At 32.0% G+C, this 72,089-nt stretch overlaps 2 protein-coding genes across 4 annotated transcripts in view; one reads left to right on the top strand and one right to left on the bottom strand.

The window, feature by feature from the left end:
• Positions 1-13,556: 13,556 nt before the first annotated feature.
• On the bottom strand, positions 13,557-57,016 carry LOC111712237 (neuronal acetylcholine receptor subunit alpha-10). Of its 2 annotated transcripts, XM_023486805.1 has the most exons (20): positions 56,901-57,016; positions 54,102-54,169; positions 53,146-53,268; positions 49,424-49,533; positions 43,286-43,349; positions 39,526-39,645; positions 35,360-35,413; positions 33,838-33,938; positions 31,915-31,982; positions 30,391-30,431; positions 29,275-29,368; positions 28,102-28,199; positions 27,431-27,538; positions 25,255-25,322; positions 23,786-23,967; positions 22,738-22,805; positions 20,801-20,854; positions 15,898-15,974; positions 14,396-15,795; positions 13,557-14,048 (listed from the first exon to the last, which is right to left on the bottom strand). In XM_023486805.1, the coding sequence occupies exons 1-19, from the start codon at positions 56,941-56,943 to the stop codon at positions 15,774-15,776; spliced, it is 1,563 nt and encodes a 520-aa protein (XP_023342573.1). In that variant the 5' UTR covers positions 56,944-57,016; the 3' UTR covers positions 13,557-14,048; positions 14,396-15,773. The 2 variants fall into 2 exon arrangements, with proteins under 2 accessions (XP_023342573.1, XP_023342572.1); XM_023486804.1 differs by having other exon boundaries at positions 14,396-15,974.
• A 13,000-nt stretch (positions 57,017-70,016) lies between these two features.
• Positions 70,017-72,089, top strand: part of LOC111712239 (superoxide dismutase [Cu-Zn]) — an 8,389-nt gene continuing 6,316 nt past the window's right edge. For both annotated transcript variants that reach the window (XM_023486807.1, XM_023486806.1), the window contains exons 1-4: positions 70,017-70,071; positions 70,658-70,740; positions 70,801-70,866; positions 71,478-71,566. In XM_023486807.1, coding sequence (XP_023342575.1) covers positions 70,020-70,071; positions 70,658-70,740; positions 70,801-70,866; positions 71,478-71,566 — 290 coding nt within the window. In that variant the 5' untranslated portion in view covers positions 70,017-70,019. The remainder of the gene's footprint in view (positions 70,072-70,657; positions 70,741-70,800; positions 70,867-71,477; positions 71,567-72,089) is intronic.

The following is a 72,089-nucleotide window of genomic DNA, read 5'->3' as shown; positions in this document are numbered from 1 at the left end:
TTAGATATCAATGTTTTAGTTTCTTAAAACTGTTTGTTTTTATTTGTAGTTTCACTGACTAAGACTATGAAGAAACTCACAGAGATAAACACTTGATGAAAAACGATAGTATCTTCCATATTTATGATCAGAGCTGAAAACTCTTGTATTGGATGCCATTTATGCTTAATCCTCTCTTTTGGATTTCCCAGCTGGATTGCAGCAAATGAAAGCGCGCAAAATTTCAAATTTTCGCAGCTTCTGATTGGCTGTTCAAATTCTGTAATCAACACTCTGATTGGTTGAATTTTTTCCACTTTAAAGGCTACAAACTAAAGATTAAATTAACCTTGAGATTCACAAAAAAAGGACATCAAGCATTGATCTCGCTATCCACAATTCTAAAGTTTTCAGCTTAGACTAAGGTTTCAATGGCACCTTTGTAAATCGGGCATTTCCATCTTTGCGTTAAGAGTCGCTTGACATTATGTTTACACTCCCTTTAATCTGTTGAGAGTGGCCATGTTGTCCAATAACTGTTGAGAGTGGCCATGTTGTCCAATAACTGTTGAGAGTGGCCATGTTGTCCAATAACTGTTGTGAGTGGCCATGTTGTCCAATAACTGTCTTTTTCTATTCTTCTAATAGATATCATATCACAGCCAAACATTTCACATTTATACGAATGAAGTTTATCTTAAATTCTGCATCACTTAAACCTTTAAAAATTTTATTTTAATGATAGTTTTTAACATGGATATTGCTGAATAATGTTTTCAATAAAATTATTCACATAAATGGTATACATTCCTTTTTCTAAATTTTCTCTATCTATCTAATATCTAACTTTTTAATACTTTTCTATTCCTTTTTCTAAATTTTCTTTAAAACATTTTTTATGTTAACTTCTTTTAAACTTCAAATTTAAAAGTGTTAAGAAGTATTTTAGTTTGAAGAATAACAAAGACTGTAAGCGAAGATTGAAATTTTCAAGACTGGGTTGATTTTAAAGTGCAGCAAAACCTTTCTTTTTCTTTTATCGTACAGTGTTTATTTTCAACAATTTTTGCGCGAGTTTTTGCAACCTGTGATTTACTATTGGTGAAAGACCTAGGTTATAAAATTGTCGTTTTCTAACAGTTCTTTTTTTATTTTGATAAACCAGTTTTTAAGCAGTTCTGAAAGGTCAGTTTTAAAAATAAACAATCCCATCCCCGTCTCATTAGTTCTTATTTCATTGATAAAACTGGATAAAACCAGTTTCTTCGAAATCCACGGAAATGGGTCAATAACCTAGATGGATGCATCAGATGTACTTTCACAAGAAAACATTGAAAAGCATTTAGACAGTTTAGGACAGTCCGAGACAGCTAGACATTTTCTTCCGATTAAAATGTGACAGGGAGGGAGGGAATGTTCGTCGCCACGAGCCTCGCAGAATGATTAGCGAGCCTTAGAAATTGCAGACTGAGCCTGGCTGTCAGCTAAACCTTATACTAATCTGTGAACAATATTGGATGATTTTTGGTTTGTCAAACTAAAAATTGAAATTAAATGGAAAGCTATAATGCGCGGTTCGGAAATTTATTTTTACAGGGTTCTGCGGCTAGAGGTTTTTCGTGGGGCTCAGGGCGGCTGAACAACAACCCGCTACGTTGACAAGAAGAATATAAAGTTTAATGCAAGCCAGCAACAGGATCTATACCGCAGGTTATTCAACTTTCATTTATACTTTTCCAGTTTTCCTTATACTTGCAGGGCGGCCAAAAAGGGTTCTTTTTAACCCTTTTCATGTTTTTTTGTCCTTTCTGGGGGAGTGGGAAAAAAACATTTAAATTTCAAAACATCTAAAATTCTAAACACCTAAATTTTATTTAAAGATTAAAAAAACATCAAAACTTTTAACTTTGAAAGAAAAAAATCATTAAAATTTAAAAATCTCATTTTCCAACATTTGGCTGTTTCTTTTCTAAAATGAAATAAGTTTTTTTTCTTTTACATAAAATTTAAATATCTATACATTGAAAAAATGTTCATTTGAAAATTTTTATGTTTCTTTCCGAAAATGAAATTTAGGTGGTTTTTACCTGTAAATGAAAATTCGGTGGTTTTACCCTTAAATGAAAGTTATGTATTTTGTACTTTTAGAACCTCTTAGAAAAATGATTAGTTTCTGTTTTTTCAGATGCAAGTGAATTTTATTTTGTGCGCAATGGCAAGCCCTGTAAACTTCCGCGCTATTCCGCACAACTTCACGCAATTCAAGAACAGTTTCGCGCAATTCCGCACAGTTGCACGCAGTTCTGCGCACCGGAATTCCAATTGGAAACCTAACTTCTGTATGCATCATGTAAAAAGAAAAAAGTAATTTTCTTCCATTCCAGGGAGGGTAAAATACAGATTTTCTAGCAAACGGAATTTTAAAATAAATTTACGGAAAATTCTGTCAAAAAGAAGATTATGATTAAGAATAATAAGAAACTAGCAGAGAATAAATAAGGATGAAGAAAAACAGAAAATTTCACGTTTTTAGATGAACAAACATGCCGAACCAGAATATATTTTTTTTGGTGAATTTAAAGTCCAAAACCTTTCCGTTTTTTAGTGATTATATTTGGACAGGACAATGAATACGTTTGTTAGATTTGTCGAAAATTCTGTTAAAGTTAAATAATGCAGAGATAACCAGACAACTTTGAAATAGTAAGACGACTTTTAGACTCAAGTTATGACTTTAAATACTCCAATGAACTTTAAGCATAGCAATTTAGTCGTGTAAACTAATTACTAACATCATCAAGTATTGCCATAAAGTCGTCTTCCTTTTTCATTGTTTTCTGGTTATCAATGTAAAATATTAGTTAAAAATGAACAGTTTCTTATGGGCCTGCATATTATACATTAAACCATAAACAAACTACAACTATTTTTTTACGTTATAAAGCTGACACATTTATTAATTAAAAGCTAAATATCTCTCGAACTAGATCAGCCGATATTAGTAAGTTTATCCGACTTAAAGCGGAAAAAAATCACAATATTTTCAGTAATTTTGGCAAAGTTTGTTTAAACGTTAGTTTAAACATTGTTAAATTATAGACCCAAACTAAATTAAAGACATATTGAAAAAAAACATCTATCGCAGAGATGGGCGCGTTTTTTTCATTTCGATCGTTCTTCGTTCGTAAACAACACACTTCGATCGTTCATCGTTCGTATTTTTTAAATTGTTCGTTCTCAAAAGGTATCTAAGGAATCCCGCGTTGTGAATGACCACTTTAACCCTATCCCCGCTGGGGTACTTGAAAACCAGGATACGCTGGGGGGGGTCAATTTGACCCCCCCCTCTAAATCCCATGTTTTATGTCCAAATATGACAAATGATACATCATTAGAAAGCTCTTGTGCTCTACTTTTAGAATCTGCAAAAAAAAATTGCAAATTTGCGAAAATTGAATTTTTTATCGCAAAATCCAGTTTTATAGTAAAAATGTTTGCAAAAAAAAATTGGTCCAAAAAATGACAAATTATACATTTTTGAAAAGCCCTTGACCATGCCATTTCAAATATGCAAAAATATTTGCAAAATTTTAAATAACCTGATTTTTAATCAAGAAAAACTAAAAATGTGCAAATTTCCTTTGACAGGTTTTTTGCAAAAAATTTGCAATTTTTTTTTCGCAAAACTTGTGCAATCCGTTTCCTTATGTCATAGGCTTTCCAAAAAGCTAAATTTTATCAAAATCTGACAAGTGAAAGTGGGTCAAAACAAAGATTTAGTTTGCTACAGGCAAAAGCAGTCATTCAGGCAGTGTGCCTGAGGACTCAGGCAGTTAGTATTAAAGCCCGGTTTTAGGCCTAAAAGGAGGGCTTTGGGTATGTAAGAAAAGTCAGAAAATTTCAACAGCCTCAGACCTATACTTTTTGAGTTATGTAAAAAAAACTACAGGGGGGGGTCAAATTGACCCCCCCCCCCCAGCGGGAATAGGGTTAAATGGAAAGCGGAAGTCATTTGAAATGACAAAACAGTTCCTTTAAAAGAACTGTGTCCTAATATCCAGAGTTAGTTCTGATCTCTGCATATATCTTGAGCAAAAAAGGAACATGGAACAGGAGTTCCTTTTTCATATTTATCATTCTAATGTGCAATTTAATAGTATTCTGCAGGCTACAGCCTACAGCAGGATTTATAAGCAAAAAACTTGAATAATGCATTATTTTGTGCAAATCTAGAAAACTAAACGTAGGTATATTTCATTAAACTAAAACCATTTTTGCATTAAGTCAAAATATATTTTCTTGAATATAATATTAATATATACTTTCTTCAGTTTATTGGTTTTGATTTAAAGGAAAAAATATCTATTTATTTTGGATATTTTGAACATTAAATATTATTTTCTTGGGGACTTGCGACCCTCCTTTTGAAGAGGTGCAATTATGAATTTTGTTCTCTGTCTCTGTAGCGCAAATCCGCAATGCACTTTTATTCAAAGGTACCATTGTGAATCGGGCAAATAACTTTTAATATGGAGAAATATTTCCCATAAAATCTTTTATTCAATTTTGATGGAATTTATTACACCTAATATTTCTCGTTGTAGGCTGATTAAGTGACTTCTTCGCCCTAAAAGTAACTTTTTCACCCTGCTATTGAAATTTTAAATTTCACACCTAATTTGTCTCATTGTAGGGTGATAAAGTTACTTAATCACCCAACAACTGGGTGATTAAGTAACTTTATCGACCTGCTTTTAAATAATTTGAGTAAAACTGAATAAAACTATATATGTCATTGTAATGGATATCATGCGTGCGAAAAAGTTTTTGCTGTGATTTTTAATTTTTCTAGTTTGTTTTCGATCAAAATAAAAGTATTTTAACACCTTACTACAATCGGTGTGAAAATACTTTCATTTTGTTCTTAAACAAACTTGAAAAAATAAAAATCCCGGCAAAAACTTTTGCGCACTTAATAATACCCATTACAATGACATAAATAGATATTGGTCTCTCTACTTTAAAAGCAACATGCCACGTCTATGAGTTATCTATTCACTATAATCACTAATCACTAAATCTACCATCTTAAAGTTAGCGTTCTAGAGAAGGTTTTGGACCGCGGAAGAAGTTTGCTTGAAGTACGAGAATCTAAATACATCAGAGATTTTATGACTGAACTCAGAGGAATGAACAGAAAAAAATAGTTTATATTTAATTGTTAACTGTAATTCAGTATGTTTAAAAAAAGAGTTTTTTATGTCCAATTATTTAAAAGGTTTAAATACCCCCCCTTAAACAAGCCGTCCCCCCCCCTCCCCCTCCACCCGACTTCCGCAAAAGTTCGTTAATTAGATCGACCCCCACCCCCACTCTATACGCCCACATCTACACAGTTTGTTTTTAATCTTTGTGAAGAAACAATCTCAAGGAATAACAATTGTCTTAAAACATTTTTTTTCTTAAAGTGAATATTTACAAATTATCTCTTTTCCATCTCATAATCTGAGTTCGTTTTCCTTATGTCCATTTGACAGCCCAAATTTTTATTTTGAATAATCTTTTTTTTTTTTTATCTTCTTGTGATTTTTCACATTTTTTATTTTTTCATCGATTTTGATGGTTATTATATCGTTAGAACTGACGAGGGTCAACCAAGACAGAAATATATTTTCAATAAATGTGGAACTAACATCTACTTTTTTACTCTACAGAGGTTTGGTCCATCACCATCACCGAATCTTAACACTAAATGTTAATCAAGCTAAACGCCTGGATTTCTGCATAAATATTACTAATGATAAATCTGATATGCAATATGCCTATTATTCTACTCTCTGAACAAATTAATATGCCTGAGAACCCCGGAAAACAAAACAAATACGTACATTAGAATATATATGGGTTGTCTGTAAACAGTGCTCAATCATGTTTTTCTGTCTGTATTCTCATAATATAGTAGATACATATATGTGTGTACAATTTCCTAAATTACGATGAAAATCATTTTTTCTATTTCTACAGGATTGTCGATTTGTCAAATATATTGCAATTAAAACTTTCTAAAATAAGATAAAAGGCAGGAAAAATAAAATAAAAATGTTGGAATCAAATTGTCTGAGCAAGCATTTATTATTTATTTTGTTTGGATCAACTTTCAGCATTTTAAGATAAGTTTTTAAAGAGTCTGTTCTAAAAAACTATAATAAGAAGAATATTAAAGTTTGCAATTTTTATTCCTCTTCTTGGCTCTGAGCCCGCAATTTAAAATCTTCGGCTCAAGTTCAAATTCCTTAGACTCAGAGCTGAAAACTTTAGGATGGGATATCCTTAATCCCAATCGGTTAATTAATCTGGAGATTTATAACAAGAGGAGAACAAGCATAATTTAATCTCAAGATTAAGAAAAAGAGTGGATCAAGCCTTAATCCCGATATCCACCATTCAAAAGTTCCCAGCTCAGGTTTAAGGCTTAAACTTTGACCAAACGTGTGTCACGTGTCCGACAGGTGCCAACTATTAGGCTCTAACTTAAAAAAAATAGTCCAAAGGAGAATTAGTCTTAAGGTTGGGTCTTATTCTAATCAAATCCATAGAATCCGCCAATTAATGTTAGGGCAGAGTGGGATTCCTGTTGTGTGCAATGCCCCGTAATTTTGGGTTTTATTCTAATCAAATCCGCCAATTCCAACCATGAAAATCCGTCAAATGCAATAGTAAACCGGTTTAATGAACCCAACATTGCTGAAGATTAATGCAATTTAAATAAGAAATTTCTAGTCTTAAATAGACTCATCCTAGTCAGATGTAGGTTTTTAAGATAAATTTAATTTAAAAAACTCTGACCTTTCAGGGTTCTGCCAGGTACCTTAGGTAACAGATTCATGAAGAGAACGAATTATTTGGCGTAAAGCCTTAATAGATAATTGAGTATCATGGTTTTGCCCCTGTCTTCTTATATCAAATACTCATATAATAATTCCGTAATCCTTAATCCTTATTATATATATATTATTCAGTTAATCATTTTTGTTGGGTCAATTGAGCAATGCGCAAAAATATAAAGATACGAAAATGAAAGTTTATGGCAAGTGTTTAGTTTCTTTCACAGCAACATTTTTACAGCAAAATTGGTTCGTAACCATACCTTCTTTTCATTAACACTCAATTCTCATATTTTCACCCTAATGTAAGCGTAATTTCAAGTAAACCTCCATGCACAGATGGCAATGCCCGATTTACAACGGTACCCATGAATAAACCTTTATCTGAAAAATATTGTGAAAGATATTGCCGTTTTTCTAGCTTGTTCTGAGTTCTGATCATTCTTTTATGTTTCATGCTGTAGAAAGGCGCATATCACTTTGTAGTGAACCCACAGTTAAAATCGGACATTTCTGCATGGAGGGTCACTTGAAATTACGCTTACAGGCCCATTAAGATGTAAATATGAGAATTGAGAAATGCAGGATGTAAAATTTAGCTTGTAGAGGTACTTGTGCATATTCCTTGAAGGCTGAATACATTTAGTAACCAACCTGAGGCTAAATAGATATATTTCAAGATTCTATAAAGATTCTCCATGGTATTGCAGGATAGGTGTATAAATGATAAATATGGCATTTAGATATGTTCATGTTGCGATCCAATAGGCTTTTTAAACTCAAGTGGATTTTATGTAGGAATGAATTCTTATTTGTTTTCCATCGTAAAAACTCCTTTAGAAAAACTATTTAGAAGAACAATCATGTTTTGAATATCTGTAAAGATACTGATAAGATAAAGAAACTGAGGCTTCGCCACAAACTCTGATTTTCTAATCCCTAAAGAGGGGAGCATTGCATCTCTTCTTCAGTGAAAAATTTCTCTATAAAATGTTGCATTCCTAGATTTTCCTTTTTTACTGGCTGAAATCCCAAATTTCTCAAAAAAAATAGTTTAAGGAAAATATTTTTTATTCAATCGGCCATAAACCTTTCCTGAGGTTATTAGAGTCTCCTTAAAAATAATTGCCCTTTTGGTTTAGCCGCGCAGTATCATGACTTGTGGTTCGGTCGATTATTTTCGGTATTATGTGAGTTTTCATATAATTCGGGCTCAGTTTTATAATCATCAGACATCAGATAAAACTATTATTGGTTGCGATCAACGCCTTAAGGGACTGTTAAGGTAAAATGAAAGGGGGTATAGACCGACGCTTAAAAAATTTAGGAGTTGATCGCGACAAATATTAGTTCTTATGATTCCGACCATTAAGTGGCGGCTAAAATTTAAGCGGCTTCTGATACGCCACTCTGATTGGTTGAATTTTATATACATTTTCTACGTAAGGTAGTTGAACTGAGTATGCAGTGTTGTGGGCAAATTCTTTAGGATTCATTTGAGACATATAAAACTTTCTAAAGATCTATAAATCCTAAGTTTGAGCGCAAAAACCATACTTTTGGGTGGATACGTTTTCAGAATTTTTTTTAAATTATCAAATAACACGAAGACAAAAAATGTTAACAAAATTCTACTGTAAAATAATTAGTTGTTTAGGAACAGATTGAGTAATAAAAATTAATCTTATCATCAAAAATAAGTAATCTTATTCAACTAATTGTTTCTATTTTCTCATTATTCTAGTTTCTGATTATTCACAAAGATGTTCTGCAGATTTTCTGGAATTTTTATTGAAAAGACGACATTTGAAGAATTTGTAAATATCTGCGAATAAATTCATAGAAATAAGAAATGCAATAAAATGATGACAACGAAATAATTGATTCTAGCATTGATTATTGGCAAATTTCTTTTGAGAAGTATATTCCTAACCATTGAATTACTATTTTTACTATATTTTTTGTCGTACCCACCCAAATTCATGATTTTGAACGTCGACTTTGCGCGCGCTCAAATTCAGTAATTATACATGGTGGACACGTTTTATATGTCTGAAATGAATATATATATATATATATATATATATATATATATATATATATATATATATATATATATATGAATTGCCTGGGTGTCTGTTTGGGTGTTTGTTTGTTTGTATCCAATCGTCAAAACGGCTGAAATAGTTGTAATAGAAGCCTGTATATACTAGATATGGAAATTTGATAGATTTTAATGCCTTTCCTTTTATTTCTCTTGATATCTGCCTCCTGCTGATAAAAGTGTCTTAGGACATCAAGATTTATTTCAGGATAGGTTTATTGCACTTTCTCTGCAGGAGCTACTCAGTCTAGAGGGCAAAACTGTTGGATCTTAAACCTCTCTCTCGACGGTTAAACCATAGAAGCTGGATACCTCAATGTTACCAGCAATAGACAACTATCACTGATTTAAAGGGACTGTAAGCGTAATTTCAAGTGACCCTTCATGCAAAGATGGCAATACCCGATTCCCAATGGTACTATTAAAAGATTTGTATAACGTTGTTTTACTATCCATTTTTTGAAATAATGATTAAGTTGTCAATATAATCGCTTATAATATTTAACAATTTTAGTCTTTTGGTCTCAAACAATTATAAATTATGCGATCGCCTTTTAATTCACAATTCCCTTTATTAAACAATCGTGCGCAGCGAATGGATAAAATTTATAGAAAGAGAAAGCCTTCAGTTGGAAAAAATGGTTTTGCAAAATGTCCGTCAAAAAGTTTATATTATGTCAACCAAAATTTTAAAGTTGAAATTTAGTTTGTAAAAGTTAATTTAAGAGAAAAATGTTTTCTGCAATTTATTCTTTAACCTTACTAAGATGGCGTCCTTTGACGGGAGTTCACATTGCATATAATTCTCACTGTTCCATTTTGCCTTATATAGTCTGTATGCATACTGCACCATTTGCTCTAGCTGCTTGAAGGTGGGCCCGGTACTTCAAATAAACAGTGACTGAGAATACTTTCTCCGACCAAAGACCAAATTTAAAGAATTTGAGCCGCGGCTTAAATTTGAGACGCGGCTTAAAAAAATTGGTTCCACTTAAAATTGTACTCAATGTTTCAAGATTTAAGCCTGCACTCGATTGAAACCGGTTTTTTCGGATTTGAGACGCGGCTTAAATTCATTACATTCGGATTCAACTAAGTTAAACCATTAAAATATTAAATAAAATAAATTTTAAAATTGTTTAAACAACTGCCAATGAAACTAAATTGTATTAAAAATGCAAAGATAATGTAAGCCTTCCAATTTAAATAATCAAAAAAAAACAAAAAACTACAAAGCTTGATATATTGAATAAGGGGTTTTTCGTTCATAATATCCCAGAGGAGTTCCACGCATGCCGCTTTGAATTAAAAGACAGAGAGAGAGAATGCGCGTAACTCCTTTGGGCTTCTGCCTCAGGGTTATTGTGAATAAAAAACGCCTAAATCTTGAAAAAACGATATCTAGTATTCTATCTGTATTGTTATTAATCTATGTTCATATCTATCGAGGAAACTGAGTCTATGTAAAAAGATTGTTGACGAAATATTTAGTATTTTCTTCAAGAGTTTTGAAAAGAAAAATTGGTCCGGGTCATTACAACAAGTTTGCTGTTTTCAAGCCTAATGTATCCGCCATTTTTATCCGGAGGTTTTAGGTTTTTGTCACTAGCTTGTTCAAACAATGTTTGTTTAAAAATACAATGGATGTTAATCCCAGTTTCATTCAATGAATTAAACAATACCATCTGATTGCAAGGGACTGTACACATAATTTTCAGTGACTGTCCTATTATAAAGTGGCATGTCCGATTCACTAAAGTAACCTATATACGCTTTGCCTCTCTTTAATGGAAGGACAATCGAAAAACCATGAACAGTCCGGGTAAATTACAAAATATACGGTTACAAAATTCATAAAAATTAAAAAGATATAGTTTTAATGGTATTTTTACGTGCAAAATTCAAAAATATGCTTTAATAAAACTCTTAAAATTCATTTCAGTTTGCACCCTTCTGCATTTTTTAATTCAAGCTACAGTCTAGAATTTAACATTTTTTCATCTTAAAAGTCAAAAACAAAAAAGTGAATCTGCTTAAAAAAGACTGATAAACTATAAATTAAATCTTTTCTTACTTTAGAGCTGTTTTGTTACTTTAGAGCTGTTTTGTTACTACTTTAGAGCTGTTTTCGTTCGTTTGTTATTAAATCCTATTAAATAAGTTATCCAGAAATACAGCCTCATCAAGAAAAAAAAAAATAACATAAAAGAATTAGATTTTCTTAAATTTTTGTTTTCAGCTCAAGCTATATGTATGCAGTCAGGGGAAAATTCCTAAAAATATTAATTGTTAATAAAAATATATATTTTTACTACAAATAAAATATATATATATATATCTTTAAACAAGGTCGAGACCAGACCTCACTGAAGACTGGAGCAACTCCATGAACTCCGTGGCTGAGGATGTAAATCTGTTTTTTGATTAAATAATAAATTGATTAGAGCTATATATATATATTTAGTCTATATTTACCACTTTACCATTATTTTTTCCCGTTTACAGTGACGCCCATAAAACTGTGGAACAGGAATATGATTCTAAAATGAAAATTATGAAAATGTACCTAAAACCCATCGGTTGTGCACAGATACATTTTACTTCATAAGTTGATTTTCAACCTAATGATAAAACTATTTGCTTTTCAACAACATAAAATACACGTAATTTTGATTAAATGCCGTTTTTCGATTTCACGGTTTTACGGACTTCAGAAAAGATTTTGACTTTTTGTATGAAAGTGGCATTTCCTCCCCTGACATGATTGCATGCATGAGACATAGTCCCTGTTGTCCACTGCTCGGTAGGACACTAACTTTTTCTTCAAATAAAGCGAAATAGAATTTTATTCTTGGATCCTCGTTCTGCGGGTGGGAGGGACACACCCGAGCCACAAGGAGCCTCTCAGATTTTTCATATACGATGCCGAGCCTCCGTATTACTGAATACAATTTTATACTAAAAACTAAAACGATTTAAAAAGCGGGATCGAATTCTTTATAGAACGGATTATTAAGTGAATTTTAAGTGATTGAAGTCGAGGTGATGAAAAATGATTAGTTATTTATTTCAGAATAAGATCGTATTTTGTAAAATCATTTTCTGAAAGATTTATCTAAATCTAATGATGTAACATAACAAAAAAAAAATAACATTTTTATTGTAACATTTTTACTGTTTATAGCGGTGGCTCGGTACTAAAAAGCAAATCTGAGAGGATCATAGCGGTCGTGGTGTCCCTCCCTCGCTGAGGCTGAGTTAATATCTTTTTATCTTCATCTCTCTTTTATATTTGAGAACTCCAATTATTTTACTTGTCAAACTTAGGTTTCATGAGAATCATAATCCTTGTGTGGGCCAAACATTTAAATATAGACTAGACGCCATTTTGAAAATTTTAAGATACTGTTGACTTATCTTTTATTTGAAGATTTAGCTGATTGACTAAACACGCGTCAAAGTAAGGTAAGTTGAACGAAAGATTGAAATCTAATATATTTTCTATTTACTGAAGAGCTATGCTAATTGGTAACATCAGGATAATCTTGCTTATCTATCAAAACTAAAGGATCTACGAGCTCACAAGGTCGGACCAAAAAATAATTTTGCATGAATTTTACCTTCTCCTACACTGGCAGCAGTAGTACACTTGAATTTCCGAGCCGGGTCAACCTATGTCCCAGTTTGTACTGTATCGCCCGGACATTGGGTAAATAAAATAAAATAAATGAGATTTTTTTGTCCCCAGGACATGATTGGGTTGTTACGATCAAATCTCGGAATTTTTTCTATTGCGAAAGTTTGGTGTTGTCTGGTTTTATATTGATCTACCAGGGGTTGTAATCTAGCAGCACATTCATCCATCCACGCTTCGTTCATATTGAGAAGATTCCAGCGGGCTAAGAATCTTTGACATTGGGTAAATAAAGCACACTCAATAGGACTAGCCGGTGCAACAAGGTTGACGCGGTCAGACTTTAGGTTAAAGGAATTGAGTCATTGCCATAAACTCTGATTTTCAAAATCCCTTTATCTCTACAACCCAATGTTGTAGACCCTAGATATTTCAAACTATGAATTCTGATGGATCAAATAATCATAGTTTGAAATATCAAAGGTTTACGCCATCTGGTTTTCGAAAATTGGGATTTGTGGCAAAGACTCATTTCCTTTACTTTAACTGAAGGGTCAGAGGTGCGTGCCTACTGTCTAGTTCACAGTGAAAGGTGCATTTTAAACCTAATTGAGAGACGACTTTAAAGTGGATATAGCTATAAAACCGTGCAACTATAATGTATTTTTCCCCGCCTGGAATGAAGTGATAAATATATATATTTATTTATTTATTTAGTCCAGTATATACAATATACACTTTACAATAAAGTGTCCACAATAAAACAATAAACAATTTTCTACAAGATTTATAAATAATTAGTTGAATTTTTATTCTACTAAGAGATAAATATTTTAATATTTTTAGCATTAATTAATCAAAATTTTCTAAAATTGCAAATATCTATGCACTACATTTGTACAATCAAAATATATAACAGATCAAAAAGTTTTATTTTATTTTTTTACAATATTTCTACGATACACCTCCAAGACGGATACATAAATAAATAAGTCTTCTGGTTTTGTTTACAACTAAGACTTTTTAATCAAAAACTTTTTCAAATTTTTTTATTTAATTTTATTTTTTATTGCCACACTCTTGGGAACAAATGTGAATTATTCCAAAATTCCAAAATCAATTTGAAGCGTTGTTTTTTAATCTCCTTAAGTAAGCAATCAAGCAATTAAAAGTTGTTTTTTGATTTTTAACATAAATTTCCTCTTAATTCACTGGGCTGGATTTATCACATTTGTCTAAGCTTTTTTCAGATTTTTTTTTGTCGACATTTTTTACCTCGAATAATTTTTTAGTTTGATTGTGAATATTATTACTTTTACAACATCGATTCATACATTTATACTAAGAAGACTAATTTATTTTACAATATTTACATATATATTTATATATATATAACCATAAACTACAATGTTTTCAATGGAAACTCGAATTCAGTATTTATAGAATCCTGAAAATTAAAGTTAAAGTTAGAACTGGCATAATTGTATTCAAATTAATTTAAAAGTATTTTTTCTTCTTGAGATATTAGATGATTAAAGTTTCTTTCAAGTTCAACGTAATTTGAAGTGACACCAGATTTTAAAATTGCATTTATGTCCGGTGCACAACAAATCCTTTGGGTATTTGTTTTCTATATACAATATACATGACATTTGTTTTGCAATTTCAGTTTAAATATTGTTCAAAATTGATCAAACTGTTCAAATTCTGCTAGATCAAATTGTTAAAATTAAAAATATATTTCTTAACTTTTCCTTTAATGTAAAATATATTTTTTAAATTTCCTAATTCTACCTGATCAGTTAGAGGGAGAAACAGAGAGCACCCGAACCAATTAAAAAAAAAATGTCGAATGATGTAAGAAAGGAAAAGGGCTAGATGAAAAGATGGAAAAAAGGAAGAGAGAGGGCCAGGTGGAAAGGATGAAGAAAGGAAGAGGGCTAGGTGGAAATCAGGAAGCAAGGAAGAGGGCTAGGTGGAAAGGATGAAGAAGAGTAGAGGGCTCGGTGGATCGGTTGAAGAAAGGAAAAAGGCTAGGTGGAAAGTATCAGGAAAAGAAGAGGTCTAGGTGGAAAGTATCAGGAAAAGAAGAGGGCGAGGTGGAACGGATGAAGAAAGGATTGGGGCTAAGTGGAAAGGATGAAGAAAGGAAGAGAACTAGGTAGAAAGGATGAAGAAAAGAAGAGTGCTAGGTGGAAAGAAAAAAGAAAGGAAGAGGGTTGGGTGGAAGGGTTGAAGAGAGGAAGAGGACAAGGTGGAAAGGATACAGAAAGGAAGAGGGCTAGGTGGAAATCATGAAGAAAGGAAGAGGGATAGGTAGAAAGGATGGAGAAAAGAAGGGGGCTAGGTGGAAAGGATGAAAAAAGGAAGAGGGCTAGGTGGAAAGGATGAAAAAAGGAAGAGGGCTAGGTGGAAAGGATGAAGAAAGAAAGAGGGCTAGGTGGAAATGATGAAGAAAGGAAGCGGGCTAAGTGGAAAGGATGAAGAAAGGAAGAGGGCTAAGTAGAAAGGATGAAGAAAGGAAGAGGGCTAAGTGGAAAGGATGAAGAAAGGATAAGTGCTAGTTGGAAAGAAGGAAGAAAGGAAGAGGGCTAGGTGGAAAGCATTAAGAAAGAAAGAAAGCTAGGTGGAAAAAAGGAAGAATGGAAGAGGGTTGGGTGGAATGGTTGAAGAAAGGAAGAGGGCTAGGTGGAAATCAGGAAGAAAGGAAGAGGGACAGGTGGAACGGTTAAAGAAAGGAAAAGGGCTAGGTGGAAAGTATAAGGAAAGGACGAGGGCTAGGTGGGACGGATGAAGAAAGGAAGGGGGATAGGTGGAAATGGTGGAATGAGATTACTTGAGATGAGGTGATGATGTAAGAATGATATTACTTGAGATGAGGGGATGATGTAAGGATGAGATTACTTGAGATGAGGGGATGATGTAAGAATGATATTACTTGAGATGAGGGGATGATGTAAGGATGAGATTACTTCAGATGAGGGGATGATGTAAGAATGATATTACTTGAGATGAGGGGATGATGCAAGGATGAGATTACTTGAGATGAGGGGATGATGCAAGGATGAGATTACTTGAGATGAGGGGATGATGTAAGGATGAGATTACTTGAGATGAGGGGATGATGTAAGGATAAGATTACTTGAGATGAGGGGATGATTTAAGAATGATATTACTTGAGATGAGGGGATGATGTAAGGATGAGATTACTTGAGATGAGGGGATGATGTAAGGATGAGATTACTTGAGATGAGGGGATGATTTAAGAATGATATTACTTGAGATGAGGGGATGATGTAAGGATGACGAGGGATGATATTGTCATGGCAAGAAAGAAAACCAAGAGTAACAATCTATCGATGACCAGAGCAACCTAAAAAAATAAAAAAATAAAAAGCTTGAGTTTCTTCGAGGAACAATATTTGTAATTTTAGCTGCCCCTTGATTAAAAAAGGACATGAATGAGTACCCAAAGGAAAACTTTACACCTGCATGAATAACAGCGTTTTTAAAACGTATCAGAAAAAGGTTTAAACATAGAGAATAGAATATATAGAGAGGAATTTACTAGAAAAAAGTGTAAAACGACCATTTTGTTGTACTGTTTCCATACTGCAGGTGTACTTCATATCTATCTATCTATCTATCTATCTATCTATCTATCTATCTATCTATCTATCTATCTATCATCTATCAAACAGAGCATTTTGTTTCGGATTTACCACCAACTCTGATTTTCTAATCTCAATATCTATGCTACCCAAAGTTGTATTGTAGACCTTACATAGTTCAAACATGAATTTTATTGGATAAAATAATCTAAGTTTAAAATATCAAAGGTTGCACAGATATAGGGATTAGAAAATTAGAGTTTGTGGCAAAGACTGAATTCATTTGCTGTTATACACCAAGAATATCTAAATACAGACAAACAGGGGTTCCCTGGAGAGCCAAGTCCAGGGGCGTCAGGAGGAGAAGGGGGGGGGGGCTTTGGGGCTGAGCCCCTTACATGGATTAGCGACAGCTAAGGTAAAAGTAGGAATGACCCCCTGTGGAAAGTAGAAATGACAGGACCCCCCTCCCTGGACAAAACCCTTTGTACCCCCCTGGTCTAGTACTTGATTTCCCCTGGTAAATAATGAATCTAAGAACAGCATGTGATCAAGTACAATCTGTACAATGTACATTTAATATTCAATACAGACATACAGACTAAAGAATATACAGTATGCGATTGCGTAATAATGATGGAAACTAATTATTATTTACTGTTGAAAGGCTAAAACAAAATCTGAATCAGTTTGCTTAGAAAATTAGCGATTTAATTCCGGAGAGGCATTTGCCATTTTATGTTGTGCGCAAATGCCCCGTAAAATTCCAAAACAGAGAGAGGGGGATTGAATTTTGTAGATCCAGAAAAATAATATCTGTGGGATACCTGAGTAGAGACTGGCAGCTGGTGGGGTCTTAAATGTAAGACGTGTGGCCGCAGCTCTCGGCTCAGAAAGTATCATAACTTAACCTAACCCGTGGCCGCAGCGCTCGGCCCAGAAAGTGTCTTAACCTAACCTAACCCTAAATAACTACTAATTTAATTATTTTTCTGGATCTACAAAATTCAATCACCCTCTCTCTGTTTTGGAATTTTACAGGGCATTTGCGCACAACAGAAAATGGCAAATCCCTTCCGGAGTGGGTTTAAATGGTGGTTTCTTTGATAAACCTGTAAAAATGGTGTGCCATGCATTTAATTTCAGGTTGCCGAGGCTTTTAAGGTGCCCATAAATGTGTATACTACGGGAGCACGGTTTAAAAATATAAGAAATATGTCAGTAGCTCTCCTGTCGTAAATAATTGGTCTACACTGATGTTAAAACTACATATTTGTCTTGGCGGACAACGATCAGCTAACTGTGCAGTCCTGTGAGGGTAGGGTACAGCCACAGGGTGTCCAGAAAGACCACCAGAAACTTGTTCAAGGGAACTAAGCTTACAAATGATGCAATAGGACAATATTCTTTGCAAAAGAACTTTTGTGAAAAAGCAATGCCTGACCCACTGTAAGAAGTTTTTAGATCTGATAACATTTTGTGGATCAAAAATGATTTGATTAAAAAATTTCAATTATCATTAGTCCAAATATTCTCCACAAAATCGGGCGTTTAAGCATATATATATATATTGCATGGAGAGCCTATGGAACCAAAAAACTGGCCTCAGTCATGGTCCTAGCCGCAGTAGGGGCAGTTGAGGAGGGTGAAAAGAGGAGTCCCCTAAATCTATATTTTAACAGAAAAACCATAAAGAAAAGGGTTTTGGTTCCAAAAGATTTTGCACTCAAAAGTTCTTCTTTGGCCTAACACTGTATATGAGGAATATAATTTAAGTCTTTGTTCAAGATATAACTTCCCCTCTCACCATTAAATTATCTGTTTCCTTGATGACGAACAGGCAATATTTTGGTCTAGTGTAAGGTCGTATACAGAAATAAATCTAGTGGATGGCAAAATATGCGAAACTAGTCACGGGCAGCCGTAGTACATTTGAATTTCCAAGCCGGGTCAACCTTTCCAGTCCCAGCTTGTACTGTATCGCCTGGACATTGGGTAAATAAAGCAGACCCTCAACAGGACTTGCCAGTGCAACAAGGTTGACGCAGTCAGACTTAAGGTTAATTTTACTTTTACTAAAGGGTCAGGGGTGCGTGTAGCAGAAAAAACAGTAAATCAATGTTTTTAATACTCTTCACTCTTCAGTTTCAGATTTGAAAAGTGTGATAGCTCTGAGTTCTAGTTCTCTACAGGTCTAGGTAGGGGCACTGCCCCCCTTGCCCCCCCCCCCCGTATACGCCCTTGGTCTAGTGGGATTAAACCCCCTCAGTTCTCAGATCCAAACATATAAAATATAAAATTAGTGAATGCAGCGAATGCAGGAAAAGGTCAATACGATGGCTCCAAGGATAGTCCGATTAAGGACTGGATCTGTGCTTGGTGATCACTATTACTGTCTCCAAGGATAGTCTGATGAAGGACTGGATCTGTGCTTGGTTATCACTATTACTGTCTCCAAGGATGGTCCGATGAAGGACTGGATGTGTACTTGGTGATCACTATTACTGTCTCCAAGGATGGTCCAATGAAGGACTGGATCTGTGCTTATGGATCACTATTACTCTCTCCAAGGATAGTCCAATGAAGGACTGGATCAGTGCTTATGGATCACTATTACTGTCTCCAAGGATAGTCCGATTAAGGACTGGATCTGTGCTTGGTGATCACTATTACTGTCTCCAAGGATAGTCTTATGAAGGACTGGATCTGTGCTTATGGATCACTATTACTGTCTCCAAGGATAGTCCGATTAAGGACTGGATCTGTGCTTGGTGATCACTATTACTGTCTCCAAGGATAGTCCGATTAAGGACTGGATCTGTGCTTGGTGATCACTATTACTGTCTCCAAGGATAGTCTTATGAAGGACTGGATCTGTGCTTATGGATCACTATTACTGTCTCCAAGGATAGTCCGATGAAGGACTGGATCTGTGCTTGGTGATCACTATTACTGTCTCCAAGGATGGTCCAATGAAGGACTGGATCTGTGCTTGGTTATCACTATTACTGTCTCCAAGGATGGTCCGATGAAGGACTGGATGTGTACTTGGTGATCCCTATTATTCTCTCCAAGGATGGTCCAATGAAGGACTGGATCTGTGCTTGGTGATCACTATTACTGTCTCCAAGAAAGGTCCGATGAAGGACTGGATCTGTGCTTGGTGATCACTATTATTCTCTCCAAGGATGGTCCGATGAAGGACTGGATCTGTGCTTTTTGTGCCGATTTTACAGGAGTAAATGAGGTCGAAAGACGTCATATTTGATGAAATATGTTTAATCTATTCACAAACACCAAATATACGAGAAACGAAATCAGAGGTCTAGATTGGTTTTTATAAAAAAAACGTGGAAATTTTAAAAATAGTTTTCATTTTTATTACGCATACTTTGGGAAACTTACTGAAGTGCCCGGCATTGGAATAATTTTTAAAATTTTTTTGATTAAAAACAAAAAAATTTCGAATTTTTGAGATTATGGTACCCCCCGGGTACCAATGGGTTCCTTAAACAAATGTTAGCCCATTTGGTCTAGCCGTTTGGCCAGCTATAGCATGGTTAAAATATATACAAATATATATCTTCTTAAAATAAGTCTAGAACATGTTCTATTGTTTATTAAGATTGGTTATTACAAATATATATATATGAGCGAAGAGTTCTATTATATAGAAAGATAGATAGATTTACTTCTATAATGTAAAGTACCCTTTTTATAGGCTATAAGGCTATTGACTAACTCTCTTATACAAATATATATCTTCTTAAAATAAGTCTAGAACATGTTCTATTGTTTATTAAGATTGGTTATTATATATATATATATATGAGCGAAGAGTTCTATTATATAGAAAGATAGATAGATTTACTTCTATAATGTAAAGTACCCTTTTTATAGGCTATAAGGCTATTGACTAACTCTCTTATATTGTAAGTCTTGAATTGAGTCTTTGCCCCGAACTTAACTTTGCTAATCCCTATATTTTTGCAACCTGATGGTTTAACCTTTGATATTTCAAATATAACAGAATAGATAATTTGAAATATCTAAGGGCTACGACATTGGGTAGCAAAGATATAGGGATTAGAAAATCAGAGTTTGTAGCAAATTTTGATAAATGTCTATTAATAAAATATAAGACCCACTCCTCAACTGCATAAGAACCCCCCCCCCCATCCTCAAATGCAAAAGTATTCTGAAAGTTATCATAATAATTAGAATCTGATATTACAATTCCATTTCCATTTATAAAACATCTCATTGAAAATGAAAACTTAACAAATTATTGTATTTACTTCATTTCTACAGAATAAGATTAAATGGAATAATTCTTGATGAGTTGAAATTGCTAATTTACAATAAAAGAAGGGGTTAGCAAAAGTGTTTAAGGAACTGTGAGTGCAATTTCAAGTAACCTTCCATGCAGAAGATGGCTATGCCTGATTTCTATGACAGTACCCTGGAAAGCTTTGCTTGATAAAGTATGAACTAGTTGTCAATGCTTATAATTTTGGAAACTGTTTTATTTCAATTTTTTTTTTTTTTTGGGGGGGGAGGGTTGAAAATGTATACCCTGGAAAAATACCTGTTTCCATTCTAGAGCATGCTGTTCCTTCATATCTGTCTCCAGGTACCTCACCTACACATATATTTGCGTCATAAATATTATTTAGTAGAACCGTTGTCCGCTTTCTTATCAAAGAAGAAATCCACCAACAAGAATAGATGAATTCGCAAGTCAGAGACGAGAACACGGATGAATCATCCTCCTCTTCACATATAAAATCAATAAATATGCGATGTACTCATCCTTTTGTTAATAAATCAACTTCTTAAATATATACATATTACATATATTGTCGTTTGTTGATTTTTGATCGGCAACAACCGATGGTCCTCAAAGTTTACAAAACCTTAGAAATGTTAGCCTCCGGAATCTTGTACCGCTGGTAAAACAAACAAACGAAGTCATGGGAAAGAAATTATTTGAAAAAAGTCTTTGAAATAGAAAAAACCATAAAAAATCCGTTATCAATTAGAGTCCTTTAAAAAAGTAATTGGAAAGGTTATTCTTTTTCGTCAAGGAATTTTCTTCCAAATAAAAGTCCTGACTTTTTTGCCGTACACAATTCTATGACGATGACTCCTGTGAACTTTTGGTCACTTTTATTTCAAAAACTTTTTTGATTTTGACTTTAATGAAGGTTTTAGACAGAAATGTTCCTTCTATGAGAAGGTTTAAGTCTTTTTAGATTATATTTTGTCTAAATCTTTAAATCTATTCTTACTTGTAGAGAAACCACAAATTAAAATAACCAGTTTAAAAAGACATGGATAATTAATTCATATTTGTTCAGACAAAGTTTAAAAGATACTGTTGTGAATCGGACATGCCACTTTATCGATAAAAGTCAATTGAAATAAAGCTAACTGTCCCTTCAATATTCTTAGTATAACTGGTTTACGTGTAAGTTTCTTATATTATTATTTCTATTATTTCTTCTGTTAAAAGTTGTTTAATAAAATTTATATAAAGGATTTAAGTTTTCTTATGTGCTGGGATACGACTTACAACTTTAATTTTATTGAGCCTTGCTCAGTCATAACAGAAGTTTAAAGGGACATATGACGTTATTAAAATGATTAATTAATTACATGTCCGATTTACAACGGTACCCATTTAATTGACATAAAAGGGAAAAAATTGTCTTTGTTCTCTCCTGAAAAACGAGACATTTTGACAGCTAAACATGATCAAATTTTAGTTTAAAAAGAAGGATATTTTAATAATGTTTTTGCTTTCAAAAAAGGTTTATTGCTAATGTAATGTAACAAATCAAAAATAGTTGAAAATGGTTTTAAATTTTGAAGAAATTTCAGACCAGAAAACGTTCTTTCTAAATTCAAATTTTTGGGACAAATAACTTGACATTTCGATTTTAAAATATGAGACTTTATTGACAACCTTCTTTCCAACTTATTTGGTCGGTTTCCAACTTATTTGGTCGGTTTCTTTCCAACTTATTTGGTCGGTTTCTTTCCAACTTATTTGGTCGGTTTCTTTCCAACTTATTTGGTCGGTTTCTTTCCAACTTAATTGGTCGGCTTCCAACTTATTTTTTCGGTTTCTTTCCAACTTATTTGGTCAGTTTCTTTCCAACTTATTTGGTCGGTTTCCATCTTATTTGGTCGGTTTCTTTCCAACTTATTTGGTCGGTTTCTTTCTAACTTAATTGATCGGCATCCAACTTATTTTTTCGGTTTCTTTTTATATATTGTAGTTTACAGTGTTCACATGTAATACAGTAAACTACATTTCTGGTCTTACAGTTGAAAGTTCCATTAAATAAGAGTTTGCGGCAAAGACTAAATTCCTTTTCTAACTCCCATATCAGATGGTTTAAACCTTTGATATTTCAGGCTTTGACTATTGGATCTATATAGAATATGGAAAATATCAAGTTCCACACCTTCAGGTATCAAAGATATATGGATTACACAACTAGAGTCTTGTTTCTTTACCTCATTCCTATCAATAGTAGAGGACACTTTGTCGAGGACTAATTGATATCTAGGATCTGATCCATCCACTAAACACATAGTTTATCAAAAAATATAATTTTCCAAATATTTTTAATAATTTAGACTCAAGAATTCTTACGCCATGGTTTCAAGTTTTTAAAATCATTATACAGTAAGAACCAGAAAATTCTGTAATAAGAAGACGACTTCTTGAACCAATTTAAGACTTTAAATAGTCCAATGAACATGAGACAAGTGTGCAGTGTAAACAGACCCATTCAAAAATAAGTTACAAGTAAAACTATTTGGTTTGGAAACACATCAAATACACTAAAAGATTGCCATAAAGTCTTCCTATTCCACATTTTTCTGGTTCTCACTGTATTATGATGGATAACTAACGAAAAAACCATTTATTTAAAAAAATCTGTATTACATTGATAGATGTGCTTCTGGCAGAAAAACGTTGTTTTGCTTAAAACAGTTTAAAAGAATCTGAGATGTCCAATTTTTGTAACTTTGCTTTTAATTATATTAAGTTAAATTTTCCTCAAACCAAAGGTATTAACCATCAATTTGTTTTGATTAATATCTTTGGTTAGAGAAAAATGTTTGCAAGATGTAAAAAAAAGCCAACTTAAAAAATTAAAATATGGTTGACATCTTCGATTCCCGTTGAGCCTCCTAAAAGCCAACACACCTAGAATGTCTAAAAACGGACCTCAATCCTCCGAAACCCATCAGTATTCAATAAACTAGGCTTTTCAGAACACTTCTTTTCTCTTTGTAGACATTGTAAAACATTAACAAATAAAGTTCGCGGAATTTATAAAAAATCGTGGATTTTCACAATTTAACAAAAATCGAATTTTGTTAGAGGCTGATTCTTGAAATCATCCATAAAACTTTCCTGGCGTCATGTGTGGTCCCACACAAAATTCTGGCCCGATCGGTTCAGCCGTGTTTACGTTTATTGGATACAGACACCAAAACAAACAAAGTATAAAGATAAATGTGAATCGTTAATACTTTTTTCTCCCCTTTTTACCGTTTGGGTCACTGAGTAGATCACAGGTATGAAGGTTGTTAGGATGGATGTGGTTGAGAGACTGCTGACCGTTATGCTGTTGCCCAGACCCGTTGCCCGGCTGTTGTTGACTGCTGTTCATGTGGTTGGGATGGTACGGTCGACCATTAGCTGTTGCAGAAGAGAAGATGGGACTTTGGGACCTTTTTTAGAGTCAATATCAACATCAACATCAACATCAACATCAACATCAACATCAACATCAACATCAACATCAACATCAACATCAACATCAACATCAACATCAACATCAACATCGACATCAACATCAACATCAACATCGACATCAACATCAACATCAACATCAACATCAACATCTAAATCAACATCGACATCAACATCAACATCAACATCAACATCAACCTCAACATCAACATCAACATCAACATCAACATCAACATCAACATCAACAATAAAAAAAAGATTGTAAGGAATCACACTTGCAATGAATTTTATTGTTTCCCCAACACAAACTCTTACTTTAATGAAATTCTTGAAAGGAAAAGGTGAAATGGTCTTTTCATTGAGAAATGCCGCTGATAAACGATGAAAATATATGCAGATTATGACACTCTTTATAAAAATTATGACACTCAATATAAAGATTATGACACTCAATATAAAGATTATGACACTCAATATTAAATTATCACACTCAATATTAAATTATGACACTCAATATAAAGATTACGACACTCTATATAACGATTATGACACTCTATATAAAGATTATGCCACTTTATATAAAGATTATGACACTCTTTATAAAGATTATGCACTTTATATAAAGATTATGCACACTATATAAAGATTATGGCACTCTATATAAAGATAATGGCACTCTATATAAAGATTATGCACACTTTATAAAGATTATGGCACTCTATAAAGATTATGCACACTATATAAAGATGATGGCACTCTATATAAAGATAATGACACTCTATATAAAGATTATGCACTCTATATAAAGATTATGACACTCTATATAAAGATTATGCCACTCTAAACAAAGATTATGGCACACTATATAAAGATTATGGCACTTTATATAAAGATTATGGCACACTATATAAAGATTATGGCACTCTACATAAAGATTATGGCACTCTATATAAAGATTATGACACTCTTTATAAAGATTATGACACTCAATATAAAGATTACGACACTCAATATAAAGATTACGACACTCTATATAAAGATTATGACACTCTATATAAAGATTATGCACTCTATATAAAGATTATGCCACTTTATATAAAGATTATGGCACTCTATATAAAGATTATGCACTTTATATAAAGATTATGCACACTATATAAAGATTATGGCACTCTATATAAAGATCATGGCACACTATATAAAGATTATGGCACACTATATAAAGATTATGGCACTCTATATAAAGATTATGATGATATTGGTTCCTATTGAATATCCCAGGCTCTAATTTGTCATTATCTCCTCCACCCCCCTGAAAGCTTGCATTTAACTCCTAAAAAATAATAATTAATAATTTAAAATTTCATTTTAAATGAAAACTTTTTTCGACGAACAAAAGTTTGAACAATCAATTAAATTATCTATTTCTATTTAAAGGGACTTTAAGTGAAATACCATCCATGCAAAGATGGCAATACCTGAGTCACAATGGTTCCCTTTAAACTTTTTTCTGATCAATAATGTGGAAGATATTGTCGTTTTTTAGATTTAAATACAATATATTTGAATGGAGGGTAACTAAGAATCACGCTTACAGTCCCTTTAATTAAAATTATAAAACTAAACTTTTTGTGGAAAAGATTTGTACGCTAATAAACTGATGCACTGTGCGCACCTTTCAACAAAAACATTTCCTACGTTTTTGTTGAATTATAATCGAGGGAAAGAAATGCTAATTATGTTTAACTTTTTGGGATTTGGGATTTTTTTTTGTAACCTTTAATATTCATTAGTGGAAATTATTTAGTGTGATATTATGAACATTGTGTAAGAAATTATGAAGATTTAGTGTGAAATTATGAACATTTTGTGTGAAATTATGAACATTGTGTAAGAAATTATGAACATTTAGTGTGAAATTATGAACAATTTGTGTGAAGTTATGAACATTTTGTGTGAAATTATGAACATTTTGTGTGAAATTATGAACATTTTGTGTGAAATTATGAACATTTTGCGTGAAATTATGAACATTTTGTGTGAAATTATGAATAGTTTGTGTAAAAATTATGAACATGTTGTATGAAATTACGCATATTTTGTGTGAAATTACAAACATTTTGTGTGAAATTATGAACATTTTGTGTAAAATTATGAACATTTTGTGTGAAATTATTAACATTTTGTGTGAAATTATGAACAAAAAAGGATTTGAATTTGTGATTAGCATATTGTGACGGCCAATTTTTTTTTAGCTTTTCAAATAGGTTAAATGTTAGATAAGCTTAATACATATTTTAGATTATTACACCGACCATACCCAATGTGAAAAAATAGTTTACAATATATCCTTTAAAGTAGTTTTCTTCTTAACTAGGAAAATGTTTAGTAATTAATTATCCGCGCTAATGGTTTGTATTGTTCTATAAAGTTTTCTGTATATTAATTACACAAGTAATTACAATCTAAATCTTCTAAACCTTCTCCTTTCAAACTTAGAACAAAGTTTTATGTAGTTCTCCTGGAGTATAGCTCTCTTATCGCTACACTAGGATTCTTTTTAAAACAATTTCAAAGCTGAATTTTCCCCCTCTTTCCCCCAACCCCTCCTTGCCAAAAATACAGTTAATTATTCTGATAGGGATAGAAGGATACAATGATAAAGAGATACAATGGTAAAAATATCCATTTAATACTTTTCTATATATAGCTCTACAATAAGCAGAGTTAGGATACAACATTTAAAGGATACATGTATACCAGGATTAGGAATTCAATATCAAAAGGATACATGGATTCAAGAATACAAGGATACAAGGATACAAAAAAAAACAATGATAAAAGGGTAAAAGGTTACAAGGATACAAGGATACAATGATACAAGAATAAAAGAATATAAGATTTAAAGGATACCAGTATATCAGGATTAGAAATACAATATCAAATAGATACAAGGATTCAAGAATACAAGGATACAAGGATACAAAGAAACAATGATACAAGGGTACAAAGATACGAGGATACAACGATACAAGAATACAAAGAAACGATTTTACAAGGGTACAAGGATACAAGGATACAAGAATACAAAGAAACAATGTTACAAGGATATAAGGATACAAGGATACACGGATACAAGAATACAAAGAAACAATGATACAAGGGTACAAGGATATGAGCACTAAGTTTAAATATTTTACCAAATTCTTTGAGAGAATTTTTTATTATCTTCCTTCCATTGAATTCAGAATACATATTTATTATTCAATATTATATTAAAATCTAAAGTTGGGAACGCGCAGAGAATTGTAAATCTACAAAACTACAAATGAACCATTGCACAAAAATAAAAATACTTAAAACTACTAAAACTGATATTAATTTTCTAGATTTTTCTGTCACCTAGAAATCAATTATAAACGCCGCCATTACTATTTTTACCTTTCTTTTTGCCGCGTCTTTCTTTCTCTTGGCAAAATCTGAAGTTGGAAGAACGAAGACGATTCTAGCAAAGAATCCAAGGAATATAGATTTAATCTGCTCGGGAACCTAAAAATACGATTTTTAAAAACGTTTTATGTTTAGTTATTAATAAGTTCAGTCCAATATGCGTGGATTTGTGCTACATATTTAGGCTTATACAAATTGTGACAAATGTGAAGAAAACAAATTAAAAGTTAGGAAAATTATAGAAAATTTGTTTAATTGTTGGTCTTATAAATAAACATACCCTGTGTATTGCATGCGTATAATAAACCACAAACTAAGACTACAATTGGATAAAATAAGTATGGAGTTAAACTTTTTGCACCCTGAGCTTCCAGTATTAAATATTACCTATGCGCCCCTGAAACATTTGTAATAACTATACCCCTCTACCCTCCTTTTTGTGAAATATTACCTCTGCGCCCCTGAGACTCCTGTATTAAATATAAACATCTTCGTCCCTGAGACCCCTGTATCAAGGATTACCCCTGCACACCTGAGACCCCTGTATTAAGTATTACCTCTGCGCCCCTGAGAACCCTGTATTAAGCATTACCTCTGCGCCCCTGAGACCCCTGTATGAAGTATTACCTCTGCGCCCCTGAGAACCCTGTATTAAGTATTACCTCTGCGCCCCTGAGACCCCTGTAGTGTATGTTAAGGGTGACTACTGCCATAGCGCTAGCAAAGGAAACCAGGCAGATAGAAACTCCGTAATATAGAGCTAAACAAAATTATATTCACACGAAAAAAAAATTACTTGCTCCAACACAATTTTTTTTATCCTGATTTTAATTACTTATATCACGCTTGTTTTTGGATCGTTTGAGATCTTTTTTGGCTCAGCAAATGTTTACATTAAAATATAAAAAAATAAACATTTTCCCTTCTTACATGCAATTATGCCAAATTTTTAACCCGAAAGAAAACATGAACATAAAAACGAACCAACTTAATGCACAACACCAGCTAGCTGCTAATCTAAAAAGTTTTAACTTTCCATATTTTACTTCCATTTAATATATGTTAGTCGTCACTAATATTGAAGAGCATATTATTCGGATAATTTTTACCGTATTAATAAAATAAAATAACATATTTGACCTAAATGACTTCTTAAAAAAGGTGAAATCATTTGCTGCAACATGTTGTGGACTTCATGTGATCAAAGAAATTATTTTGGCTTGCCAAACTTTAAAATTTTACATTTAAATAATTAAAACTTTTAAAATTTTAAAAATCCGCAAAAAATTTGATTATTTCTGCTATTGTTAAATATTGTCCGAAGAATAGATATTGCAGTATTTACTGCATCAAATAAATAAAAAAACAAAATTTTAGAAGCTAGGAAACTGTTTTAAAACAATTTGTATTTTTTGGTGTAAATTCAAACTAAATCCTAACTTTTTTACGATCAAACTTTATAATAAACATTAAAGATATTGTTACTCGGAGATACAGTTTTAAGTTAAAAGTTGGGGTGGGGGGTGTGGGGGGTTGGATCTTATTTGGTTCGTTTTTAATCATTATAGGTTTTACGCTTTTAAGAGCCATCTCAAGAAGCGTTTTTTAAAGGTACAAATTTTTATTTGCTTTTTGCTATTACTACATTGTGCAATTTTTTTACTCTGGGAGAAGAAATAAGAAATAAAATTTTAAAAAATGGACATCGCTTATAACTCAAACTTATTGCCTTATAAGAGGAAGGGAGGCATGGAGGGGCCAGAGTAGGTTTGGGGGGGGGGGAGAGGGGGGAAGATCGGAAAAGGTTCATGAATAGGTTTAATGGATGAACTTACTTATCAGTGGAGTTTTCTCTGTTGGAGGAAGACTTTCTCTTATTGTCATCAGAAATACTGTCATTGATAGCAGAGCAGATATACCCAGGGTTACCTACAGTTTTTAATATATATAGAGTTTGATGTCACATTTTTCTCTATAATGCCGTTTAAACCTTTAAAAGCAGGCCTAATTTTCGAAAATGTGCTCGGTCTCTTTATGTAATTTTAACGTTTTATATGACGGAATAGAAAATTGAGAATTTTTTAATAAATGACGTAAAAAAAGTACGATTTTTTTTATAATCTTTAAAACAGGGACCAACTACACTTTGAGTATATTTTGAAGGTCAAAACGAAATTTAAGAGTACAATTTTTTATTGACATATTAAAAAATAACAAAAAAAATTATATATATTATATTATATTATATTATATTATGTATATTATATACATATATAAAGGGTTACCCACAAAGCTTAAAACATTTTTTCAATCCTTTTTTTTACATTTACGGTTTCCTGGAGCTGTAACCTTAAAAAATAAATAAAATAAATAATAAATAATGATTTATTGAGTAAAATCAAAAAGTGATTACCATTACCAAATAATAATAATATTACAAATAAATGATTAGTTCTGCATGGAATGGCAGATTATCTATATTTTTCTGTCATGGTATGACTGACATGATACCACTCCTGGTGGTATAGTTGGTGTTCATGTGGGTGAACTGCAACAGGGAAGAGATGACGATGGTTAGAAGATTTAATACATTTCTTTGCAAAAGAGAGGAAAAGTTTGTCCCTTCTTGACTCCAGGGTCTCCAGTTCACAGGACTCCAATCCACTTATTTATTTGAAATAATCTTTGCCCAGAATAATTTTGTAATCTTTTGCTTTTCTTTGTAAAATATAGAAGGTTCTACCACTGACTAAATCTAAAGGTACAAAACCAAATTTAACATTTAGATTGTTATATTCACAAACTTTTAACATTAAAGTCTTAACCATTTTGGGTAACCCTGTATATACAATATAAGGTTTTCAAAAATGAAATATATTTAGATTTTTTGTGGAGGCCTGGTCGCTCATTCTTTTCTTTTGATTTTTTTTTTCCAGTTTGGATCTTTTTACCTTTTCTCCAGACTCTGAAGGAACATAGAACACCAAAAGTGCTGAAAAACATATTGTTATTTTATTTTCCTTTTAATAAATAATTCATTAATTTTGGTCTTGGAATTGATATATAAGATTAATTCGGCTCTACAGTTTCAATGCCATTTAAAAAAAAGTCTCTGTTAAGAATTAATAAAAAGAGACCCCACACAACTTTAATAATAAAAAAGACCCCACACAACTTTAATAATAAAAAGAGACCCCACACAACTTTAATAATAAAAAGAGACCCCACACAACTTTAATAATAAAAAGAGACCCCACATAACTTTAATAATAAAAAGAGACCCCACACAACTTTAATAATAAAAAGAGACCCACACAACTTTAATAATAAAAAGAGACCCCACATAACTTTAATAATAAAAAGAGACCCCACACAACTTTAATAATAAAAAGAGACCCCATACAACTTTAATAATAAAAAGAGACCCCACATAACTTTAATAATAAAAAGAGACCCTACATAACTATAATAATAAAAAGAGACCCTACACAATTTTATGTACAAACCAAGTTGAAGGAATACAAACTATCTGCCCAAGTTGCATTGAAGTTTTAATTTACATTTTCCCTGAGTGGAATACAAATTACGTAAAAATACTCCTATTTCTTGTTCCCAGATAAAATAAGTTTCGTGCATTTTTGTAAATAATTTCCATAAATCAGATATTGAGAAAAAATATAATTGCTTGTCAAATTATGAAAAGAATTTAGGTAAAAACTTAATTAAGCGGAAATCTAAGAACTGTTATGTTCTATTTGGGGTTACTTTTAAATTGAAATCAAAGTAAATAATATATCCATATAAGTAACTAAGATATTAATTAAGGTAAATAATAAATTCATTAAAGTAATTAAGATATCCATTGAAGTAAATAATACATCCATTAAAGTAAATAATATATCATTTAAAGTACATAATATATCCATTAAAGTAATAATATATCCATTAAAGTAAATAATATATCCAGTAAATTAAATAATATATCATTTAACGTACATAATATATCCATTAAAGTAATAATATATCCATTAAATTAAATAATATATCATTTAAAGTTCATAATATATCCATTAAATTAAATAATATATCCATTAAAGTAAATTTAATATATCCATTAAAGTAAGAAATATATCCATTAAAGTAATATATATAAAAGTAGTCATTAATATTATTTAACCCCCAGAGTTAAAAATCAAACTAACTTATTTTTCGGGAGACATGACCTTTAACTTTTTATTATTTAAAATTCGGTGATGGTGATGGACCAAACCTCAATCAAGATTTTTTTTTTGTTAGTTCCACATTTATTGAAAATATATTTCGGTCTGGGTTGACCCTTGTCAGTTCTAACGATATAATAACCATCAAAATCGATAAAAAAATGTTTGTTAAAAATCAAAAGAAAATAAACAAACAAAAAAGATTATTCAAAATAAAATTTTTTATTTTATCTTTTTATAAATATATTTCTTTACCTATTCCATTGATGAGCACACAGGGTAGAATAAGATTAAACACGTAGAAAAGGGGTCGGCGCCGAATTCTAAATATTTTATTGATTCTATGACTTCAAGTTTAAAAACGTACTTTTAATGAAAAACTTTTCAATTTTTTAATATTTTTGGTTTATTATAAGAGACATGCCAAACAACTTTTCAATGACCATCATCTTTACAATTCCTTATACTGTTNCCATGAAAGAATGTCCAATTCACAACGGTAACAGGTTAAAGCTTAGTCTAGCTGATCAAATAATGATTCATGATTTTGTTTTTGAAAACTGAATGTGCTTAATTGTAGGTTCTCTACCAATGTGATTTGCGCACATTTCTTGCTGTACAAAGATTGTGTTTATTATTTCACAGAGTAGATATTGGTAAAGGTTCAGAGGTTCAAAATTGTACAATTTTTGAAGAATTGGGGTTGTTTATGTAAGTACTCTTAAAAGCAAGTTATTTTTCCAGTGCTTCCTTTGATTTACTTTCTTATTTTTTGCTTACATTTTAGGTGGTAAAAAATATCTATCTATCTCTCAGATCACATTATAGTTTCAGTAGAAGTAAATATTTCCATTTAATGTATAGCGCCGATGTAAGGATTTATTTCTAATTAGATAATGAGAAAGATAGAAAGATAAATGTTACCGCATTACAATTTCTATTGGTTCAGAACAACAAGCAAATGACTGAACCCCATGATTGGATCAGGCGCTAATGGACTCGGCATACAGGAGTGATCACTTAGTATTGATGGATTGTCTATGGTTTATTTTCATAATTATACAAAGCTAGAAAAGGATTGAAAGGTTATTGTTGGGAATCGTTCATGTCCCTTTAAATGGAGGGTCACGTAAAATTACAAAGACAGTCCCTTTGTTTTGACTTATTTATATTTATCAAAACCTTAATTCCCGCATCTTTAGATTTCTTTTGATTACACTGAAGTTTTACTAATTAGAACTTTATAAACTTTTTTTTTAATTGTTTAATTCAATTTAAATGTTTGCTGTGTGACGGTAGTCTTCACAGAAGTTGTTCCATTTCTTTTCATACATTCATGGTTTCCTGCAGCTGCTGTTAATTGTTTTTTGTGCTTTATCAATTACTATATTCGACAGAAAACTAAACTGAACCAGATTTTTTTCATATTGAGAGCTTTAGTTCGTCACTAGTCAAAAATAAAAAAAAATCATCTTTTCAAATTTTCTTTGCAACCTGATGTGTCTTAGACCTTTGATATTTCAGACTGTAAATTCTACCAGCTCCTTCTCAAGTAGACATGAGGTTTGAAATATCAAAAGTGCACACCAGAATCAGAATGCAAAGACAAAGGGATTAGAAAATTCGAATTTAAGGCGAGAGTAAATCAGAAACCATATTTGTAATTTCTAGTTACCCGATACCGCTATACCATTTAATCATTTATCTTTGAAACCATAGGGAAGATATCGTCCTTTTTACACCCTTGGACAGAGTTCAATTTTTAAATAAAATTATCTTATAAACCCGTAAATTACTGTGTAGAGATATCTTAATTTGAAACTATCAGTTTTTAGACGAAAACAAGAATATTTTCGTAACTTTTTCCCGGGTAAAGGTTCAAAAAGTACTATCGTGAATCGGGTAAAATTTGGTTGACATTTCATTTACGGTATAATTTACTCAATGTTGTAAAATATGGTTGCTAAGTCTCGTTCTGCTACAATGTACGGAAAATGTCGTTTTCTTAGCAAAGATAAAATCCATTATGACGTCACAGATTATAGAGGCGAGAGTGACGTCATATGCAGATTCTATCTATCTATGCTAAACAGACAACATTTTCCGTACAAATTGGAGCACATCTAGAGAAAGCAAACTTATTATATNTTTCATATGATAATCTGAACTAAAGTTTACCTAATAGTGTAGGTTATATCAGGATAGGGTTCCTCACAGCAGCTATAATGTTTCATATGATAATCTGAACTAAAGTCCTCCAGAACAAACTCACCGTTCACCTATAGGATAAAACACATTAAAGAGACTGTACAAGTAATTTATAATGGTATTTCCGGTCCGCAATAGTGGCCTTTAAACATTTGTCTGATAAAGGATTAAGAAAGGTATCCATTATTATGTAATTAAAAAATGTGAAAATTTATAAATTTGCGGAGTTATGATGCAGAAACAGTGAAGGAAATTGTCAGAATTCAACATGTTTAAAAAACGATGACATGATTTATTCTCTGTAAGATAAAGGTTTAAAGGGAACAGAATCTGACATATAAAAATATAAAATGAAAAATCTTTTGAAACTACGTCAACATGTCCCTTAAAAGAAGAATCACATCCAGGCAGAGATGTGCGCTTTCGTTTTTTTCCATTTCAATCGTGTTATTCAATTATTAAAATAAATTGATTTCGTTTGTTCTCAAAATTATCGTCCATTTTCCATCTATTTAGTTCGTTTTTTCACTGAACGGTCGTTTAGTAAAATCGTTAATTTTTTCAAAATCTGTTGGAAAATTCGTTCGTTCTGTAAAAAAACTAAAGTGTTTTCAAGTTAGTTCAACCGAACATTTAAAAATCGATAATGAACGATCAAAATGGTTCGAACTATTTTAAATCATTCATTTTTTCGATTGTTTTAAAAAATCGATAATTTTTTTCGTCCATCCTGGTTTTTGTTTACAAACATTTACTTTATTAACTCTATTTCTACTTCCAGAAAATACGCGTTGGATTCTCTTCTAGGGACCACATTACAAGGTCCATTTCTACAGGTTCATATATTTATGGGATTGGTCAATTTTTTTCTTCAGGATTCGATATGGAAAAACTTTTTTGTTGTTGAAATTTTACCTCCTATTATGAGCTATATCATGGTTAGCAGTGCTATAACGTTTTGGATTGAACATTTCTCTTTATCGAGAAGGATTGTATTTACCGAGCATTAAGGGGTCAAATATTAATTGTTATGTATAATTTAATGCATGGAACTGAGTTTTTTTGGTCACAAACTCAAAATAATCATTCCCTATATCTCTGCAACCTGATGGTGTAAACCTTTGATATTTCAAACTTTCACTATCTGATCCCACATAATTCATATTTTGAAAGTTACAAATTTCTTATTTCGGGTTGCAAAGATAAAAGGGATTACAAAACTCAATTCATTTGCGTGGGTTTACTATGTTTTTTTTTTTTTTTAACAAAGCAGTCATCTAAAATAAAATTATTTTATTACTTTCTAATTAATTCAATTATAGAAAATAATTTAAAAAAAAACAAAAACAAAAAATTTCGCGAATAAAAGTGAAAATTTTAGTTTTTCTCGCAAAATTTCGCATCAATTTGTTTCGCGGTAAATGCGAACTGCATGCATTAAGTAAACATCAATTTTATAAAAAAAAAAATATTATGTATGAATACCCGATACCTGATAATTGCTCATATCCCCGCTGGAGTTAATATTCTGATCTCGCAAATCCAACTAAAAATATATTATTTAAAGGGATTATAGACAAAATATATTATTTAAAGGGACTATAGACAAAATGTATTATATAAAGGGACTATAGACATAATATATTATTTAAAAAGACTATTGACAAAATATATTATTTAAAGGGACTATTGACAAAATATATTATTTAAAGGGACTATTGAAAAAATATATTATTTAAAGGGACTATAGACAAAATATATTATTTATAGGGACTATTGACAAAATTTCGAGTGAAATGTTCGATTCAAAATTGTCCCCTTAACATGTTGAAGAATGCAAGATATCAACTATCTACTCTTTAAAAACGGATTATTTTAAATTACGGATACGGGAATGCACATTATAATTCAATAGTCAGTAGTCACGTTACTATGATTACTCGCCACACATTATAATTCAACAGTCAGTAGTCACGTTACTATGATTACTCGCCACAAATTATAATTGCCCATTTTTAAATGGAAGGTAGATTGAAATTACAATTACAGTCCCTTGAAAAGAAACTGTAATTGTAATCTCGAGTAACTAATCAAACCATTTCAAAAGTTACATGTCCTATTTACAACAGTACCCTTAAAACATTTGCCTGGTCAAGAATTACTGATATTTTATCTCTTCTAAAGACAGCTACAACGTGTGAAAACAAATATAAACAAAGAGAATTAATGTTGTTTTAAAAAAGGTTAAAAAAAACCAGAAGTATTTGTAACAGCAACATACTTTCATAATTGCGGGAAAAGGTTTAACTGAGATTGCTTAAAAAGCAATCAGAAAAGTATGCTTGATGATTTATCTTTATAGTTTGTAGTCGATCATCTATAGTCTAGAATCTACAGTCTACAGTCTACAGTCTACAATCTACAGTCTACAGTCTACAGTCTACAGTCTACAGTCTACAGTCTACAGTCTACAGTCTACAGTCTACAGTCCACAGTCCACAGTCTGCAGTCTACAGTCTACAGTCTACAGTCTACAGTCTACAGTCTACAGTCTACAGTCTACGTCTACTAGCTACAGTCTACAGTTTATGGCATAAAAAAGAAAGCATTGATTAAATATATGACCTGTAATGTATCTCTATGCATTATACGTATACTATATATTTATTTATAGACTTGCAAAATCTAATCTTATAAATCTTTACAAACTCAAACCTGTAAAACCTTGTAAAAAAACTAGAGATCATAAGATTGATAGTGGGCCTCAAGCTATACAAACAGATTGGAGAAATGTGTACATCATTTTATCTACTGCTGAACGACTTTGGTAGATATCAAATTTTCCGAAATGTCTAAAGATGGCTTAAATGTTTTCCAATTCTAGACTGAACATTTTTTGTCATTTATTTTCTTAAATTGCGTTTAAATTCATTTCATTTTCAGATAATTGAAAAAGAACCTGCCTCTTAAATAAAATTTCTCTTGCTTACACAGTCCCAATTCTAATATGCATGCAAACTTCAATTTAGTTTTGTATATTTCTATTCTCAAAATTACTTATTCAAAATTATTCAAAATCATGCGTTTTTCATCTCTGATCTTTTCTACTTTAAAGGAATTGAGTCTTTCCCACAAACTCAAATTTTCTTATCCCTATATCTTTGCAACCTGATAGTTTAAACCTTTTGATATTTCAAACTTAGATTATTTGATCTTAAAGAACTCATAGTTTGAAATATCTAAGGTCTACTACATAGGGTTACAAATATATAGGGATCAGAAAAGACTCAATTCCTTAGCAACCATTTTTAACTTCATGTTTAATTCGCAATAAAAAGTTGGTGAAAAAAAATTCTTTAAATGTTTAATGGGACTGTCTTTGTAATTTCAAGTGGCATGCCGGATTTACCTAGGTACCCTTCAAAATTAGTCAGAGTAAACACTATGAATATTATCTTGTTTTTTATTTAAAAATTGGTCCCTTTTAAAATACATGGGTTTTATATAATGAAGGGACAAGCTGATATATGCATTAGAGAAATCAAAGACTTTTCAAGATAAGATTTATCAAAAAAGTGTGAATAGGGTATGAATCTTTCCTTGAAAGATATCGAGTCTTTGCCACAAACTCAGATTTTCTAATCCCTTTATCTTTGCAGCCCGAAGTTGTTGACCTTTAATATTTCAAACTATTAATTCTGCTCAAATAGTCTAAGTTTACACCATCAAATTGCAAAGATATAGGGATACGAATATTTGGGTTTGTAGCAAACAATCAATTTTTTTGTTGAAATTGCCTTTGAACCTAAGATTACACTTAAAGATAATTAAAAAATACTCCAGTTTACAGTTGATTAAATTGTTATTAAATCTTTTTTTTTTTTTTTTTGTGTGAAGTTCACAACTTTCTGATTAATGAAATTTTAAATCATTTAGCTGGCTTTCATAGCACCTCATCAATTTCCAAGTTTAGAAGATTTTTGAGATTACAGTTTTTAGAAATAAATCCTCGAAATCTGATGTGGTTTTAAAGGATTGTTTTTAATGGATTATATATATATATTTGATTCTGCAGAAAAGACGCTTAATGCCAAGAGTGGTCTATTTAAAAAAAAAAATTCATGTCTTCTTTGATCATTGACGAACGAGCCAAAAAAAATTTGAGGTTTACGAAATAAAGAAATGCAACGAAAAATCAAGAATTTTGGATAACATAAATTTAGAATTTTGGATAACATAAATTTAGAATAAAGCTCTTCTCTAACCTACATAAAAAATTAAATATATATGTCAGCTATAGCTGGACTGAAACCCGAGGGGTGAGAAGGCAAAACAATAATATTTTTCCACAGTAAATATTGTACTTTTGCTAATTATCTAAATAATAAAGCTGTACCGAATTGGCTGAAATTTTTTAAGGAAACCCTTGCGTAGCCTGAGGGTATCTTACGCTAAAAAAAGTTCAAAATCGATTTTTTAATCGGAATTTATTTCAAATTTTTTTTTTAAATTCTACAGGCAACGCCGGGCACTTCAGCTAGTATATAATACAAATTTTTTTCATCTTCTATTTCAATTGTGAACATTTTCTCTATCTCAATTGTGAACAACAAAGTTTGAGCCTGATCGGTTCAGCCGTTTTGACGTTTAATGGATACAAACAGACAAGCAAAGTATACATATTGAAGATCCATATATATAAATGTTAGCTATAGGCTGCCCCTACGGCTGGACCAATCTGGCTGGAATTTTTCGAAAGAAAGCCTGAGTACCCTGGGGTTAGCAATATTTTTTTTCTTCAAAAATCTACTTTTTCGTGAGGCTAAATTGCCAGTGCTTCCACTCGCGCAGGATTGCACGATGCTTAGTTTACAGTTGATCCTGACCATATATACATTTGCTTAGTTTACTGTTGATCCTGACCATATATACATTTACTTTGCTTACAGTTGACCCTGACATTATATATATTTGCTTAGTTTACAGTTGATCCTGACCATATATATATTTGCTTAGTTTACAGTTGACCCTGACCATATATACATTTGCTTAGTTTACAGTTGACCCTGACCATATATATATTTGCTTTGTTTACAGTTGATCCTGACCATGTATATATTTGTATACAACCGGGATCTGTCTGAAGGGATTCTATAGATACGCGTCATAATAGATATAGATATGGTCTGCAATCCTCTGTAGATACCAATACTTTAAATATTTGATACATCATTTACAAATTTAAATTAATTTTTTCTTTTTTGTTAACTGTGATCAAAGATTTCGTTTTCACTATTAAAAGTCTCATTATTTATGAGAAACCCTGTATATAAAATCTTAAACCTCTCAGGTTTGTAATTTACCATGATTTATATACATTACTGCCAGCTTTAAGAATACCATAAAAGGGACTGTGCACTTATTTTCAAAGAACTCATAATCTAAAGAGTAATGGTGCAATTTGAATCTTTTCTGATCAAATATTATGGACATATCATTTCTTTTTTTCTATCTAAAATTGATAATTTTCAATTGCGTTTTTCTATTTTAGTTATTTGGAGATTAGTGCAGCAATGGACAGAATTGTATACTTGTTTTAAAGGGTATTGTTGTACGAAAGATTAACTTGAAATTAAGTGTATAGTCTCTTTAACTCACCGAATATCCATCATAAGTCCACGAGGCCCATTTCATTTGACAATCCTGGATATCAAACGGGAAGTACTCAACAGATACTTCGCAGGAGGATTTAAACATACCGTGGGACAACCAAACAACCTGAAATAAAACTAATCTAAATTATAATTTTGATAAATTTTAAAATATATTTATTATATCATGGTGTATCTATATACAAACTCAAATTTTCTAATCCCTATATCTTTGTTTTATCTGACAAATTTCATGGTTTGAAATGTTTAAGGTCTACGACATCGGGCTGCAAAGATAGAAATCAGAAATCAGAGTTTGTTGCAAAGACTTGTTTGATACTACCCTATAAACGTCAAAACAAATCAAAATATTCTAAAATCTATTTATTTACCTCTTCATATTCTTATCTATTCTTATCTATCTTATTATTTTTTATCCTGAATATGCTTGTTGAGAAACAATGTTAAAAGTGACTAGAGATGAATAAAACCAATAATGATGTATCTCTATATATATATATACCTCTATTCTTGTATTAGATCAAATTAATGGAACCCTAACTATATACACAAATACAACCCAATACAATGCTTGTCTATTATATCAGATCAATGCACTTTATTTAGTACATTACATGATCCTCATCTTAGGGCGTAGGGGTCAACAAACATATAAAGAAATTGATTCTTTGCCACAAACTCAGATTTACTAATGGCCAAACGACTAATTCTGTTTGAAATATCAAATATGTAATTATATGTATCAATATACTTGAAATAAAAAGGAATTTCATTCGTTAAATATATCAAATTTTAAATGATTATTTGATTGAGAGGAGAACTGTCGTCTTCGTACATGAAGTGAAGATATTCAATTCAGAATTCAAATAAACAAACTTTTAATAAATGAAGGTAAATCGAAATGCTTCACTTTTCCCCCAATCTGTACCTAAACATCTAATAAGATTACTGCATAATTTTATTTACATTTTTTGTCGTCGTTATTTAATAAATTTAAAAAAACCAATTCTGAACACGTTCCCACCAAAATTCACGATTTTGACCGTCGACTTTGCGCTCAAAATCAGCAAATAAAGATCTTTAAAACGTTTTCTATGTCTCAAATGAATTCTAATAAAGGAATTGAGTCTTTGCCACAAACTCTGATTTTCTGATAACTATATCTTTGGAACCAAATGTTGCATACCTTAGATATTTCAAACTATGAATTCTGTTAGCTCAAATAATCTGAGTTTGAAATATCAAAGGTTTATAACATCAAGTTCTAAAGATATTGTGGTTTAAATATTTGATTTTGTTCCAAAGACTCAATTCCTTTGTCCAAAATACTGCATGTTCAGTTCAACCACCATTCATTGGCGGTCTTTCCCTTTAAAAGAAGAAATTGGCAAAATCCTGTTATGTTTGTAAGAGCAGGTTGTGAAGGTTTTATTAAATTTTTTAATCAGATATTTTTAAGATCAGATTTCTCTTTTAAAATAACTACGTGAAATAATTCAGTTTCAGATTTATGTTTTCCTAGAACAGAAAATATCAAATCATTTTTATAATTAAACTTTTGAAAAATAAGAAGGATCAGAGTTTCTCAAATAACTCAATTTATAATTTACTGTACAAAGCCGACCTAGAGGATTTTGTACATAATACAAACAGACGGGACAGTACCTGGATGAAGAGGATTTTGTACAGAATACAAACAGACGGGACAGTACCTGGATGAAGAGGATTTTGTACATAATACAAACAGACGGGACAGTACCTGGATGAACAGACGGGACAGTACCTGGTACAGAATACAAACAGACGGGACAGTACCTGGATGAATTATCCCCTATTGAGATTAATGAACATACAGAAATTGAGTAGTTGTCAAAATCTCAACTTTTTTAATCTTTACACTTTTGCAACGAACGACATTGTAGGTTGCAAAGATTAAAATATAAGAATTTGATGCAAAAACTCAATTCCTAATTGTTCAAATGTTTGTTTTGGTTTGAATAAGGCTAGTCTGGCAAGAAGATATCTCTACGCCATTTTCGAAACTTTCTAAAAAATTCCAATAATATTTTTGGCACATTTTCATGAATGTAAAACTTTTTAATTTGTTTGAAATTCTAGAATAAATATGACACATCACACTATGGATGTGCATGATCAAATCGCACCCTGGTTTGGTTTGTTCCCTCCTGTATATCGATCGTAAACATTAAGTTAAATTGTTAATATTTTGTTTTAACTGATTTTTTTTATTTTAATCCTGCTTTAGAGAGACTGTCGTCGATATTTCAAGTAACCCTCCAGTAAGAAAAGATCACAAACCTTTAAGACCGTTATCGATAAAAAAATGTGGAAGACAGATCTCAGGTTTTCTAGCTTAAAACCTGATTAGCTCTTCCAAAAAACCTTAATTGTTTCTTAAGCAAGAAAGCCACAGTAGTTTTTATGGAGAACCCGCAATTAAAATACTCAAACTTCAAAACTAAATATCTCATTTTCTAGTGTTACTCAGTCTCTTTAACAAAAATATATTCGAATTTTTAGACTTGTTTTGTAAGATAAAGAACTTTTAGTTTAAACTTGTTTTCCCTTCCTTTGAAAAGAAAAAAATGAATTTTTCCAAATGAAAAAAACCTTTTGATAAAGAATAAGAGGATTATTCTCTACTTACAAGTGTACAGTAAAAAATGAAGAACAAAGAAATCTATGTAAAAATAGGGCTACCAACACTACACAACTTTTGGGAGAAATAGCTTTCCTGAGAAAAATTATTTTCTTTGTTTTAAGTGATTGTTTATTTTAACAAGCAATTAAAAAAATATTTTCTTAAAAAAAATTTAATTATCAAAATAAACATTTTTAAAAATAATTTTGAATAGAGCAAAAGTTTTTTAAAGCTAATCTGAAATCGTCATTCAATCTTTATTTAGTTGGGTTCAGCGAAGCAAAGTAGACCCTTGTTTGCACTTCTATAGAAGTTGACGTTGCTTTGACAAATGTGAGTTATCATTATGTACAAATGTACCTCCTTTATGTACAATAAAGAGAACTGTATAATTACATAGTTGTAAATACCTAATATAGTGAATACGTCCCTTGAGTATTCTTTATATGATGGATTCCTTCCTTCTATAATATATATACTAGACTCTTGTCAGAACGAGTTAACTACTTAACTGTTAATCTTCGTTTGTAGGAGGGGGGGGGGGGGTTGCCCGGGGGCACACGCTAATGCAAATACTTGTAAAATCTTTTTACTGTGGAGCTTTGTGCTGTTGCAAGCCAATCATTTGATTATACTTTCCATGGCACCATTTTTTCTTCATCTTTAAAAAGTAATAATCTGTGATTGTTTGTTTGGATGTCCAATCATAAATCAGGGACCCCATCACCGATTTTCCTCAAATTTTGTTTGGGGAACTATAGACAATCACTGGAATGTCCTTAGCTTTATTTCCAGGTTCTAAATTAATTGGGTCAATTTTTAAAGGGAAACATTCCTAAATCCATGATTTTCGACCAAGTGCGGGTAAACGGGATGAGTAAGTATGATTAACCTGAGCAGTGCCGGGTTCCCCAGCTAGTATATTATGAAACTGTTTTTTTATTGACGCGCTTCCACAATTGTTTTAAAAGAGTATTTTTTGACCAACCAAAAATAATTTCTCGGGTGATGTGAGGTCTTTCTCAAAAGGCTCCAATCAATTCATATGTATTATAAATATGATTATTATTATTATTATTATTACCTCTCCTGTATAAGAAACGATGACATTTGTGTTGATTGTAGCTGTGTTGTACTGAGAGTCAGCACTGAAAGTACATTTTATTTAGATTAAACATTGAAACCTCACAAGTCAATTGAGAAGAACAAAACTGTTAGGAATTTTAGAATAGTGGATATCGAGATTAATGCTTGATCCTCGATCCCTTCTTCTTAATATCGAGACTAATCTAATCTTGTACTTGTATTCTGAAAAGTGTATAAGATTAAACCAATCAGAGTCGCTTATATGAAGCCGATATATTTGAAATTTTACGCGCCATTTAAGATTATATACAGAAAAGAGAGGAACTCTCTAATTTAGAAAAACCGGTTTTGAATTTTCTGTACTACATCCAAGAAAGTATGGTTTAAGAAGAAAATCAAAAGTGTGTACATTGGATACTTAGATTAAGTAATCGAGATTAAGGATATCTCATTCTAAAGTTTTCAGCTCAGATAAGTTTGCTTTTCGCAAACGTGTTCATCAAATTAGAGAGGGTCACAAAGTACCAGTATCCTTCTTTCTAATTCAGTGTGATTTTATCAAAAATGATAAATATTGAGAAAAAAACAGGTTTAGAACTTCTGATATATACACAAACAAATACAATTGTTTTCCTCATAAAATTAGAACTAAAGGAGCTCTACGAGTAATTTCGCACTTTGACCTTTTAATTGTGTGCCTAGATAAATAAATTAATAAATAAATAAATAAAGTTTATTATGATTAACATTTATATATAAAATAAGATATAGATACATTTCAAAGTCATATTAATAAAAACATATTTATGTTTATTTACTTTTCAATAATCTTTGGATGTAAAGGTATACATGATCTCCTTAACATCTCCGTCCTGGCTTCAACAACTGTCAACAGATTCTGTTATCTAAGGTTATGGCTGTGTAGAGGAAACAAGGGTCTGTGGTTTGAGCTTAAAAGACATTTTTTCCCAAACGACAGACAGGTTTTCTGCACTCGTTTGAGTGCACAGGTCTGGTTGACCGTCAGAGTGGAATGCCATAACACACAGGCATATATTCGTAGGCAGCATATAAACGATATATCAGTAGGCAGCATATAAACGATATATTAGTAGGCAGCATATATTTGAGTTTAAGTTGGGTTCATTGCACTTTTTGGCGCTTAAAGTGCTCTCGGTTTCCGATTATGCATTTAAAAAATAAATGTTTATACTTTGAAATTTTTAAATCCGATTTAAACTCTGTTCTGGAAAAAAAGTGAACACTTTTTTTCCTTTTTCCCTTACAACTCCCTCTACTGATGTTTTTGACCAATAAAAGTGAAAGAGAAAAAACCAGGTTAGTTATATTTCTTTCATAGATAACAATGTTATTGATGCCATTATTATTATTCTAACAAAAGAGTTCTTTTGTTGCGTACTTCATGATCTTTCTATCTATCTATCTATCTATCTATCTATCTATCTATCTATCTATCTATCTATCTATCTATCTATCTATCTATCTATCTATCTATCTATATATCTACAGGGTGAGTCCAAAAAAGTGTAGCGTAGTCTTTATCATAACAATTAGTTTTTTCATGAAATTATTATGCATGTACTTTTTGCATTATTTTGGAATATTGTTATACATTTTTTTAATACGCACTCAAAATCAAATAAGAATAAAAGCAAAAAATGTGTTAATGTATAATTTCTAGCTAATCCTATAATTTCATACAAATCAGACTCATGGAAATGGAGAAAACTCGCAAAATCGTATCAGGAAAATTCGCAATTTAGTTCTAGTGTAGCTGTTCAAGCAAGGTCATCAATAAATAAAAAATAGATCTAAGAATTAGAGCGGTGAAATTTCACCAAAAGAATGATTGACATTTCAATTAATGTGCAACTGTTAACTGTTTTTTTTTTATGGTTAACTGAACAATAAATCGGATCTCTTTCATCAAAATGTTGGGGATTCTTATATGTATATATCTCTCAATTGGTCAGACTGATCTTAATGAAATATTAGGATTAGATAGCAATTATCTATTATCTATTATTATGACGGGAAAAAAGGTTCGCGGATTTCTTTTTTTCACATTTTTTTTTGACTTATCCTATATAAGTAAGTATACTTTTTTTAAAAAGATATAGCAAAATACAAATTAAAATTTTAAATAAAAACCAAATAGACGTTGTGGGATTAGTTCCCAGAAATTTTAAAATCAATTTTAACATTTTTAGTATATTATTTCATAGTTTCGAAAATATGGAATTTTTTTTCAGAAAATCAAAAATGGCAAAACTTCTTTTTCTTAGTAAAAAGAGAGGAGGGGTGAGGGGGGGATACTTAAATAGAAATTACCCTAGGCTTACCTTTTAACAAGCTTAGTAAGTTTAAAAATGAAAATTTAATTTGTTTCTTAATAAAGGAAATGTACCGTTAAATGCTAAAAATAGAAAAGTTTATCCATTCATTGTCATTCTCTTTTCTTTTAATTTATCTAAAATCTTTCTTTCTTTTCCATTTCTCAGAGTGGGTGCTAATTGTTTATATCTGTTCCGATTAGACAAGATCGAGAGAGGACACGTTCAAACTAATTAATTGATTAATTGATTAGAGTATTTTTACTTCATTTCTCTTGTCCTTGATCTAATTTTCTAGAAAATTACCGCTCAAAATACTTATCAAGATACGGCCATATTAATCCAATGTGAGTAAAATAACGGTAAGGGGGTATACCAACTTTGCGAGTTTCTCTTCCTATCATTACCCATGGATAGATTTTTAAACTTATTTTACAAAATTATTGCTTTTAGATAAATATTTTATCAATCTAGATAAATCATATATTGTCCATTTATCAAAGATTATGTTTATTTACGGCCGTATTTATGAAAAAGTTTCATGGAACACGGATTTATTTAGAATGAATGAATTATTATTTATGATTGAGAGATGAGTGAATAAGTAAAAAAAAAACACTTTGAGTAAATTTTCTAGATTATGATATTGAGTCTTTGCCAAGAACTAATTTTCTAATTCCTTTATCTTTGTAACCTAATAGTGTAAACTTTGATATTTTGAATTTAAATTACTTGATCTAACAGAATCTTTAGTTTAAAATATCTAAGGTTTTCGACATTGGGTTGCAAAGATATAGGAATTATTAAATCAAGGTTGGTTGCAAAGTCTGTATTACTTTGAAATTAAATTGATTACAGCTTATTTTAAAACAGTTTACAATGCAACGAATCTAAAATTAATATTTGATAGGTATCTAATGATCAAAATAAAGCCTTAATTATTCTGAATACAACGCGAAGATTATTTTGTAATTGAATGGAAATATGTTTAAAATATAACTTTACTGACTGACATTGAGCTGGAACATTTGAATGCGGTTCAGAATGCGGTTCTGAATAATCAGATAATTTTTGCTTATTAAAATTTTTTATCTAGCTTTGAACTTATTTTGATAGTAGGGTTATAATATAAAAATGTAAAATATATCGTATTAAAAAAAAACAATTGCAGATGCATCAGAGTTTTGCTTTATTATTTGGTTCCAATATAGGTTTTTACTGAGAACGTTATAAATATTTTGTTAGGAATAGATCTCAGAATTCCCTTAGTGGTCATAAATATGTTGAGGTTTCTTATAATTTTCTATTTATTTATAAACAAATCAAGGATGTATAGTTGGAAATAAATCATTAATATTTTCCCTTTTACTTAAAGGGACAATAAGTTTAATTTTAAATGACCCTTAATGCACCCTCAACGGTACCCTGAACAACTTTGTTTTATTAAGTTTGTTATCAATCTTTACAATTTTGAAAACAGAATATTTATAATTGTGGCTTCACTACAAAAGTGCCTCGCGCACCCTTTCAGAACTAAAAAACGACAATATCGCCCACATTATAGATCAGATAAAGGTTTCAAACCAGCTTTGATGTTGAAACCAGGTTTACTATTGAAACAAGGTTTATTAGGGAAAAAGGTTTACTATTGAAACAAGGTTTACTATTAAAACCAAGTTTACTATTGAAACCAGGTTAACTATAGAAACCGGGGTTTGGCATTAAAACCAGGTTTATTGTTAAAATCAGGCTTACTATTAAAAACAAGTTTACCATTGAAGCCAGGTTTACGATTTGAACTAGGTTTACTATTAAACCATATTTACAATTGCACCCAGGTTTGACTTTAAAACCAGGTTACTATTGAAACCAGGTTTACTATTAAAACCAGGTTTATTATTTGAACTAGGTTAACTAATAAAACCAGGTTTACTTTTAAAACCAGTTTTACTATTGCAACCAGTTTTACTATTATAACCAGGTTTACTATTATAACCAGGTTTACTATTATAACCAGGTTTACTATTATAACCAGGTTTACTATTTAAACTAGGTTTACTAATAAAACCAGGTTTACTATTAAAACCAGTTTTACTATTAAAACCAGTTTTACTATTAAAACCAGTTTTACTATTGAAACCGGGTTTACAACTGAAACCAGGTTTACTATTAAACCAGGTTTACTATTCAAACCAGATTTAGTTTTGAAACCAGGTTTTATATTGAAACTAGGTTCTATATTGAAACCAGGTTTTGTCATAGATAAAGATAGATTGCGCATAAGACGACATTTTTCATCTTGAAAGATATAAATGTACAGAGATGTTTTAAAGATATTCCTATTATATAGATTAACTAGGTCGGTTGTGAACATTGGCTGTTCTTATGTCATTGAGTACTTGTGGTGTACATGAGTTCTGTAGAGAGAAATTTAAGTTAGTATAGTCCTTTTCATGTCCTTCTTTAGTTCTCGTAAATATGATATGTTGCTCAGTGAAATAATGTTCAAATAGTTCCATTCCAGGAGTTATTTTATACCCTATGTTGAAATCCATTAAAATACCATTGAAGTACACTTTGACCCCTAGAAGTATGAGTTCGCGGACTGTACAATTCTTGGTGATTTTGCGTACATAAGCTATCTATGTTTATTTATTTATCTATGGGCTTTGTTTTAAAACCAGGTTCTATATTAAAACCAGGTTCCATATTGAAACTACGATTAGTAATCTCTTAAATCCCCGCTTTTAAGATCCCCCAGTGCAGCGAGGCTTCATTATGGGGTGCATGCTATATCTATATATTATGGGGTGCATGCTATATCTATATATTATGTGTTTTGATAACAATAAAAGAATAGACGGATGATTAATTAAAGACTCTGTATAGATTGAAAATCTCCTCCCTATGCCCCCTGTATCGGCCCTTGCCTCGCCCAATGGTCCCCCCCCCCTGCCCTGCAATAGCATCATTAGATTAATCTTAATATGATTATTCAGCTAATTATTTAAGTAACAATTAATCTTCAAACTAGTTTTAAAGCTATTCTTAAAAATATATGAAAAACATTTTATTTTGCTTATTTTGCAAAGTTCAAAACGTGAATATCGATGATCTATAGGACTCAATCAGACTGAGATAACTGTGACCACTACTCACCCCCTTTAACATTTTTTGGCCAATTTTTTGGGGTTTTATATAACACCAAGATTGGTAAAATTTCTTAGAAGTTAAAACTTATTCTTTTTGAATACTTAAAAACGAAACAAAATGTCATAAAATTGAAACATTTTCTTTCCCTTTATTATATTTTTTGCTTTTCATGTCTACTTCATTTAAACTTAAACTTACGGAGATGTTTTTTACATGGAAAACAAAATATAATAAAACATTATTTTTTAAACTTTATAGTTTATACTTGATTCTCGTCAGGAATTTTTAAGGTAATCTTTATTTTTTGTTGGACACTACATCGAACTCCAAAAATGTAATCTCTGTTCGTCTGTTTGTTTGAGTGTCCGATCATAACTCAGGAACCCAATCACTGATTTTCCTAAAACTTTGATTGGGGAACTCGGGAGAACAACGAGCATGTTTTTGGCTTGTTTTAGAGATTTTAAGTTAAGTTAAGTGAGTCCAATAAAAATCGTAATTTATGACCAAGCGCGGATAAACGGCGGGAGTAACTATGAGTACCCTGGGGTTCTTAACATGTACTCAATAATTATACATTGTACGCAATAACCATAACATTGTACTGGCTATCATTATTTTGTACTTACTTGTTGTAGAGGATTATATCCGGTCTCCAGACCTTGGTGTACGGAAGCCGGATTGCTTTTATTCCGTCAAAATCAGAATAATTCCAGGTGAGATGAGTATCATTCCAAACCTAGGATAAAGTACTGTAATGGAACTGTCGGCGTAATTTCAAGAAACATTTTATTTAAAATTTAGAATAACAGTTTTTACAATGATACACTTTAAATCGTTGTCTGAATAAAACAAATGTTGATATTCTATTTCAAAATTGATTATTTTCATCAACGACGGGGTTTCCTTTAAAGTGACGTTGCACTATAGATTAATTAACAATAATAGATATAACACTATATGCCGTCTTTTCAAGATTTAAGGGTTTTTCATTCACAATAACCATGAGGCAGAAGTCAAAAGAAGTTACGCGCATGCTGCATATAGAGAGAGCCTTCTCTACGCCGAAGGTGCGTAACTCCTTTGGGCTTCTGCCTCAATGTTATTGTGAACGAAAAACCCTAAATCTTGAAAAGACGACATCTAGACTCCTATCTTTTATTGTTAATTAATCTTTGCGTTGTACACACTCAATTCAACTATTTAATTGGGATCAATGGAAATGGATGCCCAAAACTAATAAGAAAATATTCAAAGATTTCCCAAAAACTGCGAACCCGAATGTCAACAATGAACTATAAAAATGCGGGAAATTCGCTAAACTGTTTCGGCCAAATCACGAACTTGAACTTCACAAGGTGTAACTTGCTTGAACACTCTAAAAAATGTTATCTACGTCATTAGTCGTCAAATTTTGTTATAGTTATGTTATCATTCATCAACAATAACATTTGAAGAATCGAGCTATAACTAAGTTGAATTTTTCTTCGGTGCCCCAACACAGTTTGTCAGATGAATGTTTGACATTTCTTAAAGTGTGCTTTGAATATGGTTTCAGATTATAGTTTGGACAGATTAGATTTGAAATGAAATCATCAGTCAAAATCAGATGCTCAGAAACAGTTCAATTTCAGATCTATTCAAAGTACGAGTAATACGTTCTTTGATTCGTATGATCTTTTTAGTAAAGTTTGAATTAGCAAAATTACATGAAAAACCAGCAGACAAAACCAATTGAAATATTTACCAAGTCTAAACTCTGTTCACCAATAAACTAAATGTTAGATAAGATTTCATACATTTATCAGAAGTTTATGGCGGAAGGTTGAAATATTTCTAAGTTGTAGAATAAAAACATTGACACATGTAAAACTAGAACAAAGTAACTATTTCCAACTCAAGCCTAGCAACAGAGTCAATGCCCTGTGCTGCTCCTACATCGCTATAGGGATGGGCAACGTCCCAAGAGTTCCAATTAGGACTAGGGTTTTTTGAAAAACCATAAGTTATTGATCAAAAACGCATGGAAAACTCACATAGTTAAAAATATATTTAAGGACAAATGATGCTAAACATTGAATTAAAATTTGTAATTTTTGGAATTAAACATGAACAGATAACACAAGGAAATAATTGTTCAGTATTTTTTTTTAAAATGAATGATTACCACACATGGGCATCTCTGTTATTTAAAAAGGATTGTATCGTAATTTCAAGTGACCTTCCATTTAAAGAGAGGGAACCCCGAATTTAGCAAGGTACCCTTTAAACCTTTAACTGATCAAGGATTCACAATGGTACCCTTTAAACCTTTTACTGATCAAGGATTCACAACAGTACCCTTTACACCTTTTACTGATCAAGGATTCACAATGGTATCCTTTAAACCTTTAACTGATCAAGGATTCACAACAGTACCCTTTAAACCTTTTACTGATCAAGGATGACAGACTTTTCCTGAGTTATCTAAAACATGCTCATGATATTCAGCTGTTTTATATATAAGAGATTTAAATATTTACTTTCTAGATGTGGCAGAATTTGAATATTCACATTCGAAATCTTTATTGAAAATAAAAAAGTCCAGATTTTCCAGGAATATGCGAGGTCATCTGAGTTCACACTGCAGTAGCGTACACTCAAATTTTACGGTATTTTACACAGCGTTTATGAGATATTTACTTGTAACAATGTACATCCCTACTAACAACTCTGACAGTAAACATCAATGTTTACAGCTAACATCCGTTTTATTTATTCTCTAGATTTTATTTATATTAATGCTTTGCATACAGGGAAGACTTTTAAGCAGCTAGATCATGTTGTACAGTACAGTACGTCCTATACAGACTTTAGTCGGCCAGACGGGACAGTACACAATTAATCAAACCATATCTTTATAATGTGATAAAAAGTGTAGGGTAAAGTGTAGGGTTTAATATATATTTGCACAGTTGAGGATTCAGTATCAAAGCTTTTAAAAAAGAATTAGATGATATAGAATAGATTGCAAGTAAAGTCTGTGTACTTTTGTATTTCCTCGATTTTATTAGAAATGTCTAAGTACTTCTAGTAGAACGTAAACGTCTTGTAAAATGTAGAATAGATGTCTTTCAGTCGAATATTTTACATTTTACTCACGAGAAAAAAGAAATAAAACTTTCCTTTCGAATCGAATTTGAACCTATAATTCTATCCCAGTTGATCATTTTTCTTCTTCACAAATCACAATCAAGCTGATTTGATTAGAGAAATCTAACTTTATAAAGGACATCTTCAATCCCTTAGATAAAACAGTGCTAGTCATGGAATTGGGCTCAGTTAACTTATTCCACAGATCAGGTAGAGGGAGTTCCATGGAATTGGGCTCAGTTAACTTATTCCACACATCAGGTACAGGGTATTCCATGGAATTGGGCTCAGCTGACTTATTCCACAGCACGATCAGGTACAGGGTATTCCATGGAATTGGGCTCAGCTGACTTATTCCACATCAGGTACAGGGTATTCCATGGAATTGGGCTCAGCTGACTTATTCCACAGCACTGATTATGTACAGGCTATTCCATGGAATTGGGCTCAGTTAACTTATTCCACAAATCAGGTACAGGGTATTCCATGGAATTGGGCTCAGCTGACTTATTCCACAGCACTGATTATGTACAGGCTATTCCATGGAATTGGGCTCAGCTGACTTATTCCACAGCACAGATCAGGTACAGGGTATCCCATGGAATTGGGCTCAGTTAACTTATTCCACAAATCAGGTACAGGGTATTCCATGGAATTGGGCTCAGTTAACTTATTCCACAGATCAGCTACAGGGTATTCCATGGAATTCGGCTCAGTTAACTTATTCCGCAGGGCACAAGTCAAGTACAGGGTGTCCCACGAGACATGACGGTAGCAAGACTACTTGTAATTCGTGTTGTTTTCTTTGAATTATTTGTGACATTCAGTCGTCAACCTACTTTGACATGTATGATTTTGAAACAATAACCAAAAAATTTTCTTAGTTCTGGTATTTCCAAAATTTGGTCTGCCTTTTTTGAGCTGTAAATATTACTGGAGATATTAATAATTTTGTTAAATAAAGGAAAAAATTACCTAAATCTGAACAAAATTCGTCATATTTTGAGTAATATTGAAAGCATTAAAAAAGGTGACCAGTAGTTGGTAGTAAGGTTATTTTATACCTGTGTTAACCAGCAGTTGGTAGTAAGGTTATATTCTACCTGTGTTAACCAGTAGTTGGTAGTAAGGTTATATTCTACCTGTGTTAACCAGCAGTTGGTAGTAAGTTATATTCTACCTGTGTTAACCAGCAGTTGGTAGTAAGGTTATATTCTACCTGTGTTAACCAGCAGTTGGTAGTAAGAATCTGATTCTTCTCGTCCACATCAACTATCTGATGAAGTGAAACTCCAAACTCTACTATGAGTGGTAAACTCGAGTTCTCCACGGGACGAACAGACTAAAAATGCATATAAAGATATCGTTGAATTAATTTCAATGGCTCTTAATTAAATGTTTTATATGCTTGTTTCACAACTACACCCTTTTAAATCGTTATCTTAGTATAAAAAATGAGGAAGAGTCGAGATGTATCTCCATAAGTTTTCTCAAACAAAGAAAGATTGTACGTGTATTGTTGTGAATTTTAATTGAGGGTAATTTGATAATTGATTATTTCCAATAAGAACAACTTAGAAAAGTTGAGTAGGTAAATTACCTAGCTAACCAGTCTTCTAAATGTTGCGTAAATCTTTTCCCCCTGGTAGTTTCTCTTATCTTAAATCTAATATTTTCCCTAAAGCACCTAGACTTCTCCCCACACAACCAACAAGCTTATTATACCAATTTGTCCGGATCAAATAGGGGAAGTAACAAATTCCGAAATGTGCCCATGTTTGAAAGGGGGGGTGATTCCTTAGGGAAGCGGGAAGGGGTGTGGGGAATATAAAATATCTTTGGCTGGATAAGTTGGGTGGGGTAGAATAATGGTCATACAGGGTGTCCCACATAATGTGTTGATAAACTTGAAGATAGTCTTCATCTTTGGTTGTTATCTAATTGGAAGGTTACATCATTTAAGAGTTTCAAAATGTGGGCCACTATCTGAAAGTCCTCCATTCGAGTATTAATTATCATTTTAGCGGGGCACCTTGTAGTTGACACAAGCTAGGTTCAGTGTATACTTTAGTAATATATATTATGGTGACAAAGTACGCTTTACTAAAACTTGTGATTTGAATAAAATATTTTAAAATTTCTACTTTTTGGAAAGTCTCACAGTGTATAGTTTACCTCTTCATAGTTTGAAAGAAGGTACTTAGTCAGCCTATACTCATGCTCTCCTCCCCAACACTGTACACCTGTACACAAAATCATGGTTTAGTGTACATATTGACCTTTCAAAATACACCTGTACACAAAATCATGGTTCAGTGTACATATTGACCTTTCAAAATACACCTGTACACAATATAATGATTTAGTGTACATATTGACCTTTCAAAATACACCTGTACACAATATAATGATCTAGTGTACATATTGACCTTTCAAAATACACCTGTACACAATATCATGGTTCAGTAATCGTATCGACCTGTACACAATATCACAGTCTCGAACTCTCGAGTTTCCTTTTTGGGATCTTAACATTTTGTAGATTTTGATTTAAGAGATTTGACAAGAATGAAGAATATGAAGAAAATAAATAAACAAATATTTCATAACAAAAACATTGATAACCACAAAACGGCCTAACCCCATTCATAAAACCCGGGTTTTAAAACTGGTTTTCATAATGCTTCCCTGTCTTACGTTTTGAGCTCAGAGCATACATATTGACCTTTCAATTATACCTTGTACATAATATCATGATTCAGTGTACATTTTGACCTTTTAAAATACACCTGTACAAAATATCATAGTTCAGTGTATACTAATTTGATAACTGCAATATTGCTGTAGATAAAAAAGGATGTAAACAAACCCTATTCTCATCTCCATAGTTCTTTAACTTCCTTGGCAACCCTTGTACAGTGGGGGGGGGGGGTGGGTGTAGAATGATCAATGGCCAACAACATTTTTCTGATATTTGATATGACTATTATATATTGTTGGCCAATACACTGAATATAATTAAAAATAACAAAACATTTGTCATTTATGTCATTTTTCTGGTCCCCATGAACTCTACATTTTCAAACCTTTTTATATTAATACAGTTAAACCCTAAATGAGCCATTCATCGAAAGAATTTATCAAATTTCACCTTGAAAATTTTTGGATGTTTTTTTTACTATTTTACGTAAATCTCAGTATTTGCGAAAATAAATAAATAGCCATTAATATGCGGGAACAGTTTTAAATAGCTCCATATAATCATTGAATTAAAAAACTAAATATCTGAAACATTCCATTATCAGAAAGTGAAGAACACGACATTTGATGAATTCTTTCTATGCATGGCTTATTTAGGGTTTAACTGTATGATAATTAAGGGTATTTAGTGTTCAGCGGAAAATAATTCTTTCCCTTTAACGTCTGTGTGATTATTAAAACAATCGATAATGAAATATATAAAAAATATTTGGTGCTTTTTCATGCAATTCGAAGAAAAACTGACATTCAGGATACAAATCAGTTTTGTTTAAAATCTTTCCTACATGTTCTTTTTGTCCTAATTATATTAAAAATTTCACGCAGAAAATTAATTATAAACAAAAAGTTATTTCAAAATTCTATTGTCTAGGTTATAAACATGAAAGGATATGCCCTTAATTTAAAGTCTGAACATTGCTCAAAATATTCATTTGAATTGTTGATTAATTTTTCAAAACTAACAAACAAATTTCCGTCAAAAAAGTTTTTAAACTGTTCTTTGATAATTTTCTAATATAAAGCATATTTTGGTATTTTTGCGTTTTTTACTCTATCCCAGCAGTTGACTTTCTTAAATTTCTAATACAATTTGTCTCTGTTAAAAAAACATTTTCGTTGCTTTTGAAAAAAATAGTTTTGTTAACATTTTTTAAACTACGTATTTTTTATATAACTTTATCATTATCATTTATCAATAAAGTGTTGAAGAAGAAAATTTTCTTATTTATAAAGTGTATATCAGGGTTAAATATTCCAAAAAGTACAAACTATTAGATAAACTTAAATTTTTAATTACATTTAAGGTAATCCTATATTATGTCATAAAACATAAATATACAGTGATGTTCTGAATAAGCAGGAATAATATGAATTGATTGATAACTGCAAAGTCGTCTTTAACCTTAAAAAAGCTTGTGGCATTCAACATAGGTAAACAAAAGTCATCGATTATTTTTCAACACATTCTTATATTAAAAATATTTTAATTTGTTTTTTTCTAAATAATTTTTCGCTGGCGCTGGATATTCGAACATTCTTGGAAAGTATGAAAATGTCGTCTTCATTGTAAAATATCCTCAAAACATTAATAAATGTTTTCAGAAGTAACTATCAGATCATAAAAAAATAAAAAAAATATTATGAAATATTATGAAATACGAATGCGTCGATGATTATTGGTTGTAATAACCGAATGATTTTTTTGGAATTAAAATGACTTTTTTACGATCTGAGTAGAATATTGCAACTTTCTGATTTTGTATGGACGCTACGTTCTTCAGTATAAGTCGTTTTAAACAATTTTCTCCTTATAGAGGCAACAGATAGAATTAAGATTAGTAGCGATCAAAAGCGCTTATTTTCCGCCGTAAGCCACCCCCTTTCATTTTTCGCGAACACACTCTTTAAAGTGGTCTATATACAGTGATAACCAGAAAAGTGAGACGACTTTTAGACTCAAGCATATATGACTTTAAATATATTGGGACACGTCACACATAACTTAATAAGTAGTTCTATAAGTGTCTAGTAAAACTATTTGCTTTGCAACAGCATTAACTGTACAAAAGTGTTGCTATACAGTCGTCTTCCTATTTCAGAGTTTTCTGGTTATCACTGTACATTGTTTAATAGGCTGACCACCGTATCATATTTTCTGAACATTCTTCTAGTGTTATATTTTCTTGATATGATCGTAATTATAATCATAATTACCCAAGGAAAGAATAATGATGTTGATGTACAAGTAAGTCTCCATTTGTACAATATGGTTAAAAACCTAGGACTCGGTACACTAACTTAATGTAAACACATAATCAGGGTATCATTTTCATTCTGAAATTAACAATAAGATGATCGTTTATAATAAGATGTTTGTCCTGTAACTTTTTGTTGTAAACAAACCGCACCTAGTGATCCATGGTGGCAAGCTCCTTACGCAAAAATAGATGAAAATTTTCCGATTAATGTCATAAGAACAAGTGCTCAATATTATTTGAGTCTTTGCCACCAACTCAACTTTTCTAATCCCTATATCATTGCAACTTGATAGTGCAAACGTTTGATATATTAAACTTTGCTTATTTGATCTAGCAGAAATCATAGTTTGAAATATCTAAGGTCTACGACATTGGGTTGTAAAGCTATAGGATTTAGAAAATCAGAGTTTGTGGCAAAAACTCAATTCCTTTCTGTTGAGAAAGATGTTCCTAAACATCTAATTAGTTTACTATAGAATTTTTACCATATTTTTTGTTGTCATTTTTAAAAATTAAAAAAACCGATTCTGAAAACGTACCCACCCAAATTCATGATTTTGAACATCGACAGCACATTAAGACGTTTTCAATGTCTCAAATGAATCCTAAAAAAATCCTACAAGACTGCATACTCAGTTCAACCACTATACTGTGCCGGTCACTCCCTTTAATATATAACAGTAAAATTTAGAACCATTCTCCTTTTTACTTTTACTGAGTCTAACATGTCATTATGAAAATAAGGTGTTAAATGCATTTTTAGAATGTTAAATTGCAAATTTGAATGATTAAATTCGTAGATTTGATAATTTTTAATTTAATGCTTCCGGAAATTTATTCATTCCCTGCAATTCCTGGTTCATAATTTATTTTAAAGGGACTGTAAACACAATTCCTGGTTCATAATTTATTTTAAAGGGACTGTAAACACAATTCCTGGTTCATAATTTATTTAAAGGGACTGTAAACACAAATTCAAGTGATCCTTCGCTCTATGCACAGATGGGGATGCCCAATCCATAACGTTTTCCTTGAGACCGTTATCTGTTCAAAAATGTGGAAGATATTGTCGTTTCTCGAGCTTTGAAAGTGTTTTTTTTTTCCGGCAGTAAAAATGCTCAAGTCACTTTTGTAGAGAACCACCAATTGAAAATAAACAGTTTTTAAAATTATAAACATTTATGTCTAATTAATACTTCAGACGAATATAATAGAATCCTTAATTATTATTTATAAGGCCATATTTGATGTTCAAAAATGACAAATGATACATCCAGTTATATGGTAAATATGTTTGCAAAAAAAATGTCTTAAAAATTATAAACTATACATTTTTGAAAAGCCCTTGACCATGCCATTTCAAAAATGCAAACAATTTTGCAAAATTTTAAATAACTAAAAATGTGCAAATTTCTTATGACTGGTTGTCTGCAAATAACTTGTGCACTCCGTATCCTTTTGTCATAGGTTTTCCAAAAAGCTAAAAGTTAATTAAATCTGACAACTGGGTCAAAACAAAGATTTAGTTTGTTACAGAAAAAAGTAGTCATTCAGGCAGTGTGCCTGAGGACTCAGGCAGTTAGTATAAAAACCCGGTTTTAGACTTAATTTGACTTCTATGGGTAATTAGGAAAAGTCAGAAAATTTCATTAGCCTCAGACCAATACTTTTTGAGTTATGTGAAAAAAAAACTACAGGAGGGGGGGGGGGAAAAATTGCCCCCCCCCAGCAGGATTAGGGTTAAGAAAATTGAATTTGAAATATGATTACTTAAATGGACTGTGAGCGTAATTTCAAGTGAACCTCTATGCAAACGATCACAACGGTACCCTTAAATACTGTATCTTTTTGAATTTGTTATCAATGTTGATCAATTGATTCAATTCTATATCATAATTTTAAAAACTGATTATTTTCAATCTTTACAAAGTGACTTGCGCATTTCTGCAGCAGTAAAACATACAAAAATAATCAGAAATAAACACTTTTGAACATATAAAAACGACAATATATTCCACATTATTGATCAGAAAGGTGTCAAGGGGTGTGAATCGGGCATGGTCCTCTTTGCAATAAGTAATGTAACCAAGGCCATCGATTATGATATTTTAAAGTCTACCTGGTCAATAAAATTCATAACTCTCTGGATCTCTGGACGTGGGCATTCTTTTTACAATTACACTAACTCAAATTTTCTATAACCTATATTTTTGTAACAGGACGGTTTAAATCTTTAATATTTAAAACTCCTATTACTTTATACGAGATTGGGTTGCAGAGATATAGAATTTTAAAAATCTGAGTTTGTGGCAAAGACTAAGATCCTTTCTCATTGTAATAAGAATGCCCAGAGATCCAGAGAGCTATACATTTTCTAGACCAGGAAAATTTTAAAGTGTCGTTACCCCTTGGCCTTGGTTACATTAATAATTGCAAAGGTGCCAATGTCCGATTCACAACTTGTATTCTCGTAAATAAAATATTTTTCGGCAACACCTCTGTTTTCTATTTATATGAAAAGTATGTTAAACCATTGTTCTAGGACTATTTGTCGCCTTATTACCCCCAGACATGATTTATAAAAGAAAATAAACAATAAACCGGTATTTTCTTAATTACACTGTCTGCATAAATGTCAATCTGAACACTGCAGAGTATTCATATTTACAGATTAACTGGACACCTCAGAGTATTCATATTTACAGATTAACTGGACACCTCAGAGTATATATATTTACAGATTAACTGGACACCTCAGAGTATATATATTTAAACTATGGAACCCTAATCAGATTTAAAATGTCGTTTATTTCTGTGAATTTCTCAAATTGTTTCAAGAATAGCGCTATTATACAGAGAAACCCCAATGAAAATGAACAGTTAAAAGAAACAAAATAAGGATATCTATATAACTCAATCTTGATCAACAAGAGCTTTCAATGGTACCGTTGTAAATCAGGCATTGCCATATTTTCATGGAGGGACACTTGAAAGTACATTTCTTTCAAGATAATTTGAAATTTATTACAAAATGAGAGAAAAATATGCTAGAATTTAAACCGACTGTGAGCCATACACATAGAGTATACACATTAACAGAGTATACACACACAAGGATGACTCTGTGAATGTATCCACTCTATGCATAATTCAATAAATCTTTCCTTAATCCATTTTCTTCCTGGTTAAAGTCCAAGATTTATTAAAGAGAGTGTAATAAATATATATTTATATTATAAAGGTGGTTCATAAATTATTTCCAATTGAAGAAAAAGTGCAGTAATGATCCTTTAGAAATTAGTTCTAAAGATAATGTATATATTTGAAAAATGAATTGATACCAATGCGGATACAAATTATAACTTCACAGGAGTAAAAATGTATCTTAACACAGTACGTAGTAAAGTGACCTGTAAGAGTAGAAAAGTGAATTTTGCAGTGTGTCCCAAAAACGTAACAATAGAAAGAAATTGTTTAGATGGACCCACTGAATAAAAGAGTAAACTAAGACTAAGAGAGTGAGGATGGGAGCTATAAACGGAGCAACTTGTCTCTAGTCTCCGCGAAACCGTTCTAACCAGATAAACCGGAGTTTGAGCATCCTCCGTCTTTACTCAACCCATCCTCCGTCTAACCGCAAATCATCCTCCGTCTATTCTCAACCCATCCTCCGTCTATTCTCAACCCATCCTCCGTCTATCCTCAACCCATCCTCCGTCTATTCTCAACCCATCCTCTGTCTATCCTCGAAACCCATCCTCCGTCTATTCTCAACCCAACCCCCGTCTATCCTCAACCCATCCCCCGTCTATCCTCAACCCATCCTCCGTCTATTCTCAACCCATCATCCGTCTATTCTCAACACATCCTCCGTCTATTCTCAACCCATCCTCTGTCTATCCTCAACCCATCCTCTGTCTATTCTCAACCCATTTTCTGTCAATACTGATTAAGAGAATAATAGAAGGCCAAATCAAACTAGATTTATTAGATTCATTATTCCTTCCGCTATATTTCCAAAAATACGGAATTTTATCGAATTAGAGCTTAAAGGGAGCGTTCACGAAAAATGAAAAAGGTATAGGCTGATATTTCGAATTCGATATCGATCACTACTAATTTTACTATCTATATCTGTTGTGTCTTTAAGGAGAAAATGGTTAAGACGTCTTATACCTAAAAGCTTAGCGTCCTTACAAGCTCACAGAATTGCAGCATTAAACTTAGATCGTAAATAATTCAATTAAATGTATAATTAATCATTCATATATTTTAACTAACAAGTGCCGAATGCAATTCGATGCATTCGTATTGGTTGATATTTCATGATATTTTTAATTTGTTTTTTTAAACAAAGCACCTGAAACGACAATTTTTTCTCTCCCATGTGGAACCTGCAGAAACATCGAGAGCAGAGACGCCTGGCGGCCAACTAATAGTCTGTGCAGCTCAAGATTTGAAAATGACAAAAATCAGTGATGATCTCAAGATCTTCTTTTTAAATGATCTTTGATTTAATTTAGTGAGACCTATACAACGAAAGCTATACTTCGTAGGATTTTTGTCTGCTAATCTTTAGAATTAGTATGTTTATGTTTTAATTGCTTGTTTGTAGTTGTATTGTTGTAAAACAAGACAATTCCTTTCTACAGACTTGTCCATCTTTACTATACTCATCTTGTAGAGACTCCAGAGACACAGACACATCATTATAACATTTTACCCTTTCATAAATAAACTTCAGCAGCACAGAACAGAGATTAATCTATTCTCTTTGTTAAGGCATTTGAAATCAGGTATTATAATGCACCCTTCGACTTTTGGTCGTTCTTAAATGCTTTTTGTCAATAAAATTACAAATAGAAATATTCCAGTTAAATTTAAAAAAACTTACTTTTTATAAAAACGAAATGTGTAAACTTTACAACAAGAGAAATATTTAGTTTAAAGTTTTTATTTGAAAACGCAATAATAACAAACAAAAAAGTAATTTCCAGAATTTCCAGACCAAATTCTGAAAAAAAATATAACTCTGGTTTTTAATACTTTCTGTATGTAAAGGAAACATATATTTTTCATTTAAAATTCGGTCCACAAATAAACTTATATTCTCTCTTATATTTTTCATTATTTAAAGAGCACGGTCTTATTTTAATACTAAAAAAATAAATGACATTAATTCTGACAAAAATTTTAAATTGATTTATTACACAAACGAAATATTAATATAAATACAAATTTTCCAGAATTTTTGTTCGTGGTGACTCTATTTTAAAGTTCAGCTGTGAATTATTTATATACTGTAATACATGCAAGAAGTTTAGTTCTTAGGAAACCGTTGAGAAGGAAGTATCAATATATAATTAGAAATTTGGCTTCCCTCTTTACTGGTTTGTTTGTATCCAATAAAAGCCGACATTGCTGAACCGATTTGAAAATTATCAATACAAAAAACCCTGTATTCACGGCCGGTATTCTCCTGTATTCCCGGTATTCTCCTGTATTTCCTTTATTCTGCTGTATTCTCATGTATTTCGTGCATTGCTTGAATTCCCTGTATTCCCTGTATTCTCCGTATTCCTTGTATTCCCTGTATCCCTAGTATTCCCTGTATTCCCTGTATTCCCTGTATTCCCTATATTCCCTGTGTTCCCTGTATTCCCTATATTCCCTATATTCCCTATATTCCCTATATTCACTGTATTCCCTGTATTCCCTGAATTTCCCGTATTCCCTGTATTCCCTGTATTCCCAGTATTCCCAATATCCCCTGTATTCCCTATATTCCCTATATTCCCTGTATTCCCTGTATTCCCTGTATCCCCTGTATTCCCTATATTCCCTACATTCCCTGTATTCCCTGTATTCCCTATATTCCCTGTATTCCCTGTATTCCCTGTACTCCCTATATTCCTTATATTCCCTGTATTCCCTGTATTCCCTGTATCCCCTGTATTCCCTATATTCCCTATATTTCCTGTATTCCTTGTATTCCCTATATTCCCTGTATTCCCTGTATTCCCTGTATTCCCTATATCCCCTGTATTCCCTGTATTCCCTGTATTCCCTATATTCCCTGTATTCCCTGTATTCCCTGTATTCCCTATATTCCCTGTATTCCCTGGATTCCCTGTATTCCCTATATTCCCTATATTCCCTGTATTCCCTGTATTCCCTGTATTTCCTATATTCCCTGTATTCCCTGTATTCCCTGTATTCCCTGTATTCCCTATATTCCCTGTATTCCATGTATTCCCTATATTCCTTGTATTCCCTGTATTCCCTGTATTCCCTGTATTCCCTATATTCCTTGTATTCCTTGTATTCCCTGTATTCCCCATATTCCCTATATTCCCTATATCCCCTGTATTTTTGCAGTTAAAAGTGTGAATTAATTAATATTTTATAAATGAACCTTGATCTAATTGTATATTGTACAGTTTAAATAAGTCGAATATGGATTATTAACAAACTATCATTAAGGAAAATAAATTGCGAAAGCAACAAAATTCCTTGCACACTTAATTAACATAGTGTTTAATTTAAATATAAAAATACGCTGAAATTCCAAGTTGCAGATATCCCATCTAATAAACTGCTTGTGTCATTTTAATTTCAAGTGACCTTCCAGTTAAAAAAGGTGGATACCCGATTTACAATTGTACTTGAAACTTTAATCTGATCAATAATGTGATAGATAATGTAATTATGGCAAATAAACTAATCCCTTGAAAAGTGTTTAATTCTGATAATTATTCCATTGTTTCTAAAACAAGAAATGCACAAGTCATTTTTTCAGATAAACCCCAAACGAAAATAAATAGTTTTCAAAAACAAAAACATAGTTATCGAATTGATACTTGAAATTTTGCTAACTGTTTCTTTAAGTTAAAAACTGAATGGATTTCGGAAGATTTGTCAAGGAAAACGTGCCTAAAAAATGTTCAGTGAAAGTTTTAAATTTCGGCCACCCCAAGGATAGTGGTCCCACCTCAAAGGATAGTGGGGCCCCTACACCCCAGGATAGTGGTCCCCTTCCAAGGATAGTGGTGCCCCCCTTCCCAGGATAGTAGTGCCCCCCTTCCCAGGATAGTGGCTCTCCCTCCCCCGGCCAAGGATAGTGGTCCCACCTCCCAGGATAGTGGCTCTCCCTCCCCTGGCCAAGGATAGTGGTCCCACCTCCCAGGATAGTGGCTCTCCCTCCCCCGGCCAAGGATAGTGGTCCCACCTCCCAGGATAGTGGCTCTCCCTCCCCCGGCCAAGGATAGTAGTGACTAAAAATATATTAAAAGTATGAACTTGAAGTTAAATGTGAAGCAGGATGTTTTTTTGTAATTGTGTGTGATATGATATATATTTATTTCAGTTTAGTATTCAAAATTTTAGTTTTTTAAAGCATCAATCGAATTTTCTAAACATAAACTAAACAATTTAGAGATTTTAAAGTATCGATTTCACATTGTGAGAAAGTATAAAGTTACAAAGTTTATATTTTATATGATGTGAATGTGATTTATGTTTTAAAAAATAACAAAATTCAAATAATTATTAAAATACAACAACTGTTCCATTTAAACATTATCCATCTTCGATTTTACTTTTAATTGATCCTCTATCTGCCACATTTTCTCTTATTGAATTATCAAACAATAGCAACAAAAATTTCACGGATTTATCAATTCTATATACCTTCCCCATGGGATCATGTTAGGTCCCACAAAAAATTTGGGCCGGATCGATTTAGCCGTTTTGACGTTCATTGGATTCAAACAAAAAACAAACATACAGTCTTACAGACAAGCAAATATTGTATATCAAGTTAATGCATATATCATATCACGGTCGACAGCCGTAGTACATTTGAATATCCGAGCCGGGTCAACCTTTCCAGTCCCAATTTTTACTGTACTTAGCTCGAAATGGACCGGACTAGCCGTTGCAACAAGGTTGACATGGTAAGAATATGCTTTAAATATAGGCTGAATTTACTTTTACTAAAGGGACAGAGGTGCGTGTATATAAAAATGACGATTATCTAAGATACAAGCAGTGCATGTGAAATGTGAATACAGATTTTACACCGGAAACAGAGATAGCTCATATCATACGTATCATCATATATATTATATAAATATTATATATTATATATTTTAGTTTTACACTTTTATTCAACAAAGAATATTTCTAAACTTAACAAAATGATCTTAAGTTCTATCTATCTATCTATCCCCCTATCTATCTATCTATCTATTTATCCATCTATCTATCTATCCTTACTTGTATTTATTATAGAATCTACTACTACTACTACAGTCAGTGATTTTCCAGCTTTCATGCTGCAACAAGTTAAACAACTCTGGAGTAACGAAGGGTAAGATAATGTGAGACCAGTGATCTATATCTTAAAGATTTAATTTACAGTTACATACATAGAGTAATTACGCTATGGTTACATAAAGTTTTTAAGGGAGGTGGTGGGTATACTATAGTCTTAATTATTTTAGCATATGTTTTAAATAATCAAATCTTGATAATTATCAAATTTAAAGTTTTAAGTTTACATGCATGATAGATTTGAAAATATTTGTTATAAAATTGTAAAAATTGCACAAGTGGATGATTGAATAACAGTCATCAGCTTAATATACAATATACAGAGGTATAAATACATTTAGTCAAGGTTAATATATTTACAGGTTTTTAATTAATTTAGTCGCCCCCTTTTCTTTTACAGTTCACTAAACTTAAAGGAACTGTTCACTAAAATTAAAGGATCTGGTTACTAAACTTAAAGAAACTGTACACAAAACTTAAAGAAACTGTTCACTAAACTTAGAGAAACTGTTCACTAAACTTAAAGAACCTGTTCACTAAACTTAAGGAACTGTTCACTAAACTTAAAGGAACTGTTCACTAAAATTAAAGGATCTGGTTACTAAACTTAAAGAAACTGCACACAAAACTTAAAGAAACTGTTCTCTAAACTTAAAGAAACTGTTCACTAAACTTAAAGAAACTGTTCACTAAACTTAAATGAACTGTCCGAATAATGATGTTAACCTCTATAACTTTTTCAAATCAAGATTGAATTTTTTTCTTCTTGAAAATTGATAAATTGTGGTTTCTCTGTGAAAGGGAAATAGAAGATTTACACTCGAGAAATATTGTTAGAATTGAACAGTTTTCAAGCGAGAAAACGAAAATATTTTCAATATTTTGCATGTTGATCAGATAAAGGTTTAAAGGGAACCGTTCTAAGTTGAAAATGGACCTGTGTAAATGGGATTTTATTTTGTTTATAGTACAGAGAACCTGTACAGCTGTGGAATAAAAAGACTACTGCTAGATCCAAGTTTCTATATTATTGTCGTCTTGCTATTCCACAGTTTTATATGCCCCACTGTATGAAATATGAAGTTCAAATCTTAGTTCTAATCAGGACCAAGCTGGCGCCGTACACATGTCATTTAACATTGCATAAAGTTGGGTCCACAGTTACGGAAAATGGGTAAAAAATTGAAGCTAATTCTTTCTGAAATTGGCAATTGTATTTGAATTTTACCTTTTACTTTTTGACTAAATTATCACAAAATTTACAATAATTTGAAATGCAAATCATGACTGCATTCATATATTTTAAATCAGTCTAAGTCAACAGAACTTCTTAGATAAACGTAAGCAAATTGAAACAGTTCATATTGAGAAGTTAGTAGTGAAACAAGATCTTAATGATATAACACTAAATATAGGATGTACACTGTACAGGGTTACCCATAAAGAATGAGACTGTGCAGACGATCCAAAACTAAAAAATATGACCTTTAATCGAGTATCTTGATGATTTAAAGGGACTGTTTGCGAAAAATGAAAAGGGGTATAGGCTTACGGCGAGAATTAGCTTGAGATAATATGCGACCGGCCCTTGTTTGAGGTTGAAACTTTAGGTTGCTAAAACATTCAAAAATCAATTTAATTCAAACAAATCAATTTCCTTGCAATCATCCCTGAAGTCTTATTCTTTGTGGGTATATACAGGGTGTCCCAGTGAACATGGGAATTCAGTGACGAATTTGATGTAGTCTTTGTTATGAATTAGCATTGTAATACCTAATTTTAAAAGCAATAGTATTATTATGTCTGCTAGAGTTTATTTAATGAAAACGGTAAATGGCTTAAAGATGTGTCTTTAATGTCTCTGCAAGATGAACAGTGAAGACGGACAAGTTTACTCTGTTTGTACAGGGTGTATAAAACAAAACTGTGTATTAGTAACTAAGGCAACAATTTTCGTTCAATTTTTACGATCAAGGTGCACATTCGGAAGCTCTATATTTCAATTATGTCATTATGTAAAATTTTTCCTTCTAGGCTTTATACTTTTTTGTTACAACCAATTATTTGAAAGTAAGTCGAAAATTGATTTCCCGGAGTTTTCCAGTTTTCGATTTTTCACGTCTCATTTTTATTCGTTCATAAAGTATGAAAAAATTTAAAGATTTTCGAATTTTTTTTTAAATCATAAGCTGTTAGTCGTAGGTTTCATTTTTAACTAAAATTTTGGATCACCGATTATTACTTATGGAGCTAGAGCAATCTAAAAATAAAATAGGCATTAAATAAAAAACGAAAAGGGAGCTACGGGTACCTCCGTACGAACCTTGCCCAGACCACAAAAATAATTTTTTTTTTAAATTTGCTTTTTGAAATCAGTTGGTACAGTTGGGATTGAGGATATGGAATACAGGGAATACAGGGAATACAGGGAATACAGGGAATACAGGGAATACAGGGAATACCGGGAATACCCGAAATACAGGGAATATAGGGAATACAGGGAATACGGAAATACAGGGAATACAGGGAATACAGGGAATACAGGGTTACAGGGAATACAGGGAATACAGGGAATACAGGGAATACAGGGAATGCAGGGAATACAGGAAATGCAGGGAATATAGGGAATATAGGGAATACCGGGAATATAGGAAATACAAGGAATACAGGGAATTCAGGGAATACAGGGAATACAGAGAATATAGGGAATACAGGGAATACAGGGAATATATGGAATACAGGGAATATAGGGAATATTGGGAATACAGGGAATACAGGGAGTAAAGGGAATACAGAGAATATAGGGAATACATGAAATAAAGGGAATACATGAAATACATGGAATACAGGGAATACAGGGAATACAGGGAATAAAGAGAATACCTGGAATATAGGGAATACAGAGAATACAGAGAATACAGGGAATAAATTGAATACAGGAAATACAGGGAATACAGAGAATATAGGGAATACTGGGAATATAGGGAATACAAGGAATGCAGGGAATAAAGGAAATACAGGGAATACAGGGAATAAAGGAAATACAGGGAATAAAGGGAATACAGGGAATACAGGGAATACAGGGAATACAGGGAATACAGGGAACACATGGAATACGGGGAATACAGGGAATTCCTAGAGTTCCTAGAAAAAAATAAGAAAGATTAAGATTTTATATTCCTGTCCGAAGCTAAGAGACAAGAAAGACTAAAAGAGTTTGTTCCGGTCCGAAACTAAATAATACTGTTGTTGTGATGTCAAGTGATCCTTCATTTAAACAGCAAGGGCATGACCGATTCACAATTTATTCGCGTCTTAGCCTGGGAAAAAATGTTGACGATTTTATATTTATATATTTAGCTTACAATTGCGGATTTATGCACGCAGAAGAAACATTGAAGTATGAAATTGGCAGAAATTGAAAGATAGAAAAAAAGACGATTTGATCTAACTCAGATAAAGGTTTACAAGAAGTACAATTGTGAATCGAGCTTGCAGTTGAGGTTTTTTTAACGGGGGGGGGGCGGGTCACTGTCACTAGAATGTACGTTTACACTGGACAGTCCCTTTAATAAATACCAAAATGTGGTGTAATTGACTTGAATTTATATATTAAATGATTAGTTAACTTACATAAACCTTCACTACCAATAGATAGATTAATAAATAAAATTTGGAACTTGAAAATCCGGTAAATTTTAAAATTTGACACAGTACACTTTTACACGCCATATCGTGCGTACAATGTATATAAAGCAATTCATTGATTAATTAGACCACCATTATTGTGCACAATCAACACTAAACGCCCTTTAGTCAAGGCAATATAAGACATAAATAAAATGTTTACAATACGTTCTTAATTGATACAACTAAAAAGAATAGATCTGGTTATAGGGTTTACAAAAACATGTTTTGATGTCCTATTTTAAGTATGTGTTTTTAATAAATTTAGTCTTTGCCACAAACTTAAATTTTCTAATCCCTATATCTTTGCAAACTGATGATTTCCTTCTATTAAAAAAATCCCCTTTATTTGTATTTCTTGCTCTGTGACAGTGTCATAAAGGAACACAGAGGTTTTTTGCATAACAAATTCACAAGATTAGGATTCGGCACGTTCGGTTACATTTAGCTTAAAGGGACTGTTCGCGTAATTTTAAGTAAACCTCCAGGCAATGATGGTGATGCCCGATTTACATAGGTACCCTTAACAGCTTTGTCAGATCGTTATGAGTTAGATATCCATGTTTACATTTAAAAAAGGGGTTTCTCTACAAAAGTGACCTGCGCATTTCTACTGCAGAAAACATTTAGGAATTATACGAATTAAATACATTTATGCCTGGAACAATGACAACATCTTTCACCGTATAGTTCAGATAAAGGTTTCAATCAGTTGTCAATTAGTCATTAGTGGCCTTTTTCGCTTACAATTACGCTTTCAGTTTTTTCGAGAAAAAATTATGGGGGGGGGGCAGTGCGCACTTTGATAAAATCTATTCGATTTCCCTTTAAAGATAGCTAGATACTCGGTACTCGTTAGTTCTTATTTTCTTGACAAACATCTATTTCCCTTTAAAGATAGCTAGATACTCGTTACTCGTTAGTTCTTATTTTCTTGACAAACATCTATTTTCCCAGTTGGGATTTATTTTGGTTTTTTTTTGCCTAGAACATGGTTTTTGAGTTTTCTCTTCTCAATAAATTTATTATTCTTATTTTCAATATTTCAGATACAATGTGGTTTGTTCAATTTATTGCAATTTTTGTGTCCATCGCTATGACCAAAGGTAAAATATGTAATTTGTTCAAATAAAAAGTTAAAGTTTAATAATGTAAATTCTTATATCTTGATGTTTTGTGTAAAATTAAAAGAGGCCTTCTGTGGAATTTTACTGAGAAGTTGGATTACAAAAAAAAAGAAATTTTGACTTGGTCCCCACTATAGTTTCAGTAGAAGTAAATTTTTCCATTTACTGATAGCGCCGATTGAAGGATTTATCTCTAATTGGAAGATGAGATGGATAGAAAGATAGATGTTACCGCCATATTGGTTGAGAATAGACAACAAACACATGTCTAAACCCTGATTGGATCAGGTGCTAATGGACTCCGCATACTAGAGTGGATCCCTTATTTTTTATTATAGTCTAGGAATTATGTTAAAATTATGTTAAAATTATATACAGGAATAGGGGTACCCTTTTGTACTTTATGTAAGCAATACTTATCTGGAAAAATGTTGAATTCTTGCATTTTTCCTCCATCTATCTCTGCATAAATCCGTAGGTTATTTATAAAATGGTACCGTTGTGAATATTACAACCCACTCTATAATGAATTTTCACTTGAAATTACTTGCGAAGTCCCATTCAGGAATGGAAAAAGTGGCAGAGTGTGAGTTCCATGGTGGTGTACTGCAAGGAGAAGTAAAACTGCATTATACTAATGATAATAAGGTCAGGACAAAACTTTAAATTAAAATATTTATTAATTAGATAAAAACAAACTTTTTTTAGGATATTATGATAATGGGAACTATAACGAATCTTACTCAAGGATATCACGGATTTCATATTCATGAGGTATTTGTATATTTCATCTTTATTCTAAACATTTCATCTTTATCCTAAACATTTCATCTTTATCCTAAACATTTCATCTTTATCCTAAACATTTCATCTTTATCCTAAACATTTTTCAATATTTTCTTTGCATTCTGTCTTATACATTTTAAAAACCTCTCATTGAATTGTATTATGTATTTTCGTTTCGTTTTTCCTTTTTTCGTTTTTAAAAATGATTTTTTAAAACCCTGAGGCAGAAGCCCAAATGAGTTGCGCGCATGCTCTCTCTCTGTCTTGTAATTCAAAGCGGCATGTGTGTTAACTGTAAACTGTTTGAACTGTGCAGTGTGTTAACTGTACAGTGTGTTAACTGTACAGTGTGTTAACTGTACAGTGTGTTAACTGTACAGTGTACACTGTGTTAATTGTACAGTGTACACTGTGTTAACTGTACAGTGTACACTGTGTTAACTGTACAGTTACACTGTGATAACTGTACAGTGTACACTGTGTTAACTGTACAGTGTACACTGTGTTAACTGTACACTGTGTTAACTGTACAGTTACAGTGTGATAACTGTACAGTGCACACTGCACAGACAGAATTAAAACAAACAATACTATTTAAGTTTGGAAAGCTGAGTAATAAATGTCTGGATGCTGGACCTCATTATAATCCAACCAATACAACCCATGGAAGTTTAACTTCGCCCAACAGGTCACTTATTTTATATAAATAAGTATTCAATAAAGGGACTGAAGGCGTTATATATCTTCCATTTATAGAGAGGCATCTCTGTTTCTTTTAAGCAGTAACTGACTAAGGATTAATAAAATATCTATGTCTCTAAATGTTACTTGTGGATCTATGTTGTAGAGACAATGAAGGGAATTCTCAGATTTCAACGCGTGTATTGAAATTGGAAAATGACGATATCTTCCTAAAAAAGGTTTAATAGCGTGAAACGTTGTAATTAGATATGTCACTCTTTAAATGAAAGGGTCACCTAAAACTAAGTCTACAGTTCCTTCAAATAAAATATAAAATAAAGAAACACCCAAAAAGTATGCACCACGAACCTATTACCCAATATCATTGTTTGCAAAATGAGCGTACTGCAGTTTCTGGGAGAAATGTAAGCTAAGTTCGGCCTGAGCAGAACTGAGTTAATTTGTTTACACTAATTCCAAAAACTATACAGTACACTGATAAAGGGGTTCCTGGAGTATCTTATTTATAT

Source organism: Eurytemora carolleeae, unplaced genomic scaffold (genome assembly GCF_000591075.1).
Source record: "Eurytemora carolleeae unplaced genomic scaffold, Eaff_2.0 scaffold1247, whole genome shotgun sequence".
In the NCBI taxonomy this organism is placed as follows: domain Eukaryota; kingdom Metazoa; phylum Arthropoda; class Copepoda; order Calanoida; family Temoridae; genus Eurytemora; species Eurytemora carolleeae.
This window is presented reverse-complemented; position numbering and strand designations above follow the sequence as displayed.

Excerpts from the sequence above, each read along its gene's own strand:
- LOC111712237 (XM_023486804.1), bottom strand. The coding sequence starts at position 56,943 with ATGGAGACTTACTTGTACATCAACATCATTATTCTTTCCTTGG. Across the intron at positions 39,646-43,285 it reads TCGTTTCTTATACAGGAGAG|GTTGTTTGGTTGTCCCACGG; the intron begins GTAATAATAATA and ends GTTTTATTTCAG. Across the intron at positions 22,806-23,785 it reads TCTACTCAGTGACCCAAACG|TGGATGGATCAGATCCTAGA; the intron begins GTAAAAAGGGGA and ends CTATGTGTTTAG.